General features: G+C 34.1%; 6 protein-coding genes and 3 non-coding genes across 9 annotated transcripts; 5 read left to right on the top strand and 4 right to left on the bottom strand.

The window, feature by feature from the left end:
* Window positions 1-341: 341 nt before the first annotated feature.
* LOC106410821 (3-oxoacyl-[acyl-carrier-protein] synthase I, chloroplastic-like) lies at window positions 342-3159 on the top strand. The gene is made up of 7 exons (XM_013851435.3): window positions 342-903; window positions 1269-1700; window positions 1985-2158; window positions 2247-2360; window positions 2475-2576; window positions 2694-2760; window positions 2849-3159. Exons 1-7 carry the CDS (start codon window positions 451-453, stop codon window positions 2914-2916), a joined length of 1410 nt encoding a protein of 469 aa, XP_013706889.2. The 5' UTR covers window positions 342-450; the 3' UTR covers window positions 2917-3159.
* Window positions 3160-5195: 2036 nt separating this feature from the next.
* On the top strand, window positions 5196-9238 carry LOC106411275 (DNA replication licensing factor MCM3). The gene is made up of 15 exons (XM_013852004.3): window positions 5196-5420; window positions 5498-5604; window positions 5813-6021; window positions 6108-6238; window positions 6342-6580; window positions 6655-6891; window positions 6971-7125; window positions 7220-7428; window positions 7508-7667; window positions 7759-7958; window positions 8053-8112; window positions 8187-8276; window positions 8374-8552; window positions 8643-8862; window positions 8943-9238. The coding sequence occupies exons 1-15, from the start codon at window positions 5358-5360 to the stop codon at window positions 8997-8999; spliced, it is 2316 nt and encodes a 771-aa protein (XP_013707458.1). The 5' UTR covers window positions 5196-5357; the 3' UTR covers window positions 9000-9238.
* Window positions 9239-10850: 1612 nt separating this feature from the next.
* Window positions 10851-13663, bottom strand: LOC106411046 (la-related protein 6A). Its single transcript, XM_013851722.3, has 11 exons — window positions 13227-13663; window positions 13058-13139; window positions 12606-12700; window positions 12408-12473; window positions 12220-12299; window positions 12040-12124; window positions 11896-11943; window positions 11731-11796; window positions 11485-11640; window positions 11316-11391; window positions 10851-11214 (listed from the first exon to the last, which is right to left on the bottom strand). Exons 1-11 carry the CDS (start codon window positions 13518-13520, stop codon window positions 11030-11032), a joined length of 1233 nt encoding a protein of 410 aa, XP_013707176.2. The 5' UTR covers window positions 13521-13663; the 3' UTR covers window positions 10851-11029.
* A 29541-nt stretch (window positions 13664-43204) lies between these two features.
* On the top strand, window positions 43205-45447 carry LOC125590566. The gene is made up of 3 exons (XM_048764175.1): window positions 43205-43354; window positions 43699-44226; window positions 44290-45447. The coding sequence occupies exons 1-3, from the start codon at window positions 43205-43207 to the stop codon at window positions 45445-45447; spliced, it is 1836 nt and encodes a 611-aa protein (XP_048620132.1).
* LOC125591068 lies at window positions 43801-43907 on the bottom strand. The gene has a single exon (XR_007327050.1). It is a non-coding gene; the product is annotated as a small nucleolar RNA R71 (small nucleolar RNA).
* A 3782-nt stretch (window positions 45448-49229) lies between the features above and the next one.
* Window positions 49230-51473, top strand: LOC106373010. The gene is made up of 3 exons (XM_048764174.1): window positions 49230-49379; window positions 49725-50252; window positions 50316-51473. The coding sequence occupies exons 1-3, from the start codon at window positions 49230-49232 to the stop codon at window positions 51471-51473; spliced, it is 1836 nt and encodes a 611-aa protein (XP_048620131.1).
* Window positions 49827-49933, bottom strand: LOC125591067. Its single transcript, XR_007327049.1, has one exon. It is a non-coding gene; the product is annotated as a small nucleolar RNA R71 (small nucleolar RNA).
* A 3782-nt stretch (window positions 51474-55255) lies between the features above and the next one.
* Window positions 55256-57498, top strand: LOC125590565. Its single transcript, XM_048764173.1, has 4 exons — window positions 55256-55464; window positions 55546-55673; window positions 55745-56277; window positions 56341-57498. Exons 1-4 carry the CDS (start codon window positions 55256-55258, stop codon window positions 57496-57498), a joined length of 2028 nt encoding a protein of 675 aa, XP_048620130.1.
* On the bottom strand, window positions 55852-55958 carry LOC125591066. Its single transcript, XR_007327048.1, has one exon. It is a non-coding gene; the product is annotated as a small nucleolar RNA R71 (small nucleolar RNA).
* Window positions 57499-71420: the final 13922 nt, after the last annotated feature.

The following is a 71420-nucleotide window of genomic DNA, read 5'->3' as shown; positions in this document are numbered from 1 at the left end:
AGTTGAACCTCACTTTTTAAAAACAATAATAGATCAAAAATACCCTACATTTGAGTTTATGGTTTAATAATTATTGTTTAGATTTTAGTATTTAGAAGATGGGATTGGATTTATAAATAGTTTTAAACATTTATAAATGAGTTAAGAAAGCTAGTGTAGTCTTTTTATCAAAAAATTAAAGTATTTATAAAAGTGATTATAATTTAAAGGTGAATGGCGGTAAATCAGAATTTTCCTCAAAAATAATAAGTGTACGGCCGAAAATAAAATAGTTATAAAAGTTAGGGACTAAAAGAAAAACTTCATCTATTTCTTTTCGGTGGTTTTTAAAAATCAACAGCTCGTGAAATCTGACGAACTGAAGCTGTCTTAGCAAACGCACATCACATTTTGCACAACATCGTACTTATCGCCTCCCTCTCCCTCTCCCTCTCCCTCTCCGCCTCCGCCATGCAATCTCTTCAATCCTCCTCCCTCCGCGCTTCTCCGCCGAACCCACTTCGAACACCTTCGAACCGCCAATCCCATCAGATCACCAATGCGAGACCCACCATGAGACGCTCCTTCATCTCCGCATCAGCCTCCGTCTCCGCTCCCAAACGCGAGACGGATCCGAAGAAACGCGTCGTGATTACCGGAATGGGCCTCGTCTCCGTCTTCGGCAACGACGTCGATGCTTACTACGAGAAGCTCCTCTCCGGCGAGAGTGGAATCAGCTTGATCGATCGATTCGACGCCTCCAAGTTCCCGACTCGATTCGGTGGCCAGATCCGTGGGTTCAGCTCCGAAGGGTACATCGATGGGAAGAACGAGCGGAGGCTTGACGATTGCTTGAAGTACTGCATTGTCGCTGGGAAGAAGGCTCTTGAAAGTGCCAATCTTGGTGGTGATAAGCTCAACACGGTACTACTCTCTTTAGATTGATCAAAGTTCAAATCTTTAAGACTGATTCAGTTTAAAGTTCATGTCTTTTAGTCATGAGTTTGGTTTCTCTTTGATGGGTTTAACCAAATTTTTCAACTTGTGGGTGTTCTTGTAGATCGATCAAAGTTCAAATCCTTAAGACTGATTCAGTTTAAAGTTCATATCTTTAGTTATGAGCTTGATTTATCTTTGATGGGTTTAATCAAAGTTTTCAACTTTTGGGTGTTCTTGTAGATTGATCAAAGTTCAAATTTTTAAGACTGATTCAGTTAAAGTTTGCGTCTTTAGTCATGGGATTTGATTTATCTTTGATGGGTTTAACCAAAGTTTTCAACTTGTTGTAGATTGATAAGCAGAGAGCTGGAGTACTAGTTGGGACTGGTATGGGTGGTTTGACTGTGTTTTCAGACGGTGTTCAAGCTCTAGTTGAGAAAGGTCACAGGAGGATCTCTCCCTTCTTTATTCCTTATGCTATCACGAACATGGGTTCTGCTTTGTTGGCGATTGATCTTGGTCTTATGGGACCGAACTACTCTATTTCAACCGCTTGTGCTACTTCTAACTACTGCTTTTACGCGGCTGCGAACCACATTCGCCGTGGTGAAGCTGATATGATGGTTGCTGGTGGGACTGAGGCTGCTATTATACCTATTGGGTTGGGAGGTTTTGTTGCTTGCAGGGCACTGTCGCAGAGAAATGATGACCCTCAAACTGCGTCAAGGCCGTGGGATAAACAGAGAGATGGTTTTGTCATGGGTGAAGGTGCTGGTGTGCTGGTATGTCTCACAAATTCTTACCCTTCACATTGAACTACTAATTTGCATACAGTTTGCTCTTAGTGTTTGGGTCTAATTGAAATCGTTGGGTTTGATCAGTGCTGTCTGTAGCTGAGGATCCTTACTCTTTTTGTTGAAACATTTGTTCCCATAGTTGATTAGCTCAAGAAATGTCATTGAATTTGAATTTCTCTAACAAGTTGGTTTCATCCACCATGAGATTGACTGGTACATGTGACATATTGTGTACATTGATTGTCTTAATTTGTTATATGCTCTAACAGGTGATGGAAAGCTTGGAACATGCAATGAAACGTGGTGCTCCAATTGTAGCAGAGTATCTTGGAGGTGCTGTTAACTGTGATGCACATCATATGACTGATCCAAGAGCTGATGGGCTTGGTGTCTCTTCATGCATTGAGAGCTGCCTTGAAGATGCTGGTGTATCCCCCGAGGAGGTAACAAGAACTAACTTTTCATTTTATTACGTGTTACATTTCCTACTTGTATTATTCATAGCTTGTGATTGTTTGAACGTTTTTTCAGGTAAACTACATCAATGCCCATGCAACTTCAACTCTTGCTGGTGATCTTGCTGAGATCAATGCCGTTAAAAAGGTGTTCAAAAGCACTTCAGGGATCAAAATCAATGCCACTAAGGTTCGTCCCCAACGCTCAATGCTATTTTTAATGATCTTCTCCCCTTTTGTTTCTTGTATTGGTTTGCTTTGCGTTTCCTAAACATGACAGTTTTGTGAATGCATCATGTTACAGTCTATGATAGGTCACTGCCTCGGTGCAGCTGGAGGTCTTGAAGCCATTGCCACTGTGAAGGCTATCAACACTGGATGGCTTCATCCCTCTATCAACCAATTTGTACGTATTAATCTCCCCTTTAAGAAATAATTTATTCAATTCGACATAATCCATAGCAAAAAACCTTAGTTTTCTTTGTTTTTAAGACTCTTAACACACTGTTGTTTGTCATTGTAGAACCCAGAACCAGCAGTGGACTTTGACACGGTCGCAAACGAGAAGAAGCAGCACGAGGTGAATGTTGGTAAGTGACGACCAGCATTCTTTGTCATTTGATTAAAGACCGACGATGGCTTCTCTGATAAAGCCTGTATGTTTTCTTTTTGGTGCAGCCATATCAAACTCGTTTGGGTTCGGTGGACATAACTCAGTCGTGGCATTCTCTGCATTCAAACCCTGATTCCTTCATACCCTTTAGATTCTCTGCTCCATCGCCATTATCTTCCTTGCAGCTTCCTGGTTCAGTTCCATTCAGTTTTTTCTTTTTTTTTTTTTTCTTATTGTTCCTTAAGCTGGTTGAGATTTCGGATTTTGTTTCTGTACGGAATGTTGTATCTTAGTTCCTTTCATACTTTGCCTAAACAAAACCTAGAATCTTTGTAGCAAGGGTGTTAGTGTCAGAATAAAACTCAAGGGATTTTCATTTTTTTTCCTCAACAAGATATGTACCTCTCTTTCTCTACTTAGAAAAAAGTTGATTTCAATCATTTACGATGAGATTCCAAATCTTTTAAAGTTGAATTTAATTGATTTGTTGTAACTGAGAATTTGAACTGATTTGTAGTAAAATGACAAATTTACTATTATTCAAACACAAATTTTAAAAAACTTATTTAATATTCATTGTTATTCAACTTGATATTTCATAAAATACTCTAATATCTATTGTTATTGAAAATATTTTAAATTATAATTTTTAAAGCTTTCAAGTGATTTTAAAGTGTTTTAGTTGAAATTTCTTAGTCTAAAGAAACAAAATTTCTTGGTTTTAGATGAGATTCTAGAGTAATTTAACAAAATTATATTAAACTCTACAATTCATGTAAAATCATCTAAAAACTTAATAAAAATCAAATCACTTCAAAATCTAGATTGAATACACCCCATAAATTTTTTATAAATAGACTTAAACCTCTCATTGAATAACACCATATTTTAAATAAGATTATAAATATCATATCTTATAACAAAAGATTTTAAAATATAATTTAGAATTATCATCCGAATAACAGTGGACTATGTTTAGATTTAAAATACTAAAATACATCGTTAAATAACACTCTCTAAATTTAAAGCTAGTGGACCATTAACAATACTCGCAAGTTTGGGTCATGTTTTTCAAATTCAAATCCTTAGATGATTTATATGCACAAACTATGTTCAGTGAATAATATTTCATATTTGATAATAATACACTAAATTTATACATTTTTACGTATATAATAAAAATAGACATAAAGTATTTGATGTAAGTTTTGAATACATATTTTAATATTAATTTAGTGAAAAATCAGGCTATTCCAACTGGTACTATTGTCGTCACATCAACTCTGAGCGCTGCTATAGATGCTCCATCTTCTTCTTATACGCTGAAGGTAAAATTAGTTGGAAAAAAGCCTACGGCCGGAATAAGTCCACCTAGATGGAAACCGATTCATGATCACTAAAAACAATGAGAGTAAGAATCAATAAAAAATTGGATAGAACCTCAAAAGAAATTTTTTTTTGTTTTCAGATTAGATCAGACTAAGTAGATGACATTCTAAAACAGAATTTTCATTTCTTCTTTTTTTCGTGGAGAAGTCTTGAACATCAAGCTCATTTAGATACATATGATTCATTTCTTTTACTGAAAAAAACTTAATCCATCAATTTTCCATAACATGTGGATGTTAAGGCAAAATCAGACCTAAAAAGTGGAACAAAGAACCAATTCAACAGCATAATAAAATATGATGAGTTGGTTATATTACAGAGCTACTATGTTTTCAAAACAAACACACAGAAGATTAAAAAAAAGACACAACATTATTGCATATTTAAGTAATTTCCTTTTTCAAGTAAGGCACATATTGTAAGTAATTTTTTTTAAGTAACGCGCACACGCATATTCTAAGTAATTTTTTTTTAAGTAACACGCATATTCGAGTAATTTTCTTTTTTCAAGTAACGTGCATATTCTATTAATTTCCTTTTTTTGGAAATGTTTTAGAAGAAATGCATAACATTTGTTTTACTTTATTTGAGAAAAGTAAATTATCATCTATAAATAAATGCACGTGTTTGATTTGTAAATCACATGAACGATCGAGTGTGTTTTTCCATCCCTAATAGACCAAAAAATCGCCCTTTTCCAGCTGACTATCAAGTCAATTCGGATTGCAATTTCCTTAATCGGCAATAGCTGTCGAAACTAACATCTCGATGTCCGTCAAAGGCTTTTGAGAAGATACCACGATTAGCATAAAGGCGCGAGATTGGATTTGCTTACACCAAAATGCACAATATTTTGATTGGATACCTTCCAAAATGCACAATAACTTATTTGAATGATATTTGATATCAAATGACCGCTCTACAAGTCCATTAAGATATCTTTACAAATCGGTTTAGATATTTTGTTCGGTTTTTGGATTCAACTATAAATTACCCAGGCTTGGTTGGTTACAGAAAAGCCCAATTTAAATCCGGGCCAACACTACTCTCTATCATCCCGCCAAAAAGGGAACATGTCATCTCTCACTTCCCGCTAATAACCCCCCCTTCCTTAGGTCTTATCTCAGTCAATAATTTACTACTCCGAGTTCAAAGGAAGAAGAAAAGAGATTCATTTTGTAAGAGATGGATGTACCGGAGGAGACGAGGCTTCGCCACAAGCGAGATTTCATCCAGTTCCTCGAAAACGTAACTCCCTCTCTCTCTCTCTCTCTCTCTCGAGCCATCACAATCTTGTATTCGTATAACTGTGTTTGATTTTGTAGATCTACATGGATGAAATAAAGGCGCTGGTTCAGAACAAGCGTCACCGTCTCATTGTGAATGTATCTGACATCCATACCCACTTCCGCGAATCTGAATCTTCCTCTAGGTTCCTCCTCTTACCAATCTCTAGCTTTCCTATATCCTCCAACTCCTTATTAGTAGTAGAATTGTAAATCAATTTGCGATTCCTGGAGTTTTAGGGTTTTTTTCAATTTGGGGATTTCAATTTGGACCAGCATGTTTAGATTTCTATTGTTTGCCTCAGTTAACTGTTATTTTCTGAGTTGAAGTTGAGTCCTTTTGTTTTTGTGTAGGATACTGAAGAATCCAATTGAGTATATGCAATCGTTTTGCGACGCAGCCACTGAAGCTACCCGCAATATTGACCCTAAATACTTGAAGGAAGGTGAGCAAGTCCTTGTCGGATTCGAAGGTCATTTTGTCTCTCGCCGTGTCACTCCTAGAGAGCTCCTCTCTGAGTTTATTGGGTCTTTGGTCTGTGTTGAGGGCATTGTCACCAAATGTAAGCCCTCTTTTTTTAAAAAAAATTCTACTCTTTCTTGTTTTTTTCTGAAGAGTTAAAGTCACTGACATATGTTTTGCTTTCAGGCTCTCTTGTGAGGCCAAAGGTTGTTAAAAGTGTACACTTTTGTCCATCGACCGGTGAATTTACCAATCGAGAGTATCGAGACATAACGTCCCATGCCGGTTTACCCACTGGCTCTGTCTATCCCACTAGGGTAATTACATACTTCTTTAAATCTGATGTTGTTCATCTACCTTTTTTATTGCTGGAAGATTTGCCTGTTGCTGGAAGATTTGCCTTTTTTTTTTGGTTTTCAGGATGATAATGGCAACTTATTGGTGACTGAGTATGGTCTGTGCAAGTACAAAGATCACCAGACCTTGTCGATTCAAGAAGTGCCTGAAAACGCTGCTCCTGGTCAGCTTCCACGAAGTGTTGATGTCATTGCTGAGGATGACTTGGTTGACTCTTGCAAGCCAGGAGATCGAGTGGCTATTGTCGGTATTTACAAAGCTCTTCCAGGCAAAAGCAAGGGTAGCGTTAACGGAGTCTTTAGGTGCGTGTTTTCTTACAATCTCGATATGTTACTTTTTTCACTGTGATAATCCTGACCGAGTTTTATCTGTGTAGGACTATTCTCATAGCCAATAATATCTCTCTGCTCAACAAAGAAGCAAATGCACCTATATACACCCCACGAGACCTACAGGAGATTAAAAAGATTGCAGCAAGGGATGATGCATTTGATCTCCTTTCTCGTTCCTTGGCACCTTCTATTTATGGGCACGCTTGGATTAAGAAAGCAGTAATACTACTGATGCTTGGCGGTATGGAAAAGAACCTCAAGAACGGAACCCACTTAAGAGGGTAAGTTCATGCTTAGAGACATTTTTCAGTTTCCGTTCACTTGTATGACTCTTTCTAATCAAATTTTGTTTGCCTTCAGGGACATCAACATGATGATGGTTGGTGATCCATCTGTTGCCAAATCTCAACTTCTGAGAGCAATAATGAATATTGCACCGTTGGCGATATCAACTACAGGCCGTGGTTCTTCAGGTGTTGGGTTAACTGCTGCTGTGACGTCTGACCAAGAAACAGGTAAAAGCACAATTAAAGCCTTTTTTTCAACAATGGCTAGAAAAAGGTCCCAACTGCTTTGTCTCATGAAACTCAATTTTCTTTTTCTCGTCAGGGGAAAGAAGACTAGAAGCTGGTGCAATGGTCCTCGCTGACAAAGGTATCGTCTGCATTGACGAGTTTGATAAGATGAACGATCAGGACCGAGTTGCTATACACGAAGTGATGGAGCAACAGACTGTTACAATCGCCAAAGCCGGTATCCATGCATCACTCAATGCTAGATGCAGTGTGGTTGCAGCAGCAAATCCCATATATGGAACCGTAAGTTTGCATAGAACTCGTCATGATCTGTTGACCAGCAAGTATCTCTTGTTCTAATAATCTACTCTTGTGCCTGCAGTATGACAGATCATTGACTCCAACAAAGAACATTGGACTTCCAGACTCGCTGCTCTCTCGTTTTGATCTGCTGTTTATTGTGTTGGATCAAATGGATGCTGGTATCGATAGCATGATATCGGAACACGTCTTGCGCATGCACCGTTACCAAAACGATAGAGGTAGCCTACAAATCATATATCTCTAGTTTACTAAACATTTCATTCACAATCAATGACTTAAGGCATGTCTGCCTTTTTGAGTGAATTATAGGGGAGGCAGGGCCAGATGGGAACTTGCCGTATGGGAGAGAGGAAGATGGTGAAAGTGAAGTGTTTGTTAAGTATAACCGAATGCTGCATGGGAAGAAGAAGAAAAGAGGCCAAACAAATGAGAAGACTCTTACGATTAAGTTCCTGAAGAAGTACATTCACTATGCCAAGCATCGAATTCAGCCAGAGCTCACTGATGAAGTGAGAGACTGAACTTAAACTTGCGCATTTACGTATTTGATATCTGATAAAAGCTTTTCCACTAAAATCTCTCTTTGGTTAATTGATTCTTCAGGCATCGGAACGTATCGCAGAAGCATATGCAGATCTCAGAAATGCAGGTTCTGATACTAAGGTAAATCATTTCGCTGAGTGTTATGCTTTTGTCTTAGGAAACCTGTATTTACATGATCATACACATCTCTGTAGACTGGAGGTACGCTTCCGATAACAGCAAGAACTCTAGAGACAATAATCCGTCTTGCCACAGCACATGCCAAGCTGAAGTTGAGCAGAAAGGTAACAAACCATCTCAAATCTTCTGTTTTGTCTTCCTGGTCGTCGTGAATAAATTGTACTAAGTTTCACTCTTAAAATGATATCTTTGTTTTTGAAGGTTACGAAAACCGACGCAGAGGCTGCCTTGAAGCTGATGAACTTTGCAATATATCATCAAGAACTGACAGAGATGGATGAGCGTGAGCAGGAAGAACGTCAAAGGGAACAATCAGAACAAGAAAGAACACCAAGTGCTCACAGAGGCAATCCAGAGAATGTCTCTGCAAACGTCGAAAGGTAGCTAATTTGATTTCTTCCATGGAATCCAATATCGCAGCTATCTTAATCCTAATGCATTGTTCTTTTCCTTTTTGCTGGTTCGCTCAGTGAAACAGCAGATCCGATGGACGTAGATGAACCTCCCTCGGAGCAATTTAGTGGCACGGTCTCTGCAGCAAGGATTGAATCGTTTGAGCGAGTTTTTGGGCAGCACATGAGGACAAACAGGCTCGACGACATTTCTATTGCTGATATAGAGACAGTAGTCAACAACAATGGAGTTGGAGCTTCTCGTTACTCTGCAGATGAGATTATGGCTCTATTAGAGGTACATCACAAAACTAGCGTCTCACTTTTTATTTGCTTAAACATTTCCTCGTTACTTACCTATTTGTGGCTTTTATGCAGAAACTGCAAGATGATAACAAAGTGATGATCAGCGACGGAAAGGTCCATATCATTTGATCCTTCATGAAGACATGCACCTGAAGAAGTATTTTCCTCATATTAGAACTCAAAGTAGTGGTACTGGGAGAAGAGAAGCTATTGGGGACCAAAGTATCTTTTCTATTTAAATCATACTTTTTAATTCGTCTTTGCATCTATTATTTAAGTAACGCAAATCTTTTGCTAGTCAGTGTCGCTTTCTTCCTAAAGATCTTGTGTACCTTAACAATCCAACCTCTTCGTTAAATTCTCACTCATTCAGCCTTGCACAATTATTTATTGAGAGTTTTACGTATGTAGGTACTTTGGGCTTTCACTTTTACAGTTTAACATACTCCTAGCTGGTGGTGTAGTTTGTGCCCTTGATTTTGAATTACTGTGATGAAAATGCCCTTTAGAAAGAGTCTAGTAACTAGAACTGTGCAAATATTAGTTAGGTTTTTTTAGGTTGCAATTAATAGTTGGTAGGTATATGGAGTCTTGCGCTTTTATAATTTATAGTGACCATTGGATTGGTGCAAATTAAATTTGATCTGATGGATGTGTGTTTAGACGTTTTGTGCTCACGTAACATAAGAAGATTTTTATTTTGTGATTAATTGTACGGTAAGTTTTTTTAGTTGTGCATATGGTCCTCAAGGTGATTGGAAACATAATGTGTGGTTGGTTTGGGGATGAACTGTTATGTTCAACAGAAGATGTGGTTAGTAAAAACACACATTGTGGTCAGGGTCATAGCGTAGATGTGTCATTAAAAAGGTAGTTGAAACTAAAAGTATGGTCAATTCTTTGAAACACATAATTTGTTTTTAACAACTTTCCCTAACCATTAAAATTGCCATGATTGTGGTTATGGAGAAATTATTTTATAGGTAAGCATGGTTATAAAGTTTAGATCCTTGGCTTATTGACGTGGTGAGACAAGTGTGGTTATAAATTTTGGATCTTTTATTTTTTTTCCCAACTTTTTCACCTTTCGTTTTCAATCTGACAGTCCATTAAACAAAAAAATCAAAATATAGAGGAAGAGAATCATATATTCCCTATTAAAAGATGTATGACATCAATATTCTTAGCTTAAGCTTTGGTTTCACCATCTTTCATCTTGAGATCTGCGAGCAAAAAGAAGAGTGAAGAATCGAAAGTGACTCAGACTTGACTAAGACGACACGGTGAGAGCGAGCGAGCTTCACCTGTGAACGTTAAGTTTTCTTGAGATCCAACGGTGGAACGTTGTCATCATCACCTCCGACTGAATCACCTTTTTAATATTTTTTATTTTTTTGGATTCTTTCCCCATAAAATAAAAATTGCTATTGAAGAGAAAGTTAATTATTTGAGGAGTTTGGTCATAATAACATAAAGAAAAAGATAACTACTTGAGCAGTTTGGTCACGATAAATATAAACGTAAAGAGAAAGATAACTATTCGAGAAGTTTGGTCACAATAAATGTAAAGAAAAAAAGTAGTTAACTGAATTCTAGTTTGGAGGTAATTTAGACAATAACACGTAAGAAAATACTTTACAGGGAGAAAGTATGCTAGAGTGATACGAAGTAGAGATAAAATATATCTTGATCTCCTTACACACAAGAACATTTATGTAATAGCAGGTCATAAAGCATGTTTAGAAGTACACTTCTAGCCAGAAATGCCTTAAACCCTTAAAGGCCCAGCGTAAAGTAACCGAGAATGTAAACTTCTCTTAAGGGAATCTCCATTTCTTAAAATTATTCTCTCATTGGAGTCTTGATCAGGTTCTCCGGGTAAGGACCCCCAAACAACACCAATGTTCTGTATTACTGTATCCGTGATATGTTGAGTAATTAATGAAAACTTGAAAAAAATAGAGGAAACAACAAAAAAAAGAGCACATGAAAATTTTCCATTCAAGAACATTCACAACAACACAAAAGCTACAACACCCAAGCGAGGATTCAGAGTACTTGCAGATGCCAAAAGAAAACCCAACACAACATCTCTATTCATAACTACATACATGTTTCACATTTTAAGCGGAAACGAAACCACCCACATGAGAAATCCATCAAACTTCGTGGCTAGCTTGAGCAGACGTGGGAGGAGTAGAAAGCGGTTTCCCACGTCCCATTGTGAACCCTCTCGTCCCATCAGGCATTTTCGGGCCGGGCGGACGCTTTGAGACCTCCACCGGATGATGATGATTATAATTATGATGGAACGATGATGAACTTGATGGTGAGGTTCCATGTACTGTGGCAAAATTACGAAAAAAGATTGGGTCTCAAAATGTCATTACCACTTTCAACTGTAGCAACAAGATGGATTTTACTCTCTTAAGAAAGTACCAATACCGTTGCTGCCTTGATGATTCTGTCGCCTTCCCCGTCCCCTAGTTCTGGCTTTGTTTCCATTTTTATCACCCCCATCCTGAAAATGATTAAAACCAACAATCTGCAATCAAAAACAGCCGTTTTGTATCCTAAGCTTAGTAGAAAGCAATGAAAATAAGATGGAAGTTACGTTATCAGTCGGAGTATCAGAATGATGGTGACGGTGATGCTGATGTTCATTTGAGTTTCTGTTCTCCTCACCTCCAGTTTGATCATGCACTCGGCCTGTATTGTCCTTCTCTGGATCTACTTCCTTCCTAGCTGGTCTTCTCTGTGCATACTTTACCTATGGTGAATAAGCGGTGAACTTTATAAAAGCTATCGTTTGATTCCATATGTATGTTTCAGTTAAAAAGATTCTTCGGGGATTACTTACTGCTTGTTCAAGAAGCTTAACTCGCAACCCATTTCTCCAGTCTTGCTCGTTATTCAATGTAGCTGCCTGCACCAATTAATAAAAGTAGGTAAAGACTCTCTCATTCCTTAAAACAGATCCAATTAAATATCAAACCCATCGGTGAAACTTATAATTGACACTCACCGCTTTCTCAGCTGCCTCTACTGTTTCATATTCCACAAAGGCATGTAACTACAGCCAAAAGAAGAAAATGCCAAATACTTACAAACAGATATATAATACTTAATTGTGATTCCATATAAGAAAGTTCTCCACGAAGTTCCTTACTCTGGTTCGGATGAATTTGTCCTTCTTACAACCCTTCTCTGATTCTTCAGCAGCATTTGGATCACATATGGATACACTTTTAATGCTACAGTTGGAAAGAAATTTTAGTCAGCAAGTATGTATCAATTATATAACCGGGAGAAAGAAGTAAATGAAAAGATAGATAAAGCTAAGGCCTACCTTCCAACTTTACCAAATATGGCACGAATGTTCTCGTCTGAATGATCCTCCGGCAGATTTTCTACCAAAACAGTGAAAACCTATGGTACACCAGATTAGGAGCGAATGTAAAATCCAAAAGGAAGCAAATAAACAACACATGAGGTAGACCGAGAGAGAAGGAGGTTCATGTTTGAGGCAAATAATACCTTTGGATCCCTGGCCTCAGGAAGAGGACTCAGACGCTTCACCTTCTTCCCATCCGAGCTAACAACCTGCAGGGTTGACCAGACAGATACTCAAAATTCGTCCGATTTTCATGTGGTATATAACTTTACTTCCCTATCGCTATATTACTCCCAGCCATTTCCATTCATAATATTTGTAAGTATTATGAAGAAGCTTACAAGAAATGACGACTCCTTCAAGGCTGATACTATTAAATCAAGGTCGCGAGTGAGCTTCTTCATTTTATGGAATGTAGCAATGCTTGATATGGGAACTGCGTAGGAAAAAAAAGAAGGCCAATGTAATGTTAATGGGGTAACATTAAAAATTGTTTCAATAAAACAACGAGATTTTTATCAGCAACTTAATTTTAGCCAACTTCTATCATAGAGTCCATCACCAGAAGTTTTGAGAGAGGAAAGCCAAGAAGTAACTCTGCCTCTTTTACCAAAAAAAAAGAAAAGAAAAAGTAACTCTTCCTCAAGTACACATCAGTTGCAATATCTCTATTAAAGTGTGTTTTTTTAGTCAACTGCGTATCAAGCAATGTCATAAAGTTTCAAACTTTCAGTTGTCCATGTTTCAAGTACCAGAGAGTAAACAAAACTACATGAACAAATCCTCAACTCACCAAAGCCTTTCTTGTTCTTCTTCATAGCATTGAGAAGAAACTTGTCAGTAGGCAAATTCTCGTCACTAAAGTAGTACTCAACCTGCAACAAAAAACATTGATTGAAAACTGAAATCTTACAGCAAACTAACGTTGCAGGACAGAACAAGAACGAGCATAGACCCCTTGCCTGTCTGATGATCTTCTGCTTCAACTCATCATTCGAAACAACAGCAACCTCGGTCTCCACCGGATGATCGCCGTGATCGTGATCGCGATCCTCGCCGACGTTTCTCTCGTGGTCTAAATCGTCATCTGACGGTATCTCCGAGACGACGACAACGCCATCGGAAGATACAGCAACTGGTGAAGAATCGACTTCATGTGACGGCGGCTGCGGTTGCGGTTGGGAAATATCCGCGGTTGAGCCAATCGCGTCTTCAACTGCTTGCGGTTTGACGGTGGAGATGGAAGGCGTCTCCATACTCACGGAGAGAAGAGGAAGAGACGACGAAGAAGAATGAGTTGGAAAAAAAGATCGTCCCGCCCCTCTTTTTTCTTTTCTTGTGTCGTCGTCTCTCTTCCTCTTACTTCTCAGCCGACGCGTCTTCTCCTTCTTCGGTTTTTTATATGATCAAGACTTTTTCGTGGCCGGTCAAAGGTTAGTTTCGTTATTTTCCAAAACGGCATCGTATTAGCTAGCAAACTTCATTAGAGGTGTCTATAACGGGCTTTAATATAGCCAGGCCATTTAAGAAGCTTGTTTTACGCAAGTCTCATGATAATGCCATGATCCCATCAATTTGGCAGACTAGTCCTTCTTCTGGGATGTTTTCTTAATAGTTTTCATGTACTTTAGATCGAAATTTTGCAGAAACAATGTATTTTTTTAAACTATTTTATATATATATATATACTAGGTGTCGTAAAAAAATTTAAAATATTTTTTAACAAATAAATATAAATTATATTTTAAAATAAAATTTTATTAATATTGTAAATTTTCTTTTTCGTATCAATATTTTAATATAAATTTGATTTAATTAAACATAAAAATTATATTTAAGAATATGCATGTATATATTTGAAATTATAATCTTAGACAGATTTTTCTATCGATTTATTTTAATTAAATATATTAAATAAATTTGTAAAAGTTTCATAATTACCAAAAATTAAAATTAAACAATATTTATAAAATTTGTAGATATATAAGAAAATAATGATTTTACGATTAAATTTTTATAATTTTCTAAGAAAATTGTATACATTTTTGAAAATTTTAGTAATAAAATTTTATAATTTAAAAATATATAATTAAATTATATTTCAAAATTTATAATGCCATATTTGAATATATTTATTTTAATGATGATTTATTAGTTATTCGGTTATTCCCATATTCTAAAAAAATTTCCAAAAATATAAATGAGAAAAAGACAAAAATAGCACTAAATCAAGTTTTTGTTCCCAAACTAGCACTCAAGGTCAAAAGTCACAAAAATAACACTTAATGTTTAATCAAAAGTCATAAACTTAGGGTTTAGAGTTAAAGGGTGGGGTTTAGGATTTAGGGTTTAGGGTTTAGAGTTTAGGGTTTAGGGTTTAGAGTTTAGGGTTTAGGGTTTAGGGTTTAGGGTTTAGGGTTTAGGGTTTAGGGTTTAGGGTTTAGAGTTGAGAAATGAGGTTTTGGGGATAAGATTTCAAATTTTGAAAAATAAAAAAATTAAAATTTTCAAAGGAGAAACTTAGAAAGATGCTATTTTGGTCATTTTAGTTTTTGAGTGCTATTTTTGTGATATAAACTTAGAAAGGTGCTATTTTGGAGATTTGCCCAATATAAATTGACATTAAATGTAATATATGAGTTAATACCATATTTTAAAAAATTTACCAAAAATATAAATTAACATTAAATGCAATTGTCCATGTCATATTAAGTTATAAGACATGTCATCAATTTCAGTAGCCATGTCATATTTGTTTTGTGAAATTGATTGTATAAACGACATGTGGCAAAATCACTTCACAAATATAGTCCAGGGGATTTAGGTCAAATCAAATGAATAGACTGTGTAACTTAGAAAATATTACCAAATTGTATTGTATGTAATAATTTTTTTTTTTAAAAATCAATCTCATATATTTGCATAATTTGTTTGAAGTGTTAATTTTGTAAATTTGAGTCATTAATTTTACATGTATTTACTGTATTTTAGATTTTTAATGCTAAAATTCCTCAACTAAATTTAATTTGGGTTAAAACCCTTAAATTAGATATTATGGATAGCTACGATTTATTTTACGGGTGCTATATCTATAGTATAATTCATTAACTAAAGTTAGTTTGAAAGTTTTAATTTAAATCTTTGGTTTATAATTTTTAAACTGAACCATATTTAATTGGAGAATGTTAACATAAAAATTCTATATATTAGCAAATAGAACCAGTTCTGAGATTTAAAGATAAAAATCCATTCAACAAGGATAAATTTGAACCCACCTTTTTTTAATAACCCACCTTCCTTTATCCGTAGAAGTTGTTTACTAAACAACTACACTAATGTCACATATCTATGGCAAATTATTAATTACTTGAATGGAAGCCGAAAGTGATGCTTTCGCTTAGATTAGGACTGGTTCTAGCTAGCAAGTAAAGTTCACAGAAATAGAGCATCGTATATATTTTTTCAATCTCATGCTCTTTGTAGATGTTGATGTTTCAGTAATGCACACAATAACTTTGTAAGTTTTTTTTTTTTTTTTTCCGCCAAGTGATTTTTTATTTAATCATAAACCGGGCAAAGCCCATACTACAAGCCCGAAAGCCCAAATAGACAAACAAAAGATCCAGAAGCCCAAAAGCCTACGGCTACACTCTAAAAAACTTTAGACGGGCCCGCGGCCCAAACACATCAACCCGACCGACGTCGGCAGGGATACACGCATCAAGGAGGCTAGCTGCATGCCACACGTTGGCATCAACGCCCTTGGATCCACACGCGTCGCACACCGCCTCATCCTGACCGTCTACCTCCCGAAACACCGCCAGAACCCCCTCAACGGACCTTCATTTCGCCGGAACTTATCACTCGCACCAACTGCCTTCAAATCCGGTGGTCCTCCATCGAAAGCGTCATCGGACTAACCGCGCTCTCATCAGGACCACCCACTCTTCTCTCAAGATTAAAATTCGTCACCACGACCTCAACTAGCTTTTCTTTTCGGCAATAACCTCCACGAAGAGCTCAATCTTCTTCAGAGAGCTCATCCGATTTGTCTAAAATCAACCCGGGCCGACAAGAACAATAACCAAAACCAACCTTAAACCGCTAACACCCAAAGATCCTTACGGGTTTCAAGCCGGCAGCGTAGAGCTGTGGTAGCCTCCACCCTCCGGAGAGTATACGACGACGACGGAGCTAGGTAAGCCTCCCCCTCCCGAAAAACTGAACCGTCGGCGGCGGAGCAAAAAGAACCTCCACCTCCTGGAGAAAACCGGCGACGACAGAGCTGTAGGAGCCTCCCCCTCCCGGAGTCTAAACCTGATCTAAACAAACCATCTCTCCATCGCAGAAGACCGTCCCCACGATCGCGTCTTCGCTCCAAACAACAAACCGCCATGCACCATGGTTAGGCCGGAGTCACAGTTCAGACAAGGCGAAAGTGGAGGGGATACGAAGGAGAGTCACTAGGAAGCTTTTAAACAGACGGATCCCGGTTCCGGCGACGGCACGCTCGCGCACGCGCCGGCCTTACGCCGGACCCCCTAGATCTATTTTCTCTCTCAATGTGTTTTTCAAGATTATTTGTTTGTTTTAACTTTGTAAGTTCTAGTTGATTAAAGATGAAGCATGTGTTGAAAAATGAGGGATACCATATTTGTAAATGATGTGACTAAACGTTGGCTTGCATTTGAACCCTAAAGCATTAAGACATGAGAGGGCAAGTAAGCTTTATAACACTTTATTAGAATGAGATGACTCGGAGATTAATATTTTATAGTCTCTCTTATCAACCACTGAAAAAGGAATGTTGTTCTATACACTAACATATCATCAAGAATTATACACATAATGATCAAAATTATACATGTTGACAATGACCAGCTAAGAGTGATATACTAAATATAACACTATATATTTGATTTCCTATATGTTAAACTAATCATCAATGTTTTGAAAACCGAATCGGTATAGTTACTGCCTTATTGGTTGTCTAATTAGACCACATTGGACCGGTTCAAGCGGTAGAACTGCATTTTTATTCTAATATATATATATATATATATATATATATATATATACAACTATATATTTACACTATATGGACATTAAAAGTAGTTATACATATATTAATACATTCATGTTAATTTTTATTAACTAAAAAAATAAACACTAAGCATATATCTAACTAAATATATAGTAAACAAGTGAATACTATGTAAATTGAATTTGATAAAACCAAATGATTAACCGTTCAAATTTTTGTTTTATTTATTCTTAAAACTAAAATCCTAAAATTTATGAATATTGCAAAATGAGAAAAGTATATGAAAGCAGAAAATATTTTTAAATATAAAACTAAGTAAATAGTGATAGTCAAACACTGAATATACAATATTAAATTTTAATAATAATGGAAAACACATTAGTTCTATGTTAATTTTTTAGAAGCGGGTTTTGAAGTTGACCCGGATCACTTTTATCGGTTTTCTCAAATTCGGGTTTTAAATTAAATTGGACTTGGTTTCTTCAACAAGTTAGGTTTTCAAAACACTGCTAATCATGTAAGAAGTACTTTTGGATTTTGAAAGATATATGTGGAGTAGGCAATCTAAATGGTCGAATTCAAAATTGCCTATGATATTTGTATATAGTTTTCTGAAACTCAACAAGCTGTTAACTAAATGAAGGATGATTATAATGGTCTATACATATTAACTAATATTTAAAGATAAAAATAAAATGAATATGAAGTAAAAATAGTTATCAAATTTTCAAATATTGTTATGTGAAATTCCTGACTTCACTCTTGTATATATACTACATCAAGATTTATTGGAATTGATGGTAAAATTGGTCCAAATAACTTTCATAATAAATGAAACACTGTAATTGGCCCATATAGTTTCTTCTTGCTTGCCTTGAAGTGCGATTGGCTAAGTTATTTTTTGGTCCATCTTTGGTCCTCCACCAAATAAATGAGAACATTTATATTCCTTCTCCTCTCTTTGTACAATTTCTATGGAGTCTATGTCAAGTACAAATTCTTAATACTTTTGGCTGTAGCTGATAAATACTCTACATTGTTTGATTAAGATTGTTGTTGATAATATTATTATCATACTCCCTCCGTTTTGAAATGTAAAATGTTTTTTTTATGTTTCAAAAACTAAGATGTTTTCATATTTTCAATTGAATTTTGACTTTATCAAAACAGTGCAACCAATTATCTTTTATGATCTATTTTGTAATTGATTGAATAGTTATAAATTTATAGTTTAAGTGATATATTTTAAGTAAAAAATTAAATTTTTAATATGTATGTTTTACTTAGAACATCTTATATTTCGAATGGAGTAATTAAAAGATTAATTTGTTTAAGGCATCTCACTAAACACGATCAGGTTATAACGTACACACATATTGTTTCTTTTCTAGATTAGAATATTGATGTAACAACACTAAAATGTCACTTAGCAATATTGATTATATTCCACATAATCAAGTTTTTTTTTGTCAACAATCGAGTACTATCAATATATTCTGAAAGACTATTTAGTCCGTACATCTTTTTAAATTATATATTTCTAAGGATTCATAGTGTTATATACTCGTTTAAAAAAACATTTAATCAACAATTCCAAAGTGTTGTGCATAATGTGAAAACGTTTCAAAAAGGAATAACAATGCTTATTCCAATTCGTTGCGTCGATATGAAGTACATATTCTGATCTGCAGTACTTTTTGAGCATTTTCTGAAAACCGAGTTTCTTCGAGAAATTACAAACAAACAAAAGATAATATCGAGACTTTTTGGCTACTAGAAAGCCACTTTGATATTCTGCTAACGTCTCTACAATAAAAGGGGTTTCGAAAAGAGAAAAAGACAAAAATAACATTAAATCAAGTTTTTGTTCCCAAACTAGCACTTAAGGTCAAAAATCACAAAAATAGCACTTAATGTTTTATCAAAAGTCACAAACTTAGGGTTTAGAGTTAAAGGGTGGGGTTTAGGATTTAGGGTTTAGGGTTTAGGGTTTAGAGTTTAGGGTTTAGGGTTTAGATTTTAGGGTTTAGGGTTTAAGGTTTAGGGTTTAGGGTTTAGGGTTTAGAGTTTAGGGTTTAGAGTTTATGGTTTAGGGTTTAGGGTTTAGAGTTTAGGGTTTAGGGTTTAGAGTTGAGAAATGAGATTTTGGGGATAAGATTTCAAATTTTGAAAAATAAAAAAATTAAAATTTTCAAAGGATAAACTTATAAATGTGCTATTTTGGTCATTTTAGTTTTTGAGTGCTATTTTTGTGATATAAACTTAGAAAGGTGGTATTTTGGAGATTTGCCTTTTCGAAAATCATTAGGGTATTACTGTTTTAGTCTTTAAATAGTGAAAGGATACCCTCTCCCTAAAACGTAGGAATATATGTTCTTTTGTATTGGTTTCCAGTTTAGTAAATTTAGTAAATGATCGAGTTGACTATATCCAAAAATCTCCACTTAAGCATCTCACGTGAAAGTCACCGGACACTTGGAAGCAAGAAAGTCATCATCACGAGGGGAAGAAAGTGAACTGGTCTCATCATAAGTCATAGCAATTTGATTGCCATCATTAATCTAGAATTTACGTAACAAGCGGGGCAAAAATAGTCACGGAAATTAGTCAAAATAAATAGGAGGTCATAATATTTTATAAGGAAACAAATATAAAATTTCGCATCTGTTCCGTTTTGCACTAATACTAAAAATGAAGCTCTCTCCCTTTTGCTTTTGACTAAAAGATAGATGTGAATCTTTTACAAGATAGCCATAAAAAAGTAGAATTATGGGTTTTTGAATAAAATTGCTTCAATATCAATCATTCCCTGACAAAAAGCATAACTCATAGGATTTAGCTGGTGACCTGAAAGGAAGTCATGCATTTTTTACTATTTCCAATTTTTTTTATTTCCTTATCATTTCTTTTCATTCATTTTATCCTTCTAGATGAATATAGAAAAAATTGTTCTTCATTGAAATTAATAAAGAATTATCTTTTTTTTTCATTCCTATAATTTTATTTCTCTGCATTTTTTTCCTATTCATTCCTAATATTCCTATAATGGTCACCAGTTAGATCCATAGTATATGATTTGTTAATATTGTTTTTATAAGACATTTGTTAATATTGTCTTATGCAGATTCCTCTAGCTAACTAAATACATGGAAATTCAAAGGGGTGATTAGTGTGAGATTATAACTTTAAAATTTTAATGTATAATTTAGTTTTTATAATTTTGATGTATCTGTAAGAATTAAATGAGAAAAACAATTATAACAATATTTTTTTTACAGCTTGCTAAATAATGCTTTAAAAATAGATTTTCTACATTTCCTTTTTAATTTCGGATTATCTTTAAATACTAAATAAAATATAATTAGTGACTTTTATAGTTGTATATAAAAATTTTGAGAAATAGCCAGAACTACCACGTCCCTAATACAACTTTCATGTTTACCTTAAACACACTTATCTTCATTTTTAAAGAGGTAAATAAACATTTATAACTCTAAAATTAACTAATCTAGACTTAAGTTTAGGGTTGATGGATAGGATTTTGAAATGTGGGGTTTAGAATTTTAATAAATATATAAATAAATACCTAAATTTTTTTCAATTTTTTTTAAAAATAGTTTCAAAAATAATGTTCGAATTTCAAAAAAAATTTGCAAAAAAAATCAAAATTTATAAAACATTTGAATTTGAAAAGATATAATTCGGAAACTCTTAATTTTTTATTATTTATTTAAATAATTATTTATATTTATATAACTATAAAACAAGAGAAAAAGACAAAAATAGCACTAAATCAAGTTTTTGTTCCCAAACTAGCACTCAAGGTCAAAAGTCACAAAAATAGCACTTAATGTTTTATCAAAAGTCACAAACTTAGGGTTTAGAATTAAAAGGTGGGGTTTAGGATTTAGGGTTTAGGGTTTAGAGTTTAGGGTTTAGGGTTTAGAGTTTAGGGTTTAGGGTTTAGGGTTTATAGTTTAGGGTTTAGGGTTTAGGGTTTATAGTTTAGGGTTTAGGGTTTAGGGTTTATAGTTTAGGTTTAGGGTTTAGAGTTAGGGTTTAGGGTTAGGGTTTAGAGTTGAGAAATGAGGTTTTGGGGATAAGATTTCAAATTTTGAAAAATAAAAAAATTAAAATTTTCAAAAGATAAAATGTTATTTTGGTCATTTTAGTTTTTGAGTGATATTTTTGTGATATAAACTTAGAAATGTGCTATTTTGGAGATTTGCCCATAAAACAATGGTATAAGAGTTTTTTGGCTGTTTATTGAAGAATATATTTTGAAAATATCCTTTTAATAGATGTAAACATGAATAATAATACCAATAATGTGGTAAAAGTGAAATTTTTCCTAAAAAATTAAACTAAATACACTTGGTAAAATCCAACCAGTCACTCCCTTAGTTATGTAAATTTAGACATTACGAATCATATATATGCCGTATAAGCTAACTTTGATTAATAGTTTTTTTTTTCTGTCAATAGATTTTAATACTAACAGCTGTTGAATATTTCAGAAACAATTTGTGCACTTGTATAATCATAAAATGTGAATATGTTATATATATTGTTTGAATGAAACGGGGTATTGCAATAAAATCAAAAATATTGGTTTACCACTAAAAGGAGTATCCATTGTACTAAGTACTAACAAAGAACGATGACAGTAAATTCTTTAACAAGTTTCCAAAATAAAACTTTCCATGGTATATCACTTTCCTTATGCTGAATCTAGTCTTCTCTTTCTGAAATATATGGACCGCCTACAAACAAATAGTAATTTTAATATGGTTATTATAATGTTTATTTTTACATTTTATGTAGCTTTTTCCCACCTCCATATTTTACACATTTTCCTGATCATAGCAACTTTCAGAAAAAGCATCTTTAAAACTTTTGACAATAAGAACCAACTACAAAATAACAACGTTTCTCCTCCATTATGATCGACGAATTATAATAGAATTTTATCTAATTCTAAAATATTCGACTTGATCAATATATATCTCAAGTTTGTTTAGTAATTAAGTAAAAAATCTTGTTTATTGTTTGAAGCGTGATCAACTGATCATCACTTCATTTCAATCTATCCATATATATGCATGCATGTGTCTCTGTAATAGTTGATAGTATTTCTTTTCGTCTATTTATTTATTCTCTGAAACTACTCTCAAGCCATTTCTGACTGCAAAAACAAAATGAAATTGATCTATTGTGTGACACAACTATTTTTTTTTAAACAAATAAATTTGAAATGAATAAATTTGACTTCATTCATGTGTATTTCTTTATTTCTGCTCATTACGTTATAGTATCAATGGTTTACCCATCTTTAGATTGAACCGGTGATTGACTATTGAGCCTTAATCCTGCGGTGGCTGAATAGTGTTTGGTGGTGAGACACTCTCCAGATATATACCTCTTATGTTGGTTTTGTACATTTTCTTTTATGATTTTATCTTCCGTTTAGTTTTAGCATTCATTTCTGGTTATCACTATGGACCGAGCTTTCTTTTAATGAACGAAAAATTTATTCACCAAAAACCGTTATATCGATTGGTCCGAGCTATTTGAATAAGGATGATCCGTTTATCATCTCTCGGTTTCGTTAGACTTTCCTACATCTCCAGTTGGTTCTTCTGAATTATGTGATATGAGCCGGCTTACTTATTTTGTAAAATTGAAGCTCCATTAACACCATCTGGTTAGGTGTATTCCGGTTGTTTTAGAGCATCTTCAATTCCAGTCTATTTCTTATTCTAAATAAGAATTGCTCCCATCGTGCTATATTATGGAATAAAATGAGAGTAATGATTTTTTATTTACTATTCAAATTTTTACTCCAAAATAGAATAGGCTTGAAGTAAAATTTACTCCATTATAAAGTTACTTTATTTTAAAATAAAAATAGAATAATTGATTGAAAATGATTTTAAAAAGATTGTTAGTTTGCCTTGGCTTTTTCAGGGTCAACAGGATCTTTAATGGTCTTAGACTGATAGAAGTCGGGGTTCACTCGGATTCAAACTTTTTTTGCCGGTATTAACTATCTTAAAATCTATACACGATTTGAAAATTCAAATCGGTGGTAAAAATATCAACATAACTCACAGCTGAATACAAATTTTGAACACTTCGGACATATTTGTTTGACATGTTTTTTATTCTTTGTATATGCTTGATCACAAAACTAGGAAAAAACTTCTTACATCACTGAAAATCGTTTATATAATATGTGAAATCATAGTCATTCCGTCAATGTAAAAACTATTTTCATTGGTTAAACAGTGTTTGTTGCGAAAACCACATCCAGTAATACATAAATAATGGGAACAAGAAATCAAAAAAGAAGACAGTTGTCTTTTCGGAGCTCGGAGCCCTTGCTTGGACAATTGAAAATATGTCTTGTCACTCAACTTGACAGACATTAGAATGGACTGCAAGGATTTTATTACCATGATTAGGGAGCCTAGTGTGTAGCCAAACTTCACAACAGAGATGAAGGAGACAGATGCCTTATGACTAAGATTTCAGACCTTGATTTCATATATCCTCGCGGACATAACGATACTGATGATTCTTTAACTATGACTACTAGAACTTTCCGTAGATAACTGTTTTTTGTTGGTTGTCCTATTTCGGTTAACCTTTTCAAATTACCTCAAGTTTGAGTAGTATAATACTCTAACTTTTAATGTAAAAATGTTTTTTTTAACGTCTGATTAATTATGCTATTACAACGACGAGAAATATTACATAGACGACTTTACAGCCGACAGTTCTACCATCATATGAGAATGCACGTCTGACTGCATCACTCCAAATCACCCTATGAGATCCATGTCCGATGATACCCCCTGCACCATGCTGAAGACCTCTTGTAACCATTTTTCTCCATAATCTGCATAATTTGCGTTTTCTGGAGTTTGAACCCCAGACCTCCTGTGTAGAAGCATTAATAAACCCTTAGTCAAACCACTGGACTAAGGGGGCTTCCACAATGTAAAAATGCTACTCCCTCCGTTTCATTTTAATTGTCGTTCTAGGTTTATGCACACAGATTAATAAAACATATGATTTTGTATATTTCCAAAAAAAAAACACAATTACCTATACACCTAACCATATTTCAACCAATAGAAAAATAAAGTAGAGAATCTTAATAATAAATTTTGCATTGAAACAATAAAACGACACTTATTGTGAAGATACGAACACGTGTCTGCCTCGATGGAAGCTCGACGGTAATACGAGCTCCGATGAAACGAGGGTTTCAGTGGTGCTGCTCTCGAAGCGGTGACGGTCAAGTCGAGGCGGATGGGATGAGATGGTGAAGATACGAACATGTGTCCGGCCTCCTTGACGCGTGGGCCTGCAAGCAGGTGTCTGGTTTCTAGCGGTTTGAGCCTCAGACCTTTTTGTTTATTTTGTTGCCCTTTGGTTTGGGCTTTATGCTTAGTAGTTTGGGTTTCGGCTTTGTAAACCTTAGGTTTCGGCCTGTTTAAATTAAATAAAATATTGACGAAAAAAAACAATAAAACGACACTTATTTTACAACGAAAATTTTTCTCCAGAACGACAATTAAATCGAAACGGAGGGAGTAGTAAATACTTTTTCATTAAATGCGATTTTAATATCGTGTCGGGAGGAAATTAAAACACTTGATTAAGGGGAAGAAAAATAAAGAGAAAATAAATAGAACTTTCTCTCGTGTGGTTACTAGAAAAAGGGAGTATTTAAAAGCTTAAACAGTTAAACCGTTCTTAGTTCACAGGCTATATACCTACCCAACTAAAAAACAAAAGATGTGTGATTGATTTTAATTTAGCTTTATCGCAAAAAGTTTCCCACGATGTAGGACAATCGCTAGAACTTTCCTTTTTGACCCTACCCGACTCTAACTATAATCCTAATCGCGTTATACACACAACCTACCTAAAGTTTTTGATCTAATTAATCACATGCTTTATGATACCACTCAAATTACCCTAATCAGTGAATTACTCTCTCAAATAAAAAATTCAGTTGCGGTATTTAGGAATCGAATCCATAAGGAGCTAGAGAACCTATTAAATCTAGTCAAATTATTAATTCTAAGTGTTTGTTGTTTTATGGTTTAAAAGTAAATAGCAATCCTAATTGAGCAAGTCTATTGCTCGACTAACAAGATGATTGGGGGTATAACTTATTGGAAGATATTAGATGCATGGTTTCTATTCAGGTGTTGGAGATTATAATTCTATAGATGCCTAACAGTTGCATGCATGATATATCAGAGTTCAACTCATTAATCACAGTGATCAGTGATGGTAATGTTTCACTGGTTAACTAACTAGATCTTGGATCTCAACTGTCGTCTTTTGATCACAAGAAAGTGTCGATCGATGATCCTATAGGGATAGCAATCGATACACCTTTCGCAATATCGATTGATTGTCAGAAGACAATATCGATCGATGCTTCTAGCTAAGCCCTAGGCGCAGGTTGATAATGCTCACTAGTGTCATAGATCAACGGTTAGCATCTCTCTAGCAGTCCTAGCATGACATATTAGATTAAATACAGGATGGTCAAGGATGCTTGACTCATGCTAATTTCCTAGGTTCATGTTCTAGTTAGCAAGGTTAAAACAAGTATTAATGAACAATCAATCAATGAATATCACAACTTAGCAAATCTATAGTTGGGGCTAATCCCTCTAACCTATTTGAACCCTGAATCTAACAAGTGAACTACTCAGACATAGCTAAGCAATTCATGACACAAAATATAGATAAAAACTGCATAGAATAGAATGGATGAATCAATGGAGTTCCATTCACAAATCTCTCTATGATTTTATCTCCTAAAACTCTCTGCTGAAAATAAGAATACAATGGTGGCCAAAAGCTCTCATGCCTCCTAACACTTAGGCAAGTATATAACTATTATGTTAAAAACTCGTCAGGGGTAATCTTGTAATTTGGTGAAGCCTTGGGTTTAAAGTTGACTGGAACCAAGTTGCACATCTCGCGTCTCGACATCGAACGATGGTACATGATGTACATCGATCAATCATAATATTCAATCATCGAGGCTTCTCTTCTGTATCGATCGACAGCACTGGATGTGCGTCGAACGATTGCTAATCGTTCGACCTCTAATGGTCAGCTCGGATGAAATCTCTTTTAAGCTTCTAAATGCTCCATAATCACCACTTTACTCCAAGATACTCCTGAACCTGAAAACATACCTAATAGGATAGAATATATAATATATAGATAGTAAAACACTTATATACCATGGATGAAAATAGGTCAAATCCGTGGTATATCAACTCCCCCAGACTTACCCTTTTGCTTGTCCCCAAGCAAAACAAACATGCAGTCTCTCTGAAAGAGGTTTGAAAACAGCAGGGACTTATAGATTTAAAACACAAAAATCATCACTTCTACAATTTCGCAAACCACATCTAAAAAGTCCTAATCACAAAAGCACATTATGCATTATCCTAGCTTAGCAACCAAATTCAACTAGTCTACAACTCAGGAAATCATGTCTGACATTCCCCTCTACTAACCTCATTTCTTAGCATAAATATAAAAGTGAATGCTTTACCTTGGGAGTATCGATCACAGGATGCAAGGATTTTCAGACAAGTATTTGGAACTGCATGTAAAAGTTAGTTCCTAAATTCTCTCTCTCTAATTTCTCTCTTGAGTCAAAGTCTGCTTATATTGCAAGATCAATGACCAAGATTGGACAGGCTTCCATGAATCAAGACTTAATGGTGGTTGCCACCAAGCCATGTTCACTTCTTTTTGACCTATATCCAAGAATTCTTTGTGAAGCGAGCCTTGAAGATTGCCGCCTCCAAGTCCCGTTTGAATTCTTTTATTGAAATCTTTATGAATCAAGCCTTAATGGTTTTAGCCACCAAGTCCTGTTCAGATTCCTCCTAACTAAATCCTAAGTCCTAATTAAGTGATAAATTTCGGATTTTTTTTTTTTAGATAAAAACTAACTAACTACCCTAGGGTCGAAATAGAGAGAGGAAATGTGATAAATGAATCTATACAAGGCGTTACCTTCCAGACTTGTCTGAAGAATTCGATCCCATGTATACCAAGCCCCAAGACAAGCGATTATGTCAGGTTTAGTATTGGAGGTCAGCTTTGGTTCCTTCATACAATCAAGGCAAATGTGTATAGTTGACAGGTTGATCCACTTTAGCATCTTTAGTACTATCTGCAATCAGTAAATCTAGAATGGTGCTAAAGAGTGGTTAGACATTCAAGTATAAATCAATATAAGATCACAGTCCCTTTCACATAGCTAAATATAATTTATTAAAAATCTTTTTATAAGAATCAGAATAAATTATATCAGTAAACCTCCCCCCAGACTTAAATTACACTGTCTCAGTGTAACACAGTCGGAGTTATGGTGGAAACAATCATAAGTACTCAATGTAACAAGTTAGGAAGATAAACATGACCGGAGTGGGAATCAATCGATGTGCATCGGTATGCATCGATCGTCGTATGTGATTGTAGGTCGATAGATGTCGACGTCTCGTCCACGGTCGATATGGTGATCATCCTACTTGGGTCTTGCAATAAATCTGAAAGAATCAAAACGAAAAAAAAACCAATTAAAATTACCTAATAGTGGGTTGCCTCCCACTCAGCGCTTTGTTATAGTCATTTAGCTTGACTGTGGAGGTGTGTGGCTAGTTGGTGGAAAGACAGCTACTTGTTGGGAAACAAGCATCCACCTCATCTCTACACATTCTGGACCAAGCTGCAATGAAACTTCTTGTGGCTCATCATTTCTGGTCCATCTCTCATTCATCTTATGTATTGCATTTGAGATGTTCTGTAGCCTTTCGTGGGTGTTTTCAATGCTGAACTGATGCCATCCTATCTTGTAGTAGGCGTATGCTAATAGCTCGTTCAGTTCCTCATGCATTGACTCCATTTTGTTTTGTATCAGCTGCTCAACGTCTGGTGTAGACGTGGTATCGATCGATGCGACCAAGTGTTTATCGGTCGATCCTGGTGCATTACTGTCGATCGATTTGTAGCGTTCTCTGTCGATCGATGCTGATATCTGGTGTTGAGATGCGAATTGCCTCTGATTGGCTTTGACTTCCTTCTGTAACCACTCTGCATGGCTATCCAGTCCAATGAGTCTGACGTCGAATAAAAATCGCAAGCATGTTTCTCGACTGATGATCGATCGATGTACGTGGTGTAGTATCGATCGATGTCGAACAATGTAGATCGGTCGACGATGAAGGTCGGGTGTCGGTCGACGGTTGGGTGTGAGAATCGGTCGACATGAAAGCTGCTGCGTCGAGCGATGTGGAACGTTGGTCTTTGCGGATCGTTCGTTCCAGGTGAGCAGGATCTTCTGAGAATAGCAGGTGTTTGTCCTTGTTGCTTCTGGTACTGCTGGGCATGCACCTGAAAAGACAAGAAAAATTTTTGTGTCAGAATGGGGGTAGAGAAAAGATTAAGAATTAATAACACTAAATCTAATGGCAATCAAAGCTCCCCGGCAACGGCGCCAAATTTGATACCACTCAAATTACCCTAAGGAGTGAATTACTCTCTCAAATAAGAGGTTCAGTTGCAGTACTTAGAGATCGAATCCACAAGGAGCTAGGGAACCTATTAAATCTAGTCAAATTATTAATTCTAAGTGTTTGTTATTTTATGGTTTAAAAGTAAATAGCAATCCTAATTGAGCAAGTCTATTGCTCGACTAACAAGATGATTGGGGTGTAACTTATTGGAAGATATTAGATGCATGGTTTCTATTCAGGTGTTGGAGATTATAATCCTATAGATGCCTAACAGTTGCATGCATGATATATTAGAGCTCAACTCCTTAATCACAGTGATCAGCGATGGCAATGTTTCACTGGTTAACTAACTAGATCTTGGATTTCAACTGTCGTCTTTTGATCACAAGAAAGTGTCAATCGATGATCCTATAGGGATATCGATCGATACCCCTTTCGCAATATCGATCGATTGTCAGATGACAATATCGATCGATGCTTCTAGCTAAGCCCTAGGCGCATGTTGATAATGCTCACTAGTCTCCTAGATCAGCGGTTAGCATCTCTCTAGCAGTCCTAGCATGACATATTAGATTCATGACAGGATGGTCAAGGATGCTTGACTCATGCTAATTTCCTAGGTTCATGTTCTAGTTAGCAAGGCTAAAACAAGCATTAATGAACAATCAATCAATGAATATCACAACTTAGCAAATCTATAGTTGGGGATAATCCCTCTAACCTATTTGAACCCTGAATTTAACAAGTGAACTACTCAGACATAGCTAAGCAATTCATGACACAAAATATAGATAAAAACTGCATAGAATAGAATGGATGAATCAATGGAGTTCTAATCACAAATCTCTCTATGATTTTCTCTCCTAAAACTCTCTGGTGAAAATAAGAATACAATGGTGGCCAAAAGCTCTCCTGCCTCCTAACACTTAGGCAAGTATATAACTATTAGGTTAAAAACTCGTCAGGGGTAATCTTGTAATTTGGTGAAGCCAAGTTGCGCATCTCGCGTCTCGACATCGATCGATGGTACAAGATGTACATCGATCGATCATAATCTTCAATCGTCGAGGCTTCTCTTCTGTATCGATCGACGGCACTGGATGTGCGTCGAACGATTGCTTCTTCTTCGTATCGACCTCTAATGGTCAGCTCGGATGAAATCTCTTTTAAGCTTCTAAATGCTCCATAATCATCACTTTACTCCAAGATACTCCTGAACCTGAAAACATACCTAATATGATAGAATATATAATATATAGATAGTAAAACACTTATATACCACGGATGAAAATAGGTCAAATCCATGGTATATCACTTTAAAATCTAAGTGTGTTAGCTAAACTATAAAATGATATACATGCTCAATCAAAGAAATCTTTTCAGAATCTATTGGAAGAAGTTTGTTATACTAATTATTACTTCCTCTTAGGTGAAGTGATAAAAACATGAGTGCCTGGTAATTTTACTTGTGATTAAATAAAATTTAAGATTATGTTTTAGTGTTTGTCGTACACAAATATGAAAGATAACTTCCAAAATCCTGAAAACCTTCAGTGAAAAACGCAATAAGGGCATTAGTAAACCAGTTTTACCCTTCACTCAAAAATAGATTTTCATATGTAACGAACATTTTAATGAACTTTAAGCTAATTTTAATATGATTACATAAAGAAAATCAAATTTTAGATGGGGCACGTGATCCCGTTCGACGTAAAATCTAATTAAAAAAGTAACGATGGTCCAATAGGTCAAAACAATAGTTCCATTCACTATCCAACTTTTTAAAATATACTTGGTCACCATAGACGTCATGACCACGGCCGACTCAATGCGGTACTTGGGCAAGCAATTTTTTTTAAGCTATATTTTGATTTGTAAAAAAAATATTAATTTGGAGAAAATACTTTAAAGTTACTACTAAACTATTTATCTAAATTTTTACATTATCATATTTTTATAATATTTTCTAATTTTTACATGCTACTAGAAAAGAAAAATTGTCCGCCCATATGCTAAGTCGGCACTGGTCATGATTAGCAATAACATCTTACTATGATTCCGTGAATTAGTTTGTCATTAGGAACCTTCTGTTTATAAAAAAAAAGAACAAAAATTCTGAGGAAATAAGATCTATATATAGATATGTGGCCGGGAGTCTGAGAACACAATACCTTAGGAGTCTGAAACAATACCACGCATATAAAGGTCTACCACGCATTTTGATCAAAAAAAAAAAAAAAAAAAAGGTCTACCACGCATATAAAGGTCTAAAAAGTTATTGGTGGACACAGAGACTACAATGTAATCTTCAGCTTTATACCATAGGAGTCTGAAAAAAATATTTAAAAAGTTAAAGTCAGAGCTCTTCTTATTAATGTAGTTTTCAGAATTTGGTTTATTTAATTTGATGAGCACTATAAAGAAATAATTTCTGGCTGACACATGGCATGCATTTCCTATCTTAAAAAATATACACTAGAATCTGATTCGCGCATCCACACGAATATTTTTCATTTTTATTGATCAAATTTAGATGGACTATGCTTTTTAATGTTTCTATATGGTGATGGTTGCTCATATCGTCGTTGGATATTCATATAAGCACAATGATATCGTATGTAACTCATTTTTCATTTGATAAAAAATTATGACTATCTATTGGGATTTTTGTTTTGTTTTCATATGTGTATAGATTTTATTTTATAGTAAACATTTTAAATATATAGTTTCTCTATAACATTGTTGTTCATATGTCGTGTTGAACATTATTAGTTACTGTTTTGATACGTAATTTACTTTGTTATTAGTTGTTAATACGTACCAATATATTTTTATAATACGTTGCTACAATGAATTTATAATTTGAAATCAAATAGATTAACATCTTCAAATACTAAAAGAAATATTTCAAATTTATATAGTTTGCATAAATTATATTTTCCAAGTTTATTTAATTTTAGTCTAAATTTGGAAACTATATGCATTATTCTTTGAATTATTAAAATTCAATTTTCTAGAATTTTATATTACTAAAATTATTTAATATATTTCTATTAATAATTCCCAACTTAGTATACATATGTTAAATACAATTTGGTCTGAAATAACATAATTCTATTTCTCTTAATATTTTTGCGCACCAAATATTGTTGAACAAATGGGGCCCATGTTTAGTTTTTGGAAAGATCATAGGCTCATATTATTAGCCTAACTTTTAAGACAGACAAGAAAAGTTATTGTTGATTATGTCGAATGGCGACATTACACGAAACAGATTGGCATATGAAGTGTCTAATACTCGTTTTTCATGTTGTCCTGTTAAAATTGTTATTGATAAATTTTATATGTGTAAATAGTGTGTAAAATTAGTTTTTTCTTTCTAGAATCACATGAGAAATAGAAAATCATTAATTCGTAATGTTTTATCCATATTTCATGACTATTTATAACAAATAAGAACATTTCCAATGTAAAACTTTAAATTTTTTTTTTGCAAAATGGAGTAAATGATAATATAGAGTAAAAATGTTTCAATCGTACTCCATTCTCCATTCTATAATGGGATAATGAACAAAAAAATCTTAGATTATTCTATTTATGGAATAAATTTCATTATGGAGTAAGAAATGAAGTATGGTTAAAGTATTTTTTCACTTAATAATCATTTTAACTATATTTTAGAGTAGTAAATGGAGTGGGTTAGGGATGCCCTAAGTTAATACTAACTGCATTACTATAAAACTTTGTCATAGTTATTTTAGTCTAATGATAACGAGAAAGATTTAGAATACAGTGGTTGCCTTTTAATTTAATTGATAACTTACTGGAAAATGCCTCTATATGTATCTAGTATTGGATTCATTATTATTTGGCATTATATGTGGGGTACTAAATCCCAAGAAAAATCTGGATTTTCTAGATATCCATTTTTTCTTATTTTGTAGTGGAATGGACCAGCATAATTCAATCTGGTCGTTTAAAAAAAGAACAATACTTAGCTTCACCTTCAAAGTGAATGGTTAAATTCACCTCATCATTTATAACCAACCAAAGTGTCACCTAAGATTAATTAAAAAAGATAATACATTTAAAAAATAAATGGCTGAGAAAAACAACACCGACAATAAAGTCGTCTACAAAACCCGAAACTCTAAAAATAAAAAATCTAAACCCTAAACCTAAAACCTAAAACCTAAAACATAAACTTTAAACTCCAAATCATAAACTCTAAACCCAAAATCTTAAACCATAAACCCTAAAATCTAAACCCAAAATCCTAAACCCTAAACCCAAAAATCTAACCATAAATCCTAAACCCTAAACCCAAAACACAACCCTAAATTAAACCCTAAACCCATCACTTAATCAGGGTTCATGTTATGGTTTAGAGTTTTGGATTTAGGGTTTAGGATTTAAGGTTTAAAGTTTAGGGTTTATGGTTTAGAATTTTGGGTTTAGAGTTTAGGATTTTGGGTTTAGAGTTTAGAGTTTTGGGTTTTAGGTTTAGGAATTAGGGTTTAGAGTTTAGGATTTAGAGTTTTGGGTTTAGAGTATAGGATTTGAGGTTTAGGGTATAGATTTTTAGAATTTCGGATTTTTTAGACTGCGTTAACGTCGGGGTTGTTTTTTGGCTATTTTGTTTTTAATTTTATTGCATTTTTTAACTAATTGTACATGGCACTTTGGTTGGTTATAAAAGGTGAGGTGAATTTAACCATTCACCATAGGGGTGAACCCAAGTATTGTTCAAGGCCAACCGAAAACAGACCCTAACTAATGTTTTAGCATTTAATGTTATACTAGATCTTGATCCGCATATCCGTGCGGGTTTTATTTGTTCTATACTAAAATATTCTAATTTATATAACATTATTATGTAACAATACTATTTTACATATTTTTGTATTTTATAAAAAATAGTTTGTAAATATTATTATGGAACAATGCTATTTTACATTATTTTATGTTTTATTTCTAAAATTTGGAATTTAAATGTAAATTAAATTAAACTGGACATATATAATAGAGATGAATTTTTTTGGATACCATTAAAAACAACAAAACTTACTTTAAAAAAGAAACTATAATATTTTGTACTTGCAAAATAAATTTGTAGTGAAGATTCTATTTGAGAAATTGCTTGAAATACACCAACTTTGATAGCATTAAAAAAACAATTAAAGGTATTCTAACATTTGAGTTTAGGGTTTAACGATTATTATTTAGGATTTATTATTTAGGTAGTGAAGTTGAGTTTATAAATTTCTGTAACTAATTCTTATATACGTTTATAAATGTTTTGGGATGGCTAATTTTGTATTTTAATAACAAATTTAAGATATTTATGAAATGATAATGATTTAATGGTAAATTTAAAAATAGTATCAAATATGAATTAAAATTTGTTGGAATTATGTTATATATTGTAACATTAAACCAGTTTGATAAATGTGTGTTCTCTTCATATATAATAGTGTTGGAATATTAATCTTTTTGACATATATAGTTCATTCATGCTATGATATTAGTATGCATATCCCCTATATATTAATCCTGGAGCATTACAACATGTTTTTGTAGCCACGTGTCATCACGAGGATGATTCTTAGAATTCTTAGAAAAATAAGTTGGTCCATATAAACATATACTATGATTTTTATTAAATTACTATCAAATTAATTAGTAGTGTACAAATATTAATTAAAAAAATAGATTTTTTCTTATATGTTATATTTTAAAATTTTAAAAATGACTATAAATTACTAAAAAATCCCACATTAAAAAATTTGTAATCAATGGTTTAACTTTTTTTGTTCAAGCAAGATACAAATGATCATATATAGTAAGGGTGAGCGCTCGGATACCCGTTCGGGTTCGTATAGGGTATTTAGGATTTCAGGTATTTCTACACTTCGGATAGGGTTCAGATATTTAAATTTTGAAGAAAAATAAATAAATAATTTATATTTTAAGTTTTTTGTGTTTAAAATATACTTTTAACTTAACTGGTTTTCTAATTTCTAAAAGATTAAACTATTAATAGGTTTGAAAATAAAACTTTAAAACAGAAATACACTAATTTGGCTGTTGTTTTGAAATTTTATATGCAAATTTTGTTTATGCAAGAAACAAGTGCTTGATATGTATTTTAAGTGGGTAGAAATTGATTTTGTCCATAACTATATGTATATTACCTAATTTTGAGCAATGTGCATCATTAATATAAATATTTTGAATACAATAAGAAAACTAAACTAGAAATATAAGGTTAAGTATACTTATGTTTGGTTATCCTCGGATATCCATTCGGGTTCGGATAGTATCCGTTTTGGTTTGAATATCCAATCTCTCTGAATTTAATAACCGTTTGGGTATTTTGCTACTTCGGTTCGAATTTTCGGATTGGATTCAGATACGAGTTTGGGTATCGGATAAAATGTCCAGCCCTAATGAATCATATGAATACGAAGTCTCATTAATAGATATTAATATTATATATATATATATATATTAATATCATTTGAAATAAATTATATACCATATAAAAATATAAAAATATGTTAATTTCAAAATTTGCAGTGAAAAATTATTAAGATCTTAATATTTTAATTTTGAAATTTGTATTGAAAAATTTCACATTAAAAGTTTTGTGATAACAGTTTAAATTTTTATTACAGCAAATATATAAATGTTAAAAATCATATGAGTAGAAAGTGTCAATAATAAATATTTATATTAAATATACTATGTATCTATGTCAATATCACTAAAATTTAATTTATACCATATAAAGTAAAGAAAATGATTATTTTGATTTATTTACCAAAAACGTGATTGTAAATTAACAAAAAGTATTGATTTTGAGTTATGTGCTTACTCTAATGTATATACTTTTATGCATACAAATTATTTTTTAAATAGGTGGTTTGTAATTTCTTATTTGATCTTGACAATTCCAAAAATACACTTCTTCAAATCTAAGTGATTTTTAATATTGAAATCACTATATATTATTTTACTCAAATTAAATAATTTAGTCTTGATTTTTATTCCTAACATGCTTTTAATGAAATATCATGACAAGATTCCAATAACCTCCTTTTGAGTTTGTTCGAAGAATGAGAGATTTGATCATTCGTCTAATATTTGTTTTTCCTTAATACCCTATCTAGCTATTATAATTGTAAGAATGAGAGATTTGAACTATTCTTTTTATGGTTTATCGTTTGATAAATCAAAATTTTCTTAGGTTATACATAGTTTAGATATACTAGAATAACAAAGTATTCTATATATTGTTTATCTGTATACTCTTAAGTAACTAAACCTCAGAAGCGTAGGCTAATAAAATAAGTAATTTGTTTTGTTGTTCTTGAATTAGAAGATTTTTAGACCGAACTCGTGAATATATACTAGACAGACATTTATATTTCGAGTCCACACTTATATTCTATAACAGCTTGTTATATTAGACTTGAACACTAACATGTTAATAGAGTTTGCCGATGATTTTCTTCAAAATTTTGATTCTTAGATGTTTATCTGGAGTGGAACTAATTTTTACAGATGTCCATCTTTTTAAATTGACACTTATGTAATTCACTGAATTCATGGAAGAAGATAAAAAAGAAACTAAATTCATCAATGAAACAGAAACAAGAATGAAAGCACAATTTTATAGAGATAGAAAATGAAATCACTTATGGAGAGTCAAAGGTAAACAAATCGAGAGCATAAAACCTAATCACCTTTCATTATATACAATCGATGTTGTCTATTTGGTTTTGGTGATTTGTGTCAGCCGTAAAACTTAATTTCATTTTGTGCATATGAAGTCTTAAAAATAATTAAAATGAGTTGTAATACGTTAACTCTTCAACAACGATTATATATAAGAGACTTACATTTGTATTTTTTATTTTACAATTGATAAATATTGTAGTGTTGCAAAATATTAAAACCATTTAATGAATAAACATTATTATAAAAACTCACCCTGCACATGTGCGCGAGTTATCATCTAGTAGATGATAAAAGTCTGTTTATGTTTAATGTATTCGTTCATTTATATATTCATTTTTTATATATATTGTTCGTCCATTTATTGTCGGAGTAGGAGATGTAAGACTTTATATATAGTGATTAATAAACTAATCTGGTATAGTTTTTAAATATTAAAATGAAATGGTCGTTAACTCAATAGAATATATAAACACTAATAATAGTTAACTAAAGCTTTATACATACGATATGTAAAGAGGTTAAATGTTTAATCTACGAAGGGAGTGTAAATTAAAATTTAAACATTAATAAGAATATTAGTTTTGTGTTAAAAATTATGACATCAATTGTAATGTTACACTAGATTTTGACCCACGCTTTCGAAGCGCGGGTTTTTCTCTGAATTTTATATAAAGTTTATGAATTAGTATTTTGAAGTTATTGTACATTATTATAGTATAAAACCATATGATATCAAAAAAGAGAATTTGTTTAAATTATATAATTTATGAATTAATTTATTTAAGATTTTTAGGTACACTTTTATATAACTCTATTTTAGGCATAAACCTTTTACCAGACCGGAAAAACTTAACTAAAATTGACCTAGAAATATAGGTGCGGTTTGGGTCTAGATCTAGGGAAATGTACATATTCAATTTTTTTGGACCTGCGGATCTCTTTTTGAGTCAAGATCATATCTAAGACCTGATCGGGTACCCAAGTACCACAAATATTTTGTGTATATTAGGTATACTAAGTGATTTTCCCGTGCTCATGTACGGATATAAACATTTCTAAAGTAAATATATTATAATAATTGATTGCTACTTACTTTTAATTTTAAATTAATTTATATGCATCATTTATATTAATAATATTGTATTACTTTAATTATACATATCTAATCGGTATTGTTGTTTTTCAGTCGATTTAGTTATCATTTGGGTAAATTGGATTGTATCTATGAATTCAAGTGTAATATTTTTTATTCTATATATTAAAATTTTGATTAATTTCTTATTTGCATTTTGGTGGTTAATTATACATATCTTATTTTACAAACGAACTAAATTGTAACAGTCGGTTAAGATTTTATTTTCATTTTGATATGTTTTGAGTTGTCCTATGATTTATATTTATAAAGTAAATTACTATTCTTATAAAATTATATATTCTTATCGTAGTTAAATCTATGATTTTAGATATAAGTTGGATTAGTCGAATCACTAATGTTGTGAGTATACTGAGTTATATATATTCTTTCAAATTCAAAATCAAGTACAATTATTTTTTTATTCTAATTAAATCAAATTTGCATGTATTTCGTAATATTTATCAAATTATATGTTGATGTTTTTTTAAAAATTATTAGAAAATAAAGCGATGATCAATATGAAGTTATATGCGTAAGTAGATGATAAATTTTTGAAAGCTCATGAACACATATCAATATTTATAATAATTATAATATTCAATAAGTTCTAAATAATTTATGCCTTTGATTTATTGAATGAAAACTAAACTTTATTTTAAATAATCTTAAAAATTGGAATTCAGATTTGCTTTGGTATTTTGATTATGGTTCTATTAAGTTCCACAAACATAAAAGCATAAAATTTAAAAGAAAATTTAATATTAAGAAAAAATAACTTTAATTATAATGATTAAATATAATATATGTACCTCATTAAATTATTTTGTAACTATTTGATCAAATGATGTTTATTTTAAAATTTTATTTTTAGTTTTTTTAATATCTCTTAAAAATAATCACTAAAAAATTATGATTTTATTTAAAAATAATAATATATAAGTAAAATATAATTTATCAATATTTTTTTGTTGTACTTGAAAAATATCATAGTCAACTAAATATATGAAAAAGAAATAAAACATTTCAATATTACTAATTATAAACTATTTTTAGACAATTAAACATATATCAGTTTACGTTACTCAATTATTTTATATAATCATCTAAGAAAATATATAGATATACAAAATTATTTGATTACTTTGAAATTTTTTGTATTGTTTAAAATGATATTTTAAAAGAAATAATATTTATTTTTCTAATATCAAGATTATATGTGTAAATTATTTTTTAATGAAATCACATTATATAGAAATTTATAATTTTCATCTAAGAAAATATAGATGTAAGGAAAGTATTTTATTACTTCAAAATTATATTTTATGTTATTTAACAATATTTTTAAATGTAATATTACTATTTTGTGAACTTTCTTTTTTTTATGAAATCATATTATATATACATATATTTTTGTTGTTCAATTTCTTTTTTTAACTTAATAAAAAATTTCCTTTTTTATTATATGTATATATTTTCTGAAATGTTTTAAAAGGAAACTAAATAAAAAAATAAATAATAGTATTTAAAATGTAAATTAATTCATTAAGGAAGTCAGTGTAATCAACCATCATGAGAATTAAAGTGAGAGCGACACATAGGCAACTGACTTCTCAAATAATATTATAGAGATTAGATATTTTAGTTATATTTTTGGTATTACAAATACTTTTAAGTTTTGGGTTCAGGTTTTCGATTTAGTTTTGGGTTTCAGATAAAATTTCAATTTAAAAAAAATATTTTGGATATTCGGAAAATTGTTTTTTTTTTTAATTCCTCGGATCAGATTTCAGGTAAAATTATGGGTCTTTTGGGTATTTCAATATTTTGGTATTTTTTTTGGGTTTTCGGGATATTTCCGTTTTCAGTATTTCTTTGGATTTTAGGCATTTCATGTGTTTTTTTGGTCCTGAATACTCAAACCTTTCCGGACCCATTATGTATCCAAAAATTAGAGGTAATTGAATTATGGTTCCAAACCAACCCGGACACAAAATGAACCAACCTGAACTTGAACCAAAAATTTTGAAATACCTAGTTAAGTCAAAATTTTAAGAGCCCAAAAAGAACCGATCGGTATCCGAACCGAACCTGAGCCCAGACCTACTCTATCATTATATTTTGTGTGTATTTTATTAAAGTAATATTTGTTAAGACTTTAACTTGACATATTTTTGGCTAATTTAATATTATAAATTTGTATGGTTTTTAATAAGTTCAAACTTATTTTAAATAGCAAATTTTATTATAATTACTTTTTATAAAAATTAATTTAATGCAAAATATATAATTTTGTTTTTCACAGATGGTTTGATATACTAAATTTAATATTACAAATATTTGGAACTATATAATGTAAGATGATATGGTGTAATATGACGTATGATATATTTAACTTTTGAATGAGTTTTGAATTCTATTAAAGTTAGTAAAATAATTGGATTTAAATAGCATATCTACAGTATACTCTTCTTTTGTTTAAAATATTTTTTAACAACAAATGTTATGTCTTGGTTCTTAAAAATAAGGTAAAAATATAAGAATATTCAGTTTTTGATTTGCATATTTTCTTGAAGAATAGGAATAAATATATTTGTTGTTAAAATAAGTTTAACTATTTCTAAAATACTTCCGGATTATTTCAAACTATTTAAATAGATCTCAAATATTTCACATTGTTAAGATTTACCTAAAATTTGTATAGATATTATTTAAAAATATTAAATCTTCTATACATTAAGATTGACGGTAAAATCATGTAAATGTTATTCTTTATCAAAATGTGGTAAGTTATAATAAATACATTCAAATTTGGTTTTCCAGATTAATTTCAAAAAAGAATAGTATAATATGTATATATATATATTATATCTTGTTTGTTGACTATAGTGTTACAAAAAATAGTTTTAGAAGTTAAACAATATGTGAATTAAATGTTATAAGTTAAAAAGATTTCTTCTTTGGTAACACATAATTAAAATTTAGAAGTTTTTTTGCGCAACTATAAAAAACTTAAATTTAGAAGTTAAAAATATGTTGTCAGGTAGGGTTTATAAAAAGAAAGGTTATATGGTTGAGTCTGTATTATAGTTTATGAATATCTATGCAAATTTCATATATAATATGACCACGTACATTTATAAGGTTTGTGTTGGACTATAGTTTTAATATATAAATGGTATAAATCACTGTCAAGTGTCAACGTATGTAATTGTATATATAGGAAATGTAGTTGGTTAAAATCACGTGTTGAATCATTAAACGGAAAATTAATATATTAAATATAGCTTAAATTTAAATACAGTAGCAAAGATCAATAAATACTTTCAAAACAGAAGGATACCTCAAAAAATAGTTTTTTTTGTTTTAATAGTATAGATGATAGAAACATTTAAAATTGTGACTTTTAAATAATAGTTTAAATTTAAAAATCACACATGCAATAAGTCATGATTTATGTGTTTAATAAATAAGATATTTTTATTTTAAAATTTAAATAGAATCGGATATTGCTTTCCATCAAAATCTTTGTAAAATTTTTAGTTGTTATTATCATTAAAATATTTTATATAATTTTTAATTTTCATTTATAAATCAATAATAAATTAAATTTAAATTTATGATTATATTTTATGATAGCTAAAATTTAAATTAATCAATTTTTGGAAATTAAATTTAAAATGCAACTGAAAATATAGGTTTTGGATTTATCTGAACTGAACCCAAATTCAAACGGATATCCAAAATATCCAAAAACTAAAAATCCATTATATATTAATTGAGAAACATTACAACCTTTAATTGTAGCCGCGTGTCATCACCATAATAAAATTCAGAATCTTTAGAAAATAAGTTGGTCCAATTAAGTATATATTATACTTTTCATTAAATTAATCATAAAATTAATTAGCGTGTACAATTATTATTTTCTTTTATTTCCTTAAATAAAAGCTACGGAATTACCAAATATGAATAATATATATATAACAATTAATGATTCTATTAATAAAGATTTGATAACAATTTATATCTCATCCATATTTTTTGATTAATTTTATATTATTGATATCTTATGTATTTGCATAGTTTTAGCAATCATTTTAGTTCTCAATTTGTCCATTTAGATGCATTTAGAGTAGATTTAGATGCATTGCATATACATTTGTCTCTATTAGGTGATGGAGATGCTATTTGGTGAGTTTGGAACCTTTGGAGATGGTTTAGAGACAAGAATGGTGATTTTGGTTCACAAGACGAGGTCCCAACTGTCCCAGCGGCCAACTGCAGCGGCCAAGCCAAACCGCTGGGAAAATGCACACGCCCCTGCCCCATATGTACTTGTTGCAGCGGCCAAATGACATGTCGAAAGCCAGCTGCGACACTTAGAAAAATCTGCACTTCTGTTTTTACCAACTTTTTACCCAAATTATCTTGGGTCAACCCAAGCTTGTTGGGTCGACCCAGCTCGTTTTTAGACCACTATAAATACTTTTTAGACTTAATTTTAGAGGTTATCTTGTTTTCTATCTAATCAAAAGCCACTTTTGGGTGAAAGATTTAATCTTGATCATAATTTCTTATCTTTGCTTGATTATCTTGCTTTCTAATCATGTTTAACCTTGAATCATCCATGGTTTTGGGGTTATTCATGTCTATTAGTGAGTAGACTAATCTTGGATTCATGAGCTAGGGTGATTAAGGATGATTAGAGAAGATCTAGGGTGTTTAGTGTTAGATCCACTTGTTTCCTTGCTTGTTGAGGGTTCTCAATGCTATTTTAGTCTTGATCATACTAAAATAGATCTCTAGGCATTTCCTACCCACAAGGTGTATGATGAAATGCCTAAACCAACTCTTCAATGCTTTTAGCTTGCTTTACCTAAGGGATTAGTTGCTAAAGGAGTTAAGATTGCTATTAGACTTGTTCTCCATGTTTGCTTTAGTAACATTCAAACTAAGGGATTAGATGCTTGAGTTGCTTTAGCAAAAGAACATTCATCTAGGGATAGAGCTTGTTTAGCTTAGTGTCTAGGCATAAGGAAAGTGTTTGATTGCTAGCTTGCCACCCTTAGATTGGATCTACATCACCCAAGATCAAATGCCTAGTCCCATGAGTCCTCTTGCTTCATATTGAGAAAAGAAAGATCATTACTTTATTGCATTAGCGTATTAGTTCTTAGTTCATACCATCTTTAAAACCGGATTGCACTTAGCTTAAGCATGAACTTGCATTCCCTTTGCTTTAGAATCACTTAAAACTGGTTCGACAATCTTTTATACTACATTGATTTGATCTTGGACCCTTGAAAAGTCTAGCATCAAATTGGCTCCGTTGCCAAGTTCTAGGTTGATTGTGACATTGGGATTTAGTCACTTGTTTGAGACTAAATCACTTTTTCTTTTATTTTGTTACTGGTTCTCCTTCTTCTTCTCTCTTTGCATTTCAGGTGTATGAACTTGAGGAGCAGAGGTTCATCAAGCCTAGTTCCAAGAGTTGAAGACATTAGAGCACTTGAGAGGGAGATTGCAAGACAAAGAAGAGAAGTAGAGCAACATGCTCACTTGCAAAGGTTGGGGTTTGATATGGAGAATCTGCCTCAAGTTGGTAATGTCCTAGGAGGAATTGATCCAAGAGCTGATCATCTTAGACCACAACACCGGCAACAACATCCACAGCGCCAAGCTAGAGCCATTGGAGCCTATGATCAACCTCACATTAATGGTCATAGGTTGGGAATCAGAGCACCAGCTGTGGAGAACAACAAATTGAGATCAAGTTAGGGCTGCTCAACACTATAGAGAACAACAAGTATCATGGTCTTGCTGTTGAAGACCCTTTTGATCACTTGTACAAGTTTGATAAGTATTGTGGCTTGTCCAAGATGAATGGTGTTTCTGAAGATGCTTTCAAGCTGAAGCTATTCCCTTTCTCTTTGGGAGACAAGGCACACCAATGGGAGAAGACTCTTCCAAGTGCCACTGTCACTACTTGGGATGAGTGCAAGAGAGCTTTCCTAGACAAGTTTTTCTCTACTTCAAGGACAGCTACGATCAGGAACGAAATCTCTGGGTTTCAACAGAAAAGTCTAGAGAGCTTCAGTGAAGCATGGGAGAGGTTCAAGGGCTATTGGTCTCAATGTCCTCATCATGGTTTCAGCAAAGAGAGTTTGCTTAGCACCTTCTATAGAGGAGCTCTATCACAGTGCAAAAACAGACTTGATACTACTAGCAATGGTTTCTTCTTGGGAAGAACTGAGGAAGAAGCAGAGGAACTGGTAGAGAACATGGCCAAGAGTGACTCAATCTACAGTGAGGAGCATGATAGGATCAACAGAAGTGATGATCAGCACACAAAGAAAGAGCTGAAGTCTCTCCAAGCCAAGTTGGATCTACTTCTTGCAGAAAAGACTAAGCAGGAGAAGATGAACTTTGTTGGTGACCAGAAACAAGAGGCACCTCCAGTGATCAATGAGGTTGATAGTTTAGAAGGCCAATAGGAGCTGTGCTTCATCAATGCTAATGGCACATGGTACAAGAAAGAACCCAACTTTCAGTACCAAAACAACTACCAGCAAAGGCCACTCTACAACAATCAGCAAGGAGGTTACCAAGCCAACCAGTCTCCTCAGACTCAAGAAAGCTCTTCTCAAACTCAAACTCCAGATTCAAGTGTGGATTCTATGTTCAAGCAACTCTTGGAATTTCAGGCCAGAAATGAGAAGACCATGATTTATGAGTTCAAGAACATCCATGCAAAGATTGATGAGAATTATTCTGACCTCAACAACAAGTACATGCAACTTGCCTCTCATCTCAAAGCTTTGGAGAATCAAATTGCTTCTATGCCTTCATCCTCCAAGCAGCCAATGGGGTCTTTACCAGGAAAACTAGAAAACAACCTCAAGGAGTCTTGCAATGCTGTCTTCTCCACTACTTCTCCAAAGATTGAGCTGAGTGATCATGAAAAAGAGGAGGATGAGATTGAAAGATTAGTATGTGGAACTGAGTTTGGGGAAGTTGAGAGATTTGTTGTAGCCACAGCTGAAGCACAAATTGTGAAAGATGATGCCACAAAGGTTGAAGCAACGAATCTGCAAAGAACTGAGCACAAGGCTGACAACAAGCTGAAAGAGGTTAAGCTAGAGGAAGCAACTAAGGTTGAGCTATCACCCTATGATAAACTCCCTTTCCCCCAAAGAGTTCTCACCAAAGCTCAGAAGAAGGTGCTCTCTAAATTTAGAAAAGATCTTAGTGATGTTGGGGCCAGGCTTCCAGAAATCTCGGGTATGCGTGAAGCTCATGTCCAGATGATGCTCATCAATGACATTCTAGACCACCAAGCTGAAGTGGCTGAGCTTTTGGACATCTCCATTATGAAGATTGATCCACCAATCCCTCCAAAGTTCCTCCCTAAGATTAAGTCTCAAGGGATGTTCACCTTGCCTTGCAACCTTGGCAAGTTCACTTTTGATGATGCTCTTGTTGATTCTGGTGCAAGTGTAAATGTGATCTCAATAGAGATGATGAAGAGCCTAGGGATTGAGAGCATGGAGCCAAACATATCTTCACTACAGTTTGGAGATTCCTCTTCTACAACTCCTATTGGTCTCATCAAGGACTTCCCTTTGAAGATTGGAGCATGCATAATTCCTATAGACCTCACTGTATGGCAACTGAGAAAAGAGTCCCATTGATCCTTGGCACTCCATTCCTTACAACAGTGGGAGCTTACATAGACTTTGCCAACAAGAAGGTCACACTCCTAAATGTGAACAAAGCTATCTCCTATCCACTACAATCCCCAAAGATGAATGGTGAGTATTGTGGAACAATCACTTGTGGAGCATCCTCCATTGAGAAGACAAAGGCTGAAGGGGTTGGTATTGAGAAAGAAAGTCTTGCTGGAGAGTCCTCTAAAGAGTTGTGTGATGAGCACTTGGAAAGTGCTAAAAAGTTGGAAGTGAGTAGAGCTACAAAGGTTGCTCATGACAAGAAGAAGATTGTGAAAGAACCTCAACCTCCACCTCTTGATAAGACTCTTCACACTCTCACCCTCCACCCAATGAAGCTTAAAGATGGGGCCATTGAGTACAAAATCAAATGCAAGGGGAGGTCTAAGCCATTCTCAAGTGCAAGGGCCATCATCACTCCTCAGCTTCAAAATGATCCAATCAAGCTTCAAGAGCTTCTTTCTCAAATCATCACCATCACTCTTGAAGGTGGGAAAGATCCTCCTCCTCACTAGCCAATTGGAAGGAAAGTCAAGCTAGAGACTTAAAACAAGCTCACTTGGGAGGAAGTCCCATGGTATCCTTTGTATATATTTTTTATATATTTTTCTTGCTTTAGTGTATTTGAATAAGCTTGGGGACAAGTTTGGGGGAATTCTCAACAAATTCCCAAAGGCCATGTCGAAAATTCCAAGGTGACAATAAGTCCTCCCTCTTCATTTCCCTTCTCTTAAGACAGCCAACTTCAAGTAAGTGCATTCCACCCTTGTAAATATTTAGTTTCCATGTTTTTTTTTTTTAGATCTCTTCTTTGAGCTTATTCTCACACAAGAGACTGTGTGAAGTAAGTTTGGGGGAGAGTCTACTATCTCACATTGTGTTTTGTTTTGTTTTGTCTACTTGTCATTAAGTCTCATGCATTGCATTGTGAATAATTATTTGCATAGAAAATCCACAAAAATTGAAAATTTTGAAAATCACAAAAATACGCATTTAGTTGCATCATTTTCATCTTTAGGATTGAGTCTAGAAGCATTGAGATTGCATTCATGCATTGGAAGAAACCTTGTAAAGAACACATGTCTAGAACTCAATTTGACATCCTAGCTAATCATATCAAGTAGCTTAAGCATCTTTTGAAAAATCTTGTAAGCTTCGAGCCTTGAAAACTCTTCTTAAACTTGTTTGCTTGATTGATATTGACATTGTTCTTAAAATCAGCTCCAAACTGAACTTGGCTTGAATGAACTTAATCTCTCTTGGATATGGGCATTTGCATACTTGATCATGGATCTCATACACATTTGGGTTATCTTATTCCTTCATACCTATCTTTGTTAACCCAAATGACACTCCTTACCCTAAAACCCTAACCATTCTTTGAGACCAAACATTGAATTGTATGAGTGAGGCCTCTTTTGATAGCTTGTCATGTGCAAAATCTTGAGAGTATTGGAGGCAACATAGGTTGATTCTCATCTCTTGCTAGCACAATGAGTTAGCATTTAGGGATGGTGAGAGGGGTTTGTGTGTTCTAAATTTCATATCTTGGGTTTGGAGAGTGAGAAAGATTAGAGATGAGCAAAAGAGTATGAATAGAAAAGAATACTCTAGGGATAAAAAGAAAATAAAAAGCTCTTAATTTTGCAACAAAAGACCTTCCCCTTAAAAAAAAAAAAGAGAAAAGAAAAGAAAAAGAATCAAAGAGAAGTTGAGGAAGGAAATGAAAAAGAGTTAGAGCTTGTAGAAAGTGAATTAAAATCCCTAGCAGTTGAGTCAAAAGAAAAAGAGAGTTGTTCATTGGGTGAGTGATGTGAGGGGTTTAGATTGATTGTGAGATGATGATAAAGAGGGTAGAACTTGTAATCACTTATAACAAAAGGGGGTAGAATGATGAGAATGAATCTATGTATGCATGAGTTGCTTCTAATCTTAGATAAATTTTGCATAATGATCAAGCTCTTTGTTTTTAGTGATAACCACCCTTAAATGAAAACATTTGAACCCATCTCTTCATTCATATTAGACCATTGCTTACCTAGCCAAATGATTGAGATCATGTGCCCATTTGTGAGAGTTCACCTTGTGTGTGTGTGTGAATCAATGTGAGAGCTGACTGAAGGAACTTGTTGGTAAAAAGTATTGCAACTTGAGTAGAGGCAAAAGAGTATGGATAGGCCTAGAGAAGCTAGAGTATAATAAGGAAGATGCTCATGCTATTTGCTATGTTTTCTTTGGGATGTTACATTGAAGGTTAGAAAGTGTGTCTTTTGGTTATGAGCTCCCATTTTCAAACTTTTCTTCTAATTGACCTTGAAAGTTTACTTGTGGACAAGTAAAGTTCTAGTTTGGGAGAGTTGATATCTTATGTATTTGCATAGTTTTAGCAATCATTTTAGTTCTCAATTTGTCCATTTAGATGCATTTAGAGTAGATTTAGATGCATTGCATATACATTTGTCTCTATTAGGTGATGGAGATGCTATTTGGTGAGTTTGGAACCTTTGGAGATGGTTTAGAGACAAGAATGGTGATTTTGGTTCACAAGACGAGGTCCCAACTGTCCCAGCGGCCAACTGCAGCGGCCAAGCCAAACCGCTGGGAAAATGCACACGCTCCTGCCCCATATGTACTTGTTGCAGCGGCCAAATGACATGTCGAAAGCCAGCTGCGACACTTAGAAAAATCTGCACTTCTGTTTTTACCAACTTTTTATCCAAATTATCTTGGGTCAACCCAAGCTTGTTGGGTCGACCCAGCTCGTTTTTAGACCACTATAAATACTTTTTAGACTTAATTTTAGAGGTTATCTTGTTTTCTATCTAATCTAAAGCCACTTTTGGGTGAAAGATTTAATCTTGATCATAATTTCTTATCTTTGCTTGATTATCTTGCTCTCTAATCATGTTTAACCTTGAATCATCCATGGTTTTGGGGTTATTCATGTCTATTAGTGAGTAGACTAATCTTGGATTCATGAGCTAGGGTGATTAAGGATGATTAGAGAAGATCTAGGGTGTTTAGTGTTAGATCCACTTGTTTCCTTGCTTGTTGAGGGTTCTCAATGCTATTTTAGTCTTGATCATACTAAAATAGATCTCTAGGCATTTTCTACCCACAAGGTGTATGATGAAATGCCTAAACCAACTCTTCAATGCTTTTAGCTTGCTTTACCTAAGGGATTAGTTGCTAAAGGAGTTAAGATTGCTATTAGACTTGTTCTCCATGTTTGCTTTAGTAACATTCAACCTAAGGGATTAGATGCTTGAGTTGCTTTAGCAAAAGAACATTCATCTAGGGATAGAGCTTGTTTAGCTTAGTGTCTAGGCATAAGGAAAGTGTTTGATTGCTAGCTTGCCACCCTTAGATTGGATCTACATCACCCAAGATCAAATGCCTAGTCCCATGAGTCCTCTTGCTTCATATTGAGAAAAGAAAGATCATTACTTTATTGCATTAGCGTATTAGTTCTTAGTTCATACCATCTTTAAAACCGGATTGCACTTAGCTTAAGCATGAACTTGCATTCCCTTTGCTTTAGAATCACTTAAAACTGGTTCGACAATCTTTTATACTACATTGATTTGATCTTGGACCCTTGAAAAGTCTAGCATCAAATTGGCTCCGTTGCCAAGTTCTAGGTTGATTGTGACATTGGGATTTAGTCACTTGTTTGAGACTAAATCACTTTTTCTTTTATTTTGTTACTGGTTCTCCTTCTTCTTCTCTCTTTGCATTTCAGGTGTATGAACTTGAGGAGCAGAGGTTCATCAAGCCTAGTTCCAAGAGTTGAAGACATTAGAGCACTTGAGAGGGAGATTGCAAGACAAAGAAGAGAAGTAGAGCAACATGCTCACTTGCAAAGGTTGGGGTTTGATATGGAGAATCTGCCTCAAGTTGGTAATGTCCTAGGAGGAATTGATCCAAGAGCTGATCATCTTAGACCACAACACCGGCAACAACATCCACAGCGCCAAGCTAGAGCCATTGGAGCCTATGATCAACCTCACATTAATGGTCATAGGTTGGGAATCAGAGCACCAGCTGTGGAGAACAACAAATTTGAGATCAAGTTAGGGCTGCTCAACACTATAGAGAACAACAAGTATCATGGTCTTGCTGTTGAAGACCCTTTTGATCACTTGTACAAGTTTGATAAGTATTGTGGCTTGTCCAAGATGAATGGTGTTTCTGAAGATGCTTTCAAGCTGAAGCTATTCCCTTTCTCTTTGGGAGACAAGGCACACCAATGGGAGAAGACTCTTCCAAGTGCCACTGTCACTACTTGGGATGAGTGCAAGAGAGCTTTCCTAGACAAGTTTTTCTCTACTTCAAGGACAGCTACGATCAGGAACGAAATCTCTGGGTTTCAACAGAAAAGTCTAGAGAGCTTCAGTGAAGCATGGGAGAGGTTCAAGGGCTATTGGTCTCAATGTCCTCATCATGGTTTCAGCAAAGAGAGTTTGCTTAGCACCTTCTATAGAGGAGCTCTATCACAGTGCAAAAACAGACTTGATACTACTAGCAATGGTTTCTTCTTGGGAAGAACTGAGGAAGAAGCAGAGGAACTGGTAGAGAACATGGCCAAGAGTGACTCAATCTACAGTGAGGAGCATGATAGGATCAACAGAAGTGATGATCAGCACACAAAGAAAGAGCTGAAGTCTCTCCAAGCCAAGTTGGATCTACTTCTTGCAGAAAAGACTAAGCAGGAGAAGATGAACTTTGTTGGTGACCAGAAACAAGAGGCACCTCCAGTGATCAATGAGGTTGATAGTTTAGAAGGCCAATAGGAGCTGTGCTTCATCAATGCTAATGGCACATGGTACAAGAAAGAACCCAACTTTCAGTACCAAAACAACTACCAGCAAAGGCCACTCTACAACAATCAGCAAGGAGGTTACCAAGCCAACCAGTCTCCTCAGACTCAAGAAAGCTCTTCTCAAACTCAAACTCCAGATTCAAGTGTGGATTCTATGTTCAAGCAACTCTTGGAATTTCAGGCCAGAAATGAGAAGACCATGATTTATGAGTTCAAGAACATCCATGCAAAGATTGATGAGAATTATTCTGACCTCAACAACAAGTACATGCAACTTGCCTCTCATCTCAAAGCTTTGGAGAATCAAATTGCTTCTATGCCTTCATCCTCCAAGCAGCCAATGGGGTCTTTACCAGGAAAACTAGAAAACAACCTCAAGGAGTCTTGCAATGCTGTCTTCTCCACTACTTCTCCAAAGATTGAGCTGAGTGATCATGAAAAAGAGGAGGATGAGATTGAAAGATTAGTATGTGGAACTGAGTTTGGGGAAGTTGAGAGATTTGTTGTAGCCACAGCTGAAGCACAAATTGTGAAAGATGATGCCACAAAGGTTGAAGCAACGAATCTGCAAAGAACTGAGCACAAGGCTGACAACAAGCTGAAAGAGGTTAAGCTAGAGGAAGCAACTAAGGTTGAGCTATCACCCTATGATAAACTCCCTTTCCCCCAAAGAGTTCTCACCAAAGCTCAGAAGAAGGTGCTCTCTAAATTTAGAAAAGATCTTAGTGATGTTGGGGCCAGGCTTCCAGAAATCTCGGGTATGCGTGAAGCTCATGTCCAGATGATGCTCATCAATGACATTCTAGACCACCAAGCTGAAGTGGCTGAGCTTTTGGACATCTCCATTATGAAGATTGATCCACCAATCCCTCCAAAGTTCCTCCCTAAGATTAAGTCTCAAGGGATGTTCACCTTGCCTTGCAACCTTGGCAAGTTCACTTTTGATGATGCTCTTGTTGATTCTGGTGCAAGTGTAAATGTGATCTCAATAGAGATGATGAAGAGCCTAGGGATTGAGAGCATGGAGCCAAACATATCTTCACTACAGTTTGGAGATTCCTCTTCTACAACTCCTATTGGTCTCATCAAGGACTTCCCTTTGAAGATTGGAGCATGCATAATTCCTATAGACCTCACTGTATGGCAACTGAGAAAAGAGTCCCATTGATCCTTGGCACTCCATTCCTTACAACAGTGGGAGCTTACATAGACTTTGCCAACAAGAAGGTCACACTCCTAAATGTGAACAAAGCTATCTCCTATCCACTACAATCCCCAAAGATGAATGGTGAGTATTGTGGAACAATCACTTGTGGAGCATCCTCCATTGAGAAGACAAAGGCTGAAGGGGTTGGTATTGAGAAAGAAAGTCTTGCTGGAGAGTCCTCTAAAGAGTTGTGTGATGAGCACTTGGAAAGTGCTAAAAAGTTGGAAGTGAGTAGAGCTACAAAGGTTGCTCATGACAAGAAGAAGATTGTGAAAGAACCTCAACCTCCACCTCTTGATAAGACTCTTCACACTCTCACCCTCCACCCAATGAAGCTTAAAGATGGGGCCATTGAGTACAAAATCAAATGCAAGGGGAGGTCTAAGCCATTCTCAAGTGCAAGGGCCATCATCACTCCTCAGCTTCAAAATGATCCAATCAAGCTTCAAGAGCTTCTTTCTCAAATCATCACCATCACTCTTGAAGGTGGGAAAGATCCTCCTCCTCACTAGCCAATTGGAAGGAAAGTCAAGCTAGAGACTTAAAACAAGCTCACTTGGGAGGAAGTCCCATGGTATCCTTTGTATATATTTTTATATATCTTTTTCTTGCTTTAGTGTATTTGAATAAGCTTGGGGACAAGTTTGGGGGAATTCTCAACAAATTCCCAAAGGCCATGTCGAAAATTCCAAGGTGACAATAAGTCCTCCCTCTTCATTTCCCTTCTCTTAAGACAGCCAACTTCAAGTAAGTGCATTCCACCCTTGTAAATATTTAGTTTCCATGTTTTTTTTTTTTAGATCTCTTCTTTGAGCTTATTCTCACACAAGAGACTGTGTGAAGTAAGTTTGGGGGAGAGTCTACTATCTCACATTGTGTTTTGTTTTGTTTTGTCTACTTGTCATTAAGTCTCATGCATTGCATTGTGAATAATTATTTGCATAGAAAATCCACAAAAATTGAAAAATTTTGAAAATCACAAAAATACGCATTTAGTTGCATCATTTTCATCTTTAGGATTGAGTCTAGAAGCATTGAGATTGCATTCATGCATTGGAAGAAACCTTGTAAAGAACACATGTCTAGAACTCAATTTGACATCCTAGCTAATCATATCAAGTAGCTTAAGCATCTTTTGAAAAATCTTGTAAGCTTCGAGCCTTGAAAACTCTTCTTAAACTTGTTTGCTTGATTGATATTGACATTGTTCTTAAAATCAGCTCCAAACTGAACTTGGCTTGAATGAACTTAATCTCTCTTGGATATGGGCATTTGCATACTTGATCATGGATCTCATACACATTTGGGTTATCTTATTCCTTCATACCTATCTTTGTTAACCCAAATGACACTCCTTACCCTAAAACCCTAACCATTCTTTGAGACCAAACATTGAATTGTATGAGTGAGGCCTCTTTTGATAGCTTGTCATGTGCAAAATCTTGAGAGTATTGGAGGCAACATAGGTTATTCTCATCTCTTGCTAGCACAATGAGTTAGCATTTAGGGATGGTGAGAGGGGTTTGTGTGTTCTAAATTTCATATCTTGGGTTTGGAGAGTGAGAAAGATTAGAGATGAGCAAAAGAGTATGAATAGAAAAGAATACTCTAGGGATAAAAAGAAAATAAAAAGCTCTTAATTTTGCAACAAAAGACCTTCCCCTTAAAAAAAAAAAGAGAAAAGAAAAGAAAAAGAATCAAAGAGAAGTTGAGGAAGGAAATGAAAAAGAGTTAGAGCTTGTAGAAAGTGAATTAAAATCCCTAGCAGTTGAGTCAAAAGAAAAAGAGAGTTGTTCATTGGGTGAGTGATGTGAGGGGTTTAGATTGATTGTGAGATGATGATAAAGAGGGTAGAACTTGTAATCACTTATAACAAAAGGGGGTAGAATGATGAGAATGAATCTATGTATGCATGAGTTGCTTCTAATCTTAGATAAATTTTGCATAATGATCAAGCTCTTTGTTTTTAGTGATAACCACCCTTAAATGAAAACATTTGAACCCATCTCTTCATTCATATTAGACCATTGCTTACCTAGCCAAATGATTGAGATCATGTGCCCATTTGTGAGAGTTCACCTTGTGTGTGTGTGTGAATCAATGTGAGAGCTGACTGAAGGAACTTGTTGGTAAAAAGTATTGCAACTTGAGTAGAGGCAAAAGAGTATGGATAGGCCTAGAGAAGCTAGAGTATAATAAGGAAGATGCTCATGCTATTTGCTATGTTTTCTTTGGGATGTTACATTGAAGGTTAGAAAGTGTGTCTTTTGGTTATGAGCTCCCATTTTCAAACTTTTCTTCTAATTGACCTTGAAAGTTTACTTGTGGACAAGTAAAGTTCTAGTTTGGGAGAGTTGATATCTTATGTATTTGCATAGTTTTAGCAATCATTTTAGTTCTCAATTTGTCCATTTAGATGCATTTAGAGTAGATTTAGATGCATTGCATATACATTTGTCTCTATTAGGTGATGGAGATGCTATTTGGTGAGTTTGGAACCTTTGGAGATGGTTTAGAGACAAGAATGGTGATTTTGGTTCACAAGACGAGGTCCCAACTGTCCCAGCGGCCAACTGCAGCGGCCAAGCCAAACCGCTGGGAAAATGCACACGCTCCTGCCCCATATGTACTTGTTGCAGCGGCCAAATGACATGTCGAAAGCCAGCTGCGACACTTAGAAAAATCTGCACTTCTGTTTTTACCAACTTTTTATCCAAATTATCTTGGGTCAACCCAAGCTTGTTGGGTCGACCCAGCTCGTTTTTAGACCACTATAAATACTTTTTAGACTTAATTTTAGAGGTTATCTTGTTTTCTATCTAATCTAAAGCCACTTTTGGGTGAAAGATTTAATCTTGATCATAATTTCTTATCTTTGCTTGATTATCTTGCTCTCTAATCATGTTTAACCTTGAATCATCCATGGTTTTGGGGTTATTCATGTCTATTAGTGAGTAGACTAATCTTGGATTCATGAGCTAGGGTGATTAAGGATGATTAGAGAAGATCTAGGGTGTTTAGTGTTAGATCCACTTGTTTCCTTGCTTGTTGAGGGTTCTCAATGCTATTTTAGTCTTGATCATACTAAAATAGATCTCTAGGCATTTTCTACCCACAAGGTGTATGATGAAATGCCTAAACCAACTCTTCAATGCTTTTAGCTTGCTTTACCTAAGGGATTAGTTGCTAAAGGAGTTAAGATTGCTATTAGACTTGTTCTCCATGTTTGCTTTAGTAACATTCAACCTAAGGGATTAGATGCTTGAGTTGCTTTAGCAAAAGAACATTCATCTAGGGATAGAGCTTGTTTAGCTTAGTGTCTAGGCATAAGGAAAGTGTTTGATTGCTAGCTTGCCACCCTTAGATTGGATCTACATCACCCAAGATCAAATGCCTAGTCCCATGAGTCCTCTTGCTTCATATTGAGAAAAGAAAGATCATTACTTTATTGCATTAGCGTATTAGTTCTTAGTTCATACCATCTTTAAAACCGGATTGCACTTAGCTTAAGCATGAACTTGCATTCCCTTTGCTTTAGAATCACTTAAAACTGGTTCGACAATCTTTTATACTACATTGATTTGATCTTGGACCCTTGAAAAGTCTAGCATCAAATTGGCTCCGTTGCCAAGTTCTAGGTTGATTGTGACATTGGGATTTAGTCACTTGTTTGAGACTAAATCACTTTTTCTTTTATTTTGTTACTGGTTCTCCTTCTTCTTCTCTCTTTGCATTTCAGGTGTATGAACTTGAGGAGCAGAGGTTCATCAAGCCTAGTTCCAAGAGTTGAAGACATTAGAGCACTTGAGAGGGAGATTGCAAGACAAAGAAGAGAAGTAGAGCAACATGCTCACTTGCAAAGGTTGGGGTTTGATATGGAGAATCTGCCTCAAGTTGGTAATGTCCTAGGAGGAATTGATCCAAGAGCTGATCATCTTAGACCACAACACCGGCAACAACATCCACAGCGCCAAGCTAGAGCCATTGGAGCCTATGATCAACCTCACATTAATGGTCATAGGTTGGGAATCAGAGCACCAGCTGTGGAGAACAACAAATTTGAGATCAAGTTAGGGCTGCTCAACACTATAGAGAACAACAAGTATCATGGTCTTGCTGTTGAAGACCCTTTTGATCACTTGTACAAGTTTGATAAGTATTGTGCTTGTCCAAGATGAATGGTGTTTCTGAAGATGCTTTCAAGCTGAAGCTATTCCCTTTCTCTTTGGGAGACAAGGCACACCAATGGGAGAAGACTCTTCCAAGTGCCACTGTCACTACTTGGGATGAGTGCAAGAGAGCTTTCCTAGACAAGTTTTTCTCTACTTCAAGGACAGCTACGATCAGGAACGAAATCTCTGGGTTTCAACAGAAAAGTCTAGAGAGCTTCAGTGAAGCATGGGAGAGGTTCAAGGGCTATTGGTCTCAATGTCCTCATCATGGTTTCAGCAAAGAGAGTTTGCTTAGCACCTTCTATAGAGGAGCTCTATCACAGTGCAAAAACAGACTTGATACTACTAGCAATGGTTTCTTCTTGGGAAGAACTGAGGAAGAAGCAGAGGAACTGGTAGAGAACATGGCCAAGAGTGACTCAATCTACAGTGAGGAGCATGATAGGATCAACAGAAGTGATGATCAGCACACAAAGAAAGAGCTGAAGTCTCTCCAAGCCAAGTTGGATCTACTTCTTGCAGAAAAGACTAAGCAGGAGAAGATGAACTTTGTTGGTGACCAGAAACAAGAGGCACCTCCAGTGATCAATGAGGTTGATAGTTTAGAAGGCCAATAGGAGCTGTGCTTCATCAATGCTAATGGCACATGGTACAAGAAAGAACCCAACTTTCAGTACCAAAACAACTACCAGCAAAGGCCACTCTACAACAATCAGCAAGGAGGTTACCAAGCCAACCAGTCTCCTCAGACTCAAGAAAGCTCTTCTCAAACTCAAACTCCAGATTCAAGTGTGGATTCTATGTTCAAGCAACTCTTGGAATTTCAGGCCAGAAATGAGAAGACCATGATTTATGAGTTCAAGAACATCCATGCAAAGATTGATGAGAATTATTCTGACCTCAACAACAAGTACATGCAACTTGCCTCTCATCTCAAAGCTTTGGAGAATCAAATTGCTTCTATGCCTTCATCCTCCAAGCAGCCAATGGGGTCTTTACCAGGAAAACTAGAAAACAACCTCAAGGAGTCTTGCAATGCTGTCTTCTCCACTACTTCTCCAAAGATTGAGCTGAGTGATCATGAAAAAGAGGAGGATGAGATTGAAAGATTAGTATGTGGAACTGAGTTTGGGGAAGTTGAGAGATTTGTTGTAGCCACAGCTGAAGCACAAATTGTGAAAGATGATGCCACAAAGGTTGAAGCAACGAATCTGCAAAGAACTGAGCACAAGGCTGACAACAAGCTGAAAGAGGTTAAGCTAGAGGAAGCAACTAAGGTTGAGCTATCACCCTATGATAAACTCCCTTTCCCCCAAAGAGTTCTCACCAAAGCTCAGAAGAAGGTGCTCTCTAAATTTAGAAAAGATCTTAGTGATGTTGGGGCCAGGCTTCCAGAAATCTCGGGTATGCGTGAAGCTCATGTCCAGATGATGCTCATCAATGACATTCTAGACCACCAAGCTGAAGTGGCTGAGCTTTTGGACATCTCCATTATGAAGATTGATCCACCAATCCCTCCAAAGTTCCTCCCTAAGATTAAGTCTCAAGGGATGTTCACCTTGCCTTGCAACCTTGGCAAGTTCACTTTTGATGATGCTCTTGTTGATTCTGGTGCAAGTGTAAATGTGATCTCAATAGAGATGATGAAGAGCCTAGGGATTGAGAGCATGGAGCCAAACATATCTTCACTACAGTTTGGAGATTCCTCTTCTACAACTCCTATTGGTCTCATCAAGGACTTCCCTTTGAAGATTGGAGCATGCATAATTCCTATAGACCTCACTGTATGGCAACTGAGAAAAGAGTCCCATTGATCCTTGGCACTCCATTCCTTACAACAGTGGGAGCTTACATAGACTTTGCCAACAAGAAGGTCACACTCCTAAATGTGAACAAAGCTATCTCCTATCCACTACAATCCCCAAAGATGAATGGTGAGTATTGTGGAACAATCACTTGTGGAGCATCCTCCATTGAGAAGACAAAGGCTGAAGGGGTTGGTATTGAGAAAGAAAGTCTTGCTGGAGAGTCCTCTAAAGAGTTGTGTGATGAGCACTTGGAAAGTGCTAAAAAGTTGGAAGTGAGTAGAGCTACAAAGGTTGCTCATGACAAGAAGAAGATTGTGAAAGAACCTCAACCTCCACCTCTTGATAAGACTCTTCACACTCTCACCCTCCACCCAATGAAGCTTAAAGATGGGGCCATTGAGTACAAAATCAAATGCAAGGGGAGGTCTAAGCCATTCTCAAGTGCAAGGGCCATCATCACTCCTCAGCTTCAAAATGATCCAATCAAGCTTCAAGAGCTTCTTTCTCAAATCATCACCATCACTCTTGAAGGTGGGAAAGATCCTCCTCCTCACTAGCCAATTGGAAGGAAAGTCAAGCTAGAGACTTAAAACAAGCTCACTTGGGAGGAAGTCCCATGGTATCCTTTGTATATATTTTTATATATCTTTTTCTTGCTTTAGTGTATTTGAATAAGCTTGGGGACAAGTTTGGGGGAATTCTCAACAAATTCCCAAAGGCCATGTCGAAAATTCCAAGGTGACAATAAGTCCTCCCTCTTCATTTCCCTTCTCTTAAGACAGCCAACTTCAAGTAAGTGCATTCCACCCTTGTAAATATTTAGTTTCCATGTTTTTTTTTTTTAGATCTCTTCTTTGAGCTTATTCTCACACAAGAGACTGTGTGAAGTAAGTTTGGGGGAGAGTCTACTATCTCACATTGTGTTTTGTTTTGTTTTGTCTACTTGTCATTAAGTCTCATGCATTGCATTGTGAATAATTATTTGCATAGAAAATCCACAAAAATTGAAAAATTTTGAAAATCACAAAAATACGCATTTAGTTGCATCATTTTCATCTTTAGGATTGAGTCTAGAAGCATTGAGATTGCATTCATGCATTGGAAGAAACCTTGTAAAGAACACATGTCTAGAACTCAATTTGACATCCTAGCTAATCATATCAAGTAGCTTAAGCATCTTTTGAAAAATCTTGTAAGCTTCGAGCCTTGAAAACTCTTCTTAAACTTGTTTGCTTGATTGATATTGACATTGTTCTTAAAATCAGCTCCAAACTGAACTTGGCTTGAATGAACTTAATCTCTCTTGGATATGGGCATTTGCATACTTGATCATGGATCTCATACACATTTGGGTTATCTTATTCCTTCATACCTATCTTTGTTAACCCAAATGACACTCCTTACCCTAAAACCCTAACCATTCTTTGAGACCAAACATTGAATTGTATGAGTGAGGCCTCTTTTGATAGCTTGTCATGTGCAAAATCTTGAGAGTATTGGAGGCAACATAGGTTGATTTCATCTCTTGCTAGCACAATGAGTTAGCATTTAGGGATGGTGAGAGGGGTTTGTGTGTTCTAAATTTCATATCTTGGGTTTGGAGAGTGAGAAAGATTAGAGATGAGCAAAAGAGTATGAATAGAAAAGAATACTCTAGGGATAAAAAGAAAATAAAAAGCTCTTAATTTTGCAACAAAAGACCTTCCCCTTAAAAAAAAAAAGAGAAAAGAAAAGAAAAAGAATCAAAGAGAAGTTGAGGAAGGAAATGAAAAAGAGTTAGAGCTTGTAGAAAGTGAATTAAAATCCCTAGCAGTTGAGTCAAAAGAAAAAGAGAGTTGTTCATTGGGTGAGTGATGTGAGGGGTTTAGATTGATTGTGAGATGATGATAAAGAGGGTAGAACTTGTAATCACTTATAACAAAAGGGGGTAGAATGATGAGAATGAATCTATGTATGCATGAGTTGCTTCTAATCTTAGATAAATTTTGCATAATGATCAAGCTCTTTGTTTTTAGTGATAACCACCCTTAAATGAAAACATTTGAACCCATCTCTTCATTCATATTAGACCATTGCTTACCTAGCCAAATGATTGAGATCATGTGCCCATTTGTGAGAGTTCACCTTGTGTGTGTGTGTGAATCAATGTGAGAGCTGACTGAAGGAACTTGTTGGTAAAAAGTATTGCAACTTGAGTAGAGGCAAAAGAGTATGGATAGGCCTAGAGAAGCTAGAGTATAATAAGGAAGATGCTCATGCTATTTGCTATGTTTTCTTTGGGATGTTACATTGAAGGTTAGAAAGTGTGTCTTTTGGTTATGAGCTCCCATTTTCAAACTTTTCTTCTAATTGACCTTGAAAGTTTACTTGTGGACAAGTAAAGTTCTAGTTTGGGAGAGTTGATATCTTATGTATTTGCATAGTTTTAGCAATCATTTTAGTTCTCAATTTGTCCATTTAGATGCATTTAGAGTAGATTTAGATGCATTGCATATACATTTGTCTCTATTAGGTGATGGAGATGCTATTTGGTGAGTTTGGAACCTTTGGAGATGGTTTAGAGACAAGAATGGTGATTTTGGTTCACAAGACGAGGTCCCAACTGTCCCAGCGGCCAACTGCAGCGGCCAAGCCAAACCGCTGGGAAAATGCACACGCTCCTGCCCCATATGTACTTGTTGCAGCGGCCAAATGACATGTCGAAAGCCAGCTGCGACACTTAGAAAAATCTGCACTTCTGTTTTTACCAACTTTTTATCCAAATTATCTTGGGTCAACCCAAGCTTGTTGGGTCGACCCAGCTCGTTTTTAGACCACTATAAATACTTTTTAGACTTAATTTTAGAGGTTATCTTGTTTTCTATCTAATCTAAAGCCACTTTTGGGTGAAAGATTTAATCTTGATCATAATTTCTTATCTTTGCTTGATTATCTTGCTCTCTAATCATGTTTAACCTTGAATCATCCATGGTTTTGGGGTTATTCATGTCTATTAGTGAGTAGACTAATCTTGGATTCATGAGCTAGGGTGATTAAGGATGATTAGAGAAGATCTAGGGTGTTTAGTGTTAGATCCACTTGTTTCCTTGCTTGTTGAGGGTTCTCAATGCTATTTTAGTCTTGATCATACTAAAATAGATCTCTAGGCATTTTCTACCCACAAGGTGTATGATGAAATGCCTAAACCAACTCTTCAATGCTTTTAGCTTGCTTTACCTAAGGGATTAGTTGCTAAAGGAGTTAAGATTGCTATTAGACTTGTTCTCCATGTTTGCTTTAGTAACATTCAACCTAAGGGATTAGATGCTTGAGTTGCTTTAGCAAAAGAACATTCATCTAGGGATAGAGCTTGTTTAGCTTAGTGTCTAGGCATAAGGAAAGTGTTTGATTGCTAGCTTGCCACCCTTAGATTGGATCTACATCACCCAAGATCAAATGCCTAGTCCCATGAGTCCTCTTGCTTCATATTGAGAAAAGAAAGATCATTACTTTATTGCATTAGCTTATTAGTTCTTAGTTCATACCATCTTTTAAACCGGATTGCACTTAGCTTAAGCATGAACTTGCATTCCCTTTGCTTTAGAATCACTTAGAACTGGTTCGACAATCTTTTATACTACATTGATTTGATCTTGGACCCTTGAAAAGTCTAGCATCAATTATTAAAATAAATTAAATAATCAAATTAGCTATAAAATTAAAATATAGATTTTTCGTCTATGTTATATTTTGAATTTAAAAAGTCACCAAATTACTAAAACTGTTAAAATTATTATGCTGAGTTGTCACGTAATTGGAATGTTAATTTGTTTACGTGGCGGCTTGAAAATCAATTGAGAATTTTGTTAGTCCAAAATTAAATTGTTAGGGAATGTTACTTTATATAGTATGTCCATTATGGACCATTTATTTATAAAACTGAAATTTACTATATATATTATTTTCTTAAATAAAACCTACGGAATTACCTAATTTGATTATGATATATAGTAAGTAATGATTTTAAATAATGAAGATTTGCTAATAATCTGTATACTTTCTATCATTTTTGTTTAATTCTTTATTATTAAAATAAATTACACAATTACATTAATCATATATTAAAATTTTAGATTTTTTTTTAATATATTGTATTTTGAATTTTTCAAAACGAGTATAGATTACTAAAACTGTTAAAATTCTCACATAAACTTTTGTGATCAATGTTTAAATTTTTTTCTTTAATAAGATACAATGATAATAAAATCATATAAATAAATAATTTTATTTTAATTGGTGTTTACGTTAATATATATATATATATATATATATATATATATAATTCATATCATTTAAAGTTAATTATATATCACATACGATGGATAAAGTTGATTGTTTTGATTTATTTATCCTAAAATGATTGCGGATAAACAAGAGCGGTCATTTGATTTATATGTGCAAGCCAATTTATTACATAATAGTAACTGATTTCTTAGTTATTTAATATATAATTATAATTTTATTATTTCATAATATGCAGAAAAATATAAAATAAGTAATAAATATAAAATATTTATCCTGCACAAGGCGTAGATCTTAACCTAAGTATGCATCTCTTTAATAATTTTGAATCTTAAACATTTTCTAAATCTCATGCCAAAATAAAAGAAAGAAATGAGAATAAACTCAAAATCAATAATTATATGGAGCAATAACCAAAATGATACAAAAAAGGAGAAAAATATCTAAGATAGATAGTGTAACACCCCCGAACCATTTTTAGACATTGGTCAACCATTCAGGCAATAATCAAACAAGAACATGCCCAAACGACCTTCCTCTGCCAAGTCCGAAACTGTTACAACGGGTTGAGAATAGACTTTCCAAGTCGCAAAACATAATTCTGTAACCCAGAATATCCATTCAAAACTCGTTTCCTCTAATCTTCGGCCTGAGGCTTTGCAACCCGTACCGAATCATAGAGTTGTGTTAGGTTGGACTAACCTAATATCAGATTCAACACGTCACGAATATAAAACATACTTTATTTCATATATATATAACATGAAGTTCACAAGCCCAAAATATGATACATAGGGTCCATGGACGCAGCCGAAAGTAAAACATACATTCATATATCTTGAAAACGAGTCTTTAGCAAAAGATGTCCAATCTACACCAGCTCCTACAGTTCCACGAGCGCTATGGTCCTTTCTACTGTTCACCTGCAAAAGGATGTGAGGAGTTTCACTCAGTGAGCCATAGTTCCCTATCTAGCATATACAACTACATGTCATTCTAAACCCAACCCCAAACACAAGCAAGAAGGGTAGTTCAACAATCAATATTCAAGATAATAAAGCATGACCGATTTAAGCAATAAACCATTAAACCATAATAATTCAAAACACTCTTTATGAGTGTCACATCAATCAACCATATATATATACTCTTAGGGCCCAACCGAATCATTCTTCCTCCACATAAGGGACACCGGCAATCCCTTCACTATTACACCACACAGGCGTAGGCGCTCGGGAATCGCCCGGTCACGGTCCTCAATCGGAATCGCTGTGCCCCGGTCCTCTATCGGACTCGCCGGGGGCTGTCACATCCACGTGTAACTCTCGGCCTTTGTGATCAAACCAAGTTAAACCGAGCCGACCACTTTCCGGACCACGACCGGCTTAGTGGTACCATTTGAGGAAGCAATGACCTGCAAACTACTACTAGAACCACCACGAGGTTCTCACACAATAGTACCCACATGAGGTACACACTATAACAACATATAATAATCACACAATCACAATAATCCGGGTGCTTAGACTAGTCTTGCTATCCACTTAGCCCAGACATCGTCTCAAGCCTCGGATCCACAAACTGGCACCTAGACCGGTCCGGCTATCCTAGCTCGGAAGCCGTCTCCGATGTCAGGAACCTGCATTAAAAATTCGTTAACAAACAATTAACTGTTATTCACAGTGGTTAACCGATGTGGCTTGATTTTCTGATTTCGGAAGCTGACCATACCTTTTTTGTTCCCTCCAAATCTTCTTCTTGATTTCGTACCGTTAATGCCTCAATCTTGTAACACGTCTTGCCTCTCTAAGCAGCTCTTTAAAATTATTTTTTAATTTTCTTTTCTTTTCTTTTTTTTCTCTTCCCTTTCTCTTATTATTTTCTTCTCTTCCTTTGCTTTCTTTTCTCTTCGTCGTTGGAGTCGAGAAGAAGTGGAAAGTTGCAGCCCTTATATAGCTAAGCACATCATATAAGGTAGTGACAAATGTCACACTCCTTCCTGGCCATGTTTTATTATAATGATTAAGCTAATTGCTCTCTCTATAATTTTCCCAGGTAACCACCATCTCTATTTTGTCTCTACTCCAGCACGTGGTAATGACACAGCACAACTGAATATGAATCACTCTTCTCCCTTTCTCTTTTAGCCACGTATCCCTTTTCTTTAAGGATAATTAAATAATCCAACTTGGTGACCAAAACTCTTTTCTCATTGGTCACCTTACTCCTTAAAAGATTACTTAATTATCCAATTAAGCAACTGGCTTACTTTTAATGCCTCGATAGCTCCTCAACTTTAGCTTAATATTTATGTCTTGAGAAAAATTTATTTTTGAGAAATAAATTACTAACTCGTAATAAATTCCCAAAATAAATTACTAGAATTATTTATTTAGAAATAATTCTTTCCCATGAAGATGGGTATTACAAATAGGATTGACACGTGAACGTAAACTTCTCATAACCATAATTAACTTTTAAATTGTTAAATCATTATATAACATCGAATTGACATAGTTTCTTTGTAACCAAATAGTAGACATGAGATTCTTCGGCCTACATGTTAGGTTTTTATGCGACAAATAATTTTTTGACCTAAAATATTTTAAAAATAGGATCAGTTCATTAGCAAAAAAATTATGTAATTAACAAAAAAGTTTTTAAGAAATTGTTTAAGAGCCAAAAATATTAATTCGATCAATAATATAAATTTTATTTTCCATAAAATATTTCTTAAATGATTTTCATATAAATTTACCCTGCGCAAGGCGCAGGTCTTATCCTAGTCTTATATATTAAAACATAAGTCACAACCTTGATTCATGTGTGATTTTTTAAAAAATGGACCTAATATATCTATTCCTAGAAAGTCATGTTACATTTAATCTCTAATCTTATCATTTAAATTTTGGGCCAACCAAAATTTTTTATTGGGCTATCAATAATTAGATTTAAAAAATATACGATCCATTGGATTTATAGATAGTATAAATTATTTAAATATTTGTCAATGTTGTAATACTATACCTCCATATGTTAATTATTTAAATATTTGTCAATGTTAACTTTTAAAATTATACATATTTTTTTTAAATAACAAAAATCATATTATCTAACAATGATTAATCTTTACTACCTTAAACCAATGAAAACAAATTAATTATATAGTTTATTTTAAAAATTAAAAAAAAAACTAAATGTTTAATTATTTACTCGATAATAGGGAAAATTTTAATTTTTTAAAAACTTTCTAAATTTGTGAAATGTTATAATATTTTTGAATATGACAATAAAACAATATTTTACTAATCTATATATATATAGTTACGATTTTAATAATGAAATAATAATCTGAAAATATATATATAGAAGAAGATACAAATACATGTGAAAGTTTGAAACAATCTATTGAATGAAAAAATATACCATATACTTATTATGTTTTAAAAATTGATAGACACATATATATTATCATATATACCAATTTAGAATTGAAAACAAAATATTTATAGAAAAATAAATGAAAACAAAAACTCGCGCGATTGCGCGGATCGTGATCTAGTAATCTATTAAAACCGTACGCAATTTGTAATAACTCAAAAATCTGAATAAGTACCTCAATAAGTATTTGTTACATGAATAATTAACTTAAATAGTAAGTTTAATGTATATTGTTGATATTTGATTAAATACTGAAATTTCTATGTTTTGGCAATTACATTTGAAATTTAAGTATAATTAAGTTTTTTTGTATAGTTTAAACAATATTAGTTTATTTAAAAAGTTCAATTGTCCATTTTTTAAGTTTATAGGGTTGTTTGTTACTAGTTTAACTTGTTTTTGTTTCTCTTCTCTTAACAACCACTTTTGAATCATGCACTTATTATCCTAAATACATCAAAACCCGAATTAGTCAAGTTGGTTGAATTATTGACCTAAAATCACTGGTTTAGTCAAACCCATTGGAAGGCTTATGGCGCACAAGAAAATGTTGAAATAACTAACCATTTGGACCCTACATCAGTCTTAGCATGTGACAATTTAACCGACTTATAAAACATTAACGACCCCACTTTCTGCACTAGGAAGACAGGGAGTGGCAAACTATATTGTTGTCGATTTAAGACAGCAGGTGGCAAACGACCTATTCACGATTTTCCTGTCCTTTTCGTTGTTTACATAGTTTTACTCCCATCCCAAATACCAAATTTTGATGCTTATTATAACATTCCGATTTGTGGTATATATAAAAGGTTTAATATAATTGATTTGACTATTTTTGTTATCAAAGTATACTTATATTTTCGGTTACACATTCAAAAATTATTTTAGAGTTAAGTATGCTTAAGCTGAGGTTACAGAAGAATGAGTGACATATCATGAAATAATTCGCGATTACGTGTGAGAGAGCCAAATCACGAAAAATGTCATGTGACGATTGCTTTGTCAGTAAAACATCATAAAGATTAACGCACTGCCGGCCGGCCGCACAAAATGAGAACCACATACTAACTGAGCAGGCGTGGAAAGCCCATTAGCCATGGCAGTCGAAACATTACAAGTGGTATCAGAGCCGTACCCATCATTTTAATAAACCTTTCTTAGAATTTATAGTTTACTACTATCTTTAACTTTTAATCAAACTTCATTAGGAGTCTATTCTATCGGATTATTTTTAGATCTAAAAATTCTGAATATTTAAAAACTTGAAAATAGCTTTAAATCTGAAAAGCTTCAAAAATAGAGTTTATAAGATCAAATAGTAGCAAAGTAAACACATAGAGAATGAATCTATAACTTATTTATTTCAATATAAACACAAAAAATACATATTTAAAATATATAGATCTAAATCTTACATTTTTGAGAGGAAGAAATGAAAACCATGAATCATATTGTGAAGAAGACATGAGAAAAAAAATTAAGAAATTAAACTAATTTTTTTCTTCAAATTTAAAGAGATTAGAGAGAAATGAGAGAGTTTTAGAGAGAGATGGAGAAAAAGTTTTAGAGAAAAGGGAGAGAGTTTTAAAGAGAATGAAACGAGTTTTAAAAACTTGTGCAACTATTTTAAAGAAAATGTGTGTAATTACTTTTATATAGAGAGACAAAAATTATAACTAGGTCAAAATTTGTGATAAAATTATTTTAAAGTTTACTAAACTTGAAATTATGGGGTAGATTTTGTTGGAAATCTTCTTAATAAACTTTTTTGGAAGTCTACTATATACGATAATTTCATTATTGTTGATTATTTTTTAATGTTTTAATAATTGTAGTATATAATGTCACAATTGTTCAATATTAGTTTGAAGACTATTATTTTAATTTATTCATACAAAAACTAAAATTAACTTAGAATTATTTTAATTTTTTAATCTCAAATTTTAGTGGACTGCATAAAATGTCTACTAGATATTTTTGACCATTGTAATATTTGTGATCTACTTCCTTCTTTGCAATTTAACATTAATCTATATTTTTCTAATCTCAAATCTACTTATTTCCATTGATGAATGTAAACAATTATAAAGGAATGGCCTTTTATTAAACCTAGGCAGACCATTTTTTAAACCGGGAGAGTTGCAGTCCAAAACTCAGACTAATCTTCAGAACCCATGCGTTCCGTTAGACAGTTCTTTCCCTAAAAACAAGTTACATCGAAAATATTATAATTAACATAAAGAAAGAATTTGTAGAACTAATAAAGGAGAAAAAACGAAAGTTTTTAGTTCATGTTTTTCTTCTAAATCATATCTATCAAGTTTTTAGTTTGTATTATATTATGGTAGACAGGAGTATAACGTTAATCAAATTAGCACCAATCAATAAGGAATCATGAACGACACATTCGAACGGGCTCAAATGGACGCACAAACAAAAAAAGTTTGGAGTGAATTAATAAAAAACAAATTTGGCGGAAAGGTTGGCCGAATTTATACTTGGGATTGTTATACTTGCGATCAAAAATAAAAGTTTAGTCAAAGAATTACCAAACAAAATCGATATTCGTGTACGAATGTATTTTTTTCTTCTCTATAAGCTATGATATTTTTCTAAGGGCTATGGACCCTTTGTAACTTTAGTGACACATAATCTCGTTCCTGTTATAGAAAAAGAGTCTTTAATTTGTCTTCGTACATTTGTCTCTCTTTATCTTCCTAATTAGATATTCTATAGTTAATCATTGCAGTTTAGTAAAGAATTAACCATTTCGGAAATGTAATTATATTTCCTCCGCTTTATAAATATTTTAAAGAATGTCAGGGTTGATCTAGATCAAATGAAATATATATAAAATTCTAATATAATTTAATAGATTCCTTCTGCTAAATTCATATTTCGTGTGAAGGTATGTTTAGAGTTTATAAATCACATTTATATAATCGTTTTGATTTAGTTCTTAACATTTTAGCAACAAAAAAATCTAGAGCGGTGATGTAATGTTTGAAACCTCAAAGTCTCATGGCGTCAATTGGCTGGAACCCCGGGTTTGATTACTTTTGTCGATCAACCAAGCTAACACATGGGATAATTTGTATCTCAGGGGGCAGGGCTCAGACCGGTCATGTATAGCCTAATAAAATATTGTATTTAATTTCCCATTTTTTTTCAAATTAAGATTTATATAAAAATATTTTATGACTTCCAAAATTGTAGGATTGCTTTACTCAGACTACTGTGTGGACCAACTAGCATAATATTTGTCCACCCATCGAGATAAGTTATAGATTATGTAAAACTAAAAAAGCATGTTAACCTAACAGGCTAACACCAAAACATCAAGAAAGATGGGTACGTTAGGAAAGTAACCAGGATTAAAACATGAAGGAGAGGGGGGCCACTGTACCGAGGGACACGGGAGTGTGAGGAAGGATTAATCAAGTGTCATTAGTCCACGAGACACACATAGAAAATCCATCTTGTGTTTGTTTGTGTGTTTCTTATAGTAAACAAAAATCCACAAATAACCACGTGGTGCTATGGATTCCTTTTAATCGACCATCCAAATGTTTCCAGTCTACTCAATATCTAACGTTTTTTTTTTGGGTAAAACAATATCTAACGCTTTGTCATTTAGACAGCCGATTTTTTTTGTAATGATAATAACTAGAAAAATATACTAGGAGAAAAAAGAAAGATTATATTCTTAACAAATATAACATTTTAACATTAATTAAATAGAAAACATAATAATATGGAAATGCAAATCTAAGATTAATTTCTGATGAGAATAAATTTACTTAGAAAAAAATCTCATTGGTTAAAACTAGTACGGAATTTGCCGGACCCAAAATAATTTATAATATATACTGAACATAAGAAAGCTAATGGTTAAAATAAAATGAAATCTTCTAAATAAAATCATATACAGATACATCAAAGCTCCTATGGCACTGAGATATGGCACTTCGGGACCAATGACATCTTTATCGTCCATCTTAGGATGGAACAGATCAGTGTCCAGGCCGAGGGACCTCACGACCATGGGGCTAGATAATGAGTGAGACTCGGCCATGTTGAATCTCTTGAGTACTTTTCTGTATATGCCATTTGATGCACAAGGATTCCATCTCTTATGTACTCAAGCTGTAATCCCAAACAAAACTTTTATTTTTTTCAAGATCTTTCATCTCGAATTCTTTCTTAAGATATTCAACTGTTTGGGAAATCTCTCCAGAGGTTCCTACGATATTTAAATCATCAACATACACTGCTATAATCACAAAACCCCGGCCAGATTTCTTTATAAAGATATAAGGGCTGATCGGATGATTCTTGTATCCTTCTCTCTCTAGGTACTCACTTAACCTATTGTACCACATTCGACTTGATTGTTTCAATCTATAAAGTGACTTATTCAACTTTATATAGTGTTGTTCTCGAGTACTCGATTTGTTTTTCAACTCTATACCCTCTGGTACTTTCATATAAATCTCATTATCCAGTGGCCTATATAAGTATGCAGTTACAACATCCATTAACCGCAAGTCTAATTTCTCTCTTATAGCCAGACTTATCAGGAATCTAAAAGTAGTAGCATCCACCACATGGGAATATGTTTCCTCATAATCGATTTCTAGTCTCTGTGAGAATCCTTGTGCAACAAGCCGTGCTTTATATCTCACTACTTTGCCATGTTCATTTCTTTTTCTCACAAAGACCCACTTATAGCCGACTGGTTTAACATCATATGGTGTCCAAACTATTGGTCCAAAGACATCTCTATTCTTAAAGAGTTTAACTCCACGTTTATAGCTTCTTTCAATTTGATCCAATCTGATCGTTGAGTACACTCATAAATAGACGTGGGTTCATGATCCTCATTATCATCCATGATTTCAAGTGCTACATTGCATGCAAATATATCATCAATGTTGACATTCTTTCTGTTCCATTGTATCCCAGATAAGACATAGTTTATCGAGATCTCATTATTATCAGGATCTTCAGTACCTTGAATCTTGGCGTCCTAAGAATCAGTATTAGATACATCAGGGCCGGCCGCATCTAAGCATTCATGATCGGCCGCGATCGCTATTAGGGTTTTGGGATCGGCCGCAGTTAAGTCCCAGGATTTAGGAACGGCCGCGGCCGTGTCTAGGGTTTCAACAACCTCGGTTTCAATCTCTGCACCTTTCTTAGTTTTCCGAGGGTTCTTATCTTTGGAACCTATTGGTCTACCACGTTTCAAACATTGTCTAGACTCTGTAGCAACTTGATTGTGTCCCTCTTGAACATCAATTCTAATTGGTGCATTAGCAGCTGGTATATATGACTTAGTCACTCTTTTCGGATCAGCAAAGGAATCTGGCAATTGATTAGCTAGCTTTTGTAAATGTATAATCTTTTGGACTTCTAAATCACATTCCTGAGTCCGAGGATCTTGCCAAGATAAGGATGTTTGATTCCATGTAATCTTTATTTACCAGCTTATTGCTATCTCCCCCTAATGTTGGATGTTCGGATTCATCAAAGTGACAATCCGCATACCTGGCCTTAAATAAATCACCCGCAGTTGGCTCAAGGTATTTTATAATCGTGGGGAATCATATCCAACATATATCCCCATCCTCCTTTGAGGTCTCATCTTTGTTCTCTGTGGTGGAGCAATTGGTACATAGACGGCACAGCCAAATGTCTTAAGATGAGATATGTCTGGCTCATGACCCGTAAGCAATTGTGATGGGGAATATTTATGTTCACTAGACGGTCTGAATTCATTTTATGAATGATTCGGCCAAGCCATTCTTGTGTATGTACATGTGCCACAGAGTGTTCCACACTTACCCCCATGAACATACAATAATCATTAAATGCTTGGGACGTGAACTCACCAGCATTGGTCTCTATCATTCCGACCTTAGCATAGTAAAATGCCAGTAGAGAGCGCATGTATAGACTCTATGACTTTCTTATAGCCTTGGCCGATCTCTATGATCTGAAGGAATTCTTTGTTTCCTTCGCCCTTAGTCTCAATATGAAAGCCATTCATTCGAATGTCTTTAAAGCTCAATAGGCTTCTCTAAGAGCTGAGTGAATACAATGCATCAGATATCTCTAGATGCGTACCCTTAGGCAACAGGATGTTAGCTTGGCCGTAGCCCTCTATGAGACTGGCTATACCCGGAATGATACTTTAGAGA

This window comes from Brassica napus, chromosome C7 (assembly GCF_020379485.1).
Source record: "Brassica napus cultivar Da-Ae chromosome C7, Da-Ae, whole genome shotgun sequence".
Taxonomy (NCBI): Eukaryota; Viridiplantae; Streptophyta; class Magnoliopsida; order Brassicales; family Brassicaceae; genus Brassica; species Brassica napus.
Note: the sequence above shows the minus strand (reverse complement) of the source record. Positions and strands in the feature narration are given on the sequence as shown.

Excerpts from the sequence above, each read along its gene's own strand:
- LOC106410821 (XM_013851435.3), top strand. The coding sequence starts at position 451 with ATGCAATCTCTTCAATCCTCCTCCCTCCGCGCTTCTCCGCCGAACCCA. Across the intron at positions 904-1,268 it reads GTGGTGATAAGCTCAACACG|ATTGATAAGCAGAGAGCTGG; the intron begins GTACTACTCTCT and ends AACTTGTTGTAG. Across the intron at positions 2,361-2,474 it reads TCAAAATCAATGCCACTAAG|TCTATGATAGGTCACTGCCT; the intron begins GTTCGTCCCCAA and ends ATCATGTTACAG.
- LOC106411275 (XM_013852004.3), top strand. The coding sequence starts at position 5,358 with ATGGATGTACCGGAGGAGACGAGGCTTCGCCACAAGCGAGATTTCATC. Across the intron at positions 6,892-6,970 it reads AACGGAACCCACTTAAGAGG|GGACATCAACATGATGATGG; the intron begins GTAAGTTCATGC and ends GTTTGCCTTCAG. Across the intron at positions 7,959-8,052 it reads AGCCAGAGCTCACTGATGAA|GCATCGGAACGTATCGCAGA; the intron begins GTGAGAGACTGA and ends TTGATTCTTCAG.
- LOC106411046 (XM_013851722.3), bottom strand. The coding sequence starts at position 13,520 with ATGGAGACGCCTTCCATCTCCACCGTCAAACCGCAAGCAGTTGAAGAC. Across the intron at positions 12,300-12,407 it reads CTGAGGCCAGGGATCCAAAG|GTTTTCACTGTTTTGGTAGA; the intron begins GTATTATTTGCC and ends GGTGTACCATAG. Across the intron at positions 11,215-11,315 it reads GAATCATCAAGGCAGCAACG|TACATGGAACCTCACCATCA; the intron begins GTATTGGTACTT and ends ATTTTGCCACAG.
- LOC125590566 (XM_048764175.1), top strand. The coding sequence starts at position 43,205 with ATGAACTTGAGGAGCAGAGGTTCATCAAGCCTAGTTCCAAGAGTTGAA. Across the intron at positions 43,355-43,698 it reads ATATGGAGAATCTGCCTCAA|GCACACCAATGGGAGAAGAC; the intron begins GTTGGTAATGTC and ends TTGGGAGACAAG. Across the intron at positions 44,227-44,289 it reads CACCTCCAGTGATCAATGAG|AAAGAACCCAACTTTCAGTA; the intron begins GTTGATAGTTTA and ends ACATGGTACAAG.
- LOC106373010 (XM_048764174.1), top strand. The coding sequence starts at position 49,230 with ATGAACTTGAGGAGCAGAGGTTCATCAAGCCTAGTTCCAAGAGTTGAA. Across the intron at positions 49,380-49,724 it reads ATATGGAGAATCTGCCTCAA|GCACACCAATGGGAGAAGAC; the intron begins GTTGGTAATGTC and ends TTGGGAGACAAG. Across the intron at positions 50,253-50,315 it reads CACCTCCAGTGATCAATGAG|AAAGAACCCAACTTTCAGTA; the intron begins GTTGATAGTTTA and ends ACATGGTACAAG.
- LOC125590565 (XM_048764173.1), top strand. The coding sequence starts at position 55,256 with ATGAACTTGAGGAGCAGAGGTTCATCAAGCCTAGTTCCAAGAGTTGAA. Across the intron at positions 55,674-55,744 it reads GTACAAGTTTGATAAGTATT|ACAAGGCACACCAATGGGAG; the intron begins GTGCTTGTCCAA and ends TCTCTTTGGGAG. Across the intron at positions 56,278-56,340 it reads CACCTCCAGTGATCAATGAG|AAAGAACCCAACTTTCAGTA; the intron begins GTTGATAGTTTA and ends ACATGGTACAAG.